Source organism: Telopea speciosissima, chromosome 9 (genome assembly GCF_018873765.1).
Source record: "Telopea speciosissima isolate NSW1024214 ecotype Mountain lineage chromosome 9, Tspe_v1, whole genome shotgun sequence".
NCBI classification, from domain to species: Eukaryota; Viridiplantae; Streptophyta; class Magnoliopsida; order Proteales; family Proteaceae; genus Telopea; species Telopea speciosissima.
The window spans coordinates 22108317-22180405 of NC_057924.1; the positions used below are offsets into that span (position 1 = coordinate 22108317).

General features: G+C 39.0%; 3 protein-coding genes across 3 annotated transcripts in view; 1 reads left to right on the forward strand and 2 right to left on the reverse strand.

The window, feature by feature from the left end:
• Nucleotides 1–8260: 8260 nt before the first annotated feature.
• Nucleotides 8261–8932, reverse strand: LOC122640660 (dof zinc finger protein DOF1.5-like). Its single transcript, XM_043833886.1, has one exon. The coding sequence runs from the start codon at nucleotides 8859–8861 to the stop codon at nucleotides 8349–8351; it is 513 nt and encodes a 170-aa protein (XP_043689821.1). The 5' UTR covers nucleotides 8862–8932; the 3' UTR covers nucleotides 8261–8348.
• A 24843-nt stretch (nucleotides 8933–33775) lies between these two features.
• Nucleotides 33776–41136, reverse strand: LOC122641100 (phosphoenolpyruvate carboxylase 2). Its single transcript, XM_043834418.1, has 10 exons — nucleotides 40817–41136; nucleotides 39955–40346; nucleotides 39644–39728; nucleotides 38564–38786; nucleotides 36983–37086; nucleotides 36754–36841; nucleotides 35852–36006; nucleotides 34724–35722; nucleotides 34240–34626; nucleotides 33776–34145 (listed from the first exon to the last, which is right to left on the reverse strand). The coding sequence occupies exons 1-10, from the start codon at nucleotides 40979–40981 to the stop codon at nucleotides 33849–33851; spliced, it is 2895 nt and encodes a 964-aa protein (XP_043690353.1). The 5' UTR covers nucleotides 40982–41136; the 3' UTR covers nucleotides 33776–33848.
• Nucleotides 41137–70502: 29366 nt separating this feature from the next.
• The window catches only part of LOC122638754 ((S)-8-oxocitronellyl enol synthase CYC2-like), a 7035-nt gene continuing 5448 nt past the window's right edge, over nucleotides 70503–72089 (forward strand). The window contains exon 1 of the mRNA XM_043831605.1: nucleotides 70503–70944. Within this exon, the coding sequence (XP_043687540.1) occupies nucleotides 70503–70944 (442 nt within the window). The remainder of the gene's footprint in view (nucleotides 70945–72089) is intronic.

The following is a 72089-nucleotide window of genomic DNA, read 5'->3' on the forward strand; positions in this document are numbered from 1 at the left end:
AATGGAGTCTGCCAATGTCACTGAAATTGTTAGTAGTGATAAGGAAAACGTTTGCGGAATGGAAAATAGGAATCACGATGCATCTATTGATCTTCTTTCTTGAGACAAAACTTGTAGAAAAATCAGGTTGAATCGAACGAACAAACACTTTATCGGAAATAAGAGAAAAGTGAGGAAAAGATTTTCGGTTTGAAACGTGAAACGAAAAGAGAAAGTCCTGCAGTGGAGAGAATTGAGGAAGAAGGGTTCACCAGAACCACTTCATGATTAATCGTTTGTAACTTCCCCGATTTCTTACCAAAAAAAAAAACTTCTCTGAATTTTCAAGGGATGATGATCTAAAGCTGGATGGAGAGTAAAATGACGTAAGTATCCTTCTCTAGAGAGCCCCTAACATAAAAAGTTGGGACCATCAACTTTGATATTGTTAAATGAACAATTACCTTTGTATCATGTTTTCAACCAATGAGGAGATTTTAAATGAGGGAAGTAGGAGAAAAGAGAAATCAGTGGCAAATCTTTTGTAACTGACCTCGTTACAATTAGACAATTCCTAAATATATACACACATGCACACACAAAGGTAGGGCTGCAATAGGGTCAGTTGGGCCAAGCCTTTTAAAACCCTAGCCCAACCCTGAGTCCACTTAGCTAGGCCCTAGCCCACCCCGTCATTGACTCAAGGCCAAAACAATCCAACCCTAGCTCTGGCCGGGTTGACCCTGATTGGCCTTGACCATGGGGGGGTGGAAGGGAGATGCGTGGGCTGGCTAGGATGGGAAGAAGAAGAAGAAGAAGAAGAAGAAAGAAAGAAAGAAAGAAAGAAAGAATTTCTAATCCGGTTGGTGTTTTGAAATCCCGAATCGAGGTGGCTCTAGAGGAAGAAGAAGAAGAAGAAAGAAAGAAGAAAAGAAAGGAAGAGCAAGAAGAAGAAAGAAGAATAAGAATAAGAAGAAGGAACAGGAAGAAGAAGATAGGGTCGGGTTGGGCTGGACCGGCCTCAACCTAAGGCCTCAACCCTGGCCCGGTCTGACCCTAACTCAAGGCCAAAAATTCCCAACCTCGACCCGCTCTCTGGGCTAGGGTATCACAACCCAAGCCCTGTTCAGCCTCAAGGCGAGCTCAGGCCGTTAGGGCAAAACTTGCACCCCTATACGGAGGTATATTTATTTACATCTTATAAATTAATAGTGCTTAGGACTAAGCTTCCCTCCACCCATAGAGGACGATTCGCCCACCATCCTAGGGTTTGTATGTTCCAAAATACCCACCCGATACCCTTTTCCTCCCTCTCCCACACCATGGTGAATGGGACCCCATTCACTATGGGTGGAGGGAAACTCGGTTTGTTTGTGTTTATAAAGTTAATGTATAATATACAACACGGTGACATATCTGTTGCCAAGGTTAACACTGCAGATAATTTATTTAATCCTATGATAAAGGTGTTGGACTTGTGTGTGTCCATCAAACCCGGTTCGGTCCGGTTCAATCCGGTTCTTCTTTGTATTGAACTTTTAAACATTTTAGTTTAATATTATCACATGCGATATAAATTTTTTGAGCATTATGTGTCCGTAAGTTTTACTTAAAATGGTAGTCACGACTAGGGTTTGGGCTGGGCACCCTTATCATATGGTCGTTGCATTGGGTATGCCTGGACATGTGATGTCAGGGTACAAATGCGAGTACTCACATGTTTGATGTGTGTATTGGCAAAGAATCTACTTTGTCGATTCCCTCATGTATTACTACCAGATGTAGGAAGGGATAGACATGTGTCACCGACACCCTTTGCCTGAGGGAACCCTGTCGCTGCAAAGTGTGATCGCATTCTTTGGTTCATCAATGACTGAGACTCAAGCGAGTCAAAGCCGATGTTCTGGGAATGCGTGAACACTTTGTGAGTGATGGAGTTATCCAACATGGTCACCACTGTCCGATTGGGGAACACCAAGATTGAGACTCTCTGTGTATGGTCAAATCGGAATCTGGATCCAATGCCGTTTTGGAAATGGTTTTGCAAAATCTATTTTACATAAAATAATAGTTATATATGATTATTTGAACAAAGTATTTTATCGAGTTTTACGGGACCTGATCAGTTGCACAGACTCTCTTATATGAACATGTACTATGGATTGGGGTTCGGCAGTACATGTGTACATGCCCTAGATTCCATAATGATGGTGTTGATTAGTGGGGGGGGTTGTATATGATAATTTGTTATCATATAGGGAGTTATTTGGAATTTTTTAAATTAATTGGTTCTTTATTTAATTAATGGAGATGGTGCTAATTATAATTATCTATAAATTTTAAATAAAGTAACTAATTAATACTTTCCCTATTAGATTCTGCTTCTTCACCTTTTTGAAGCACTTTAAGTTTAAACAGAACTGCCAAACAAAGAGAGAGAGTCAGACTGTCACAGGGATTAAAGTAATCCATCCAGGATTTTAATTAAAACCCTGGTATTATAAATAGGACCAAAACGCAAAAGGGGGACAGAGCTCCGCGTTTTTACCTGGCCCCCCCTCTCCTGCATTTTGGTCTCTCTCTCTCCCTCTTGTGATCTCTCTCCTTCTTCTTCTAGTTTCTCTCTACTGCAATTGAGAGTTAGGGTTTGAGACCCTAGATCTGTGCTAAAGAATTTGAGAGCATCTGGGATTGGCTTGAAGAACCTTGGTAGCACCATTGGAGGTTCAGATCTGTTTACTTGGAGCGCTCATTGGAGGAAGAACCATTGTCTATTGGAGGAGCAAAGCGCTCATTGGAGGAAGAACCATTGTCTATTAGAGGAGCAACACTTGAGGCTCACCAGGTTAGCAATTCTTTATTGATTCCTCCTATTATTAATTATTAAATATTCATGCGATGCGAAATAGACCCGAATCGATTTATTTCCGCTGCGCATTTGGGTATGGGATGGATCCCTCTTGCCATGTGATGGATTAGAGATGATTTTCTCTGTCCCTTTTGGGTTTCATAATTGCATGGGACACATGAGGGAAGGGAAAATCCTAACAGGGATGCACTAGGGTTCCCATGGGCAACCATGGGAAACCCTAAAATTAAAATGGGGCATCCATAGGACACCATGGGCTAACCGCTAACCCAGGGCGTGCAATACCCTAATTGGTTTATAGTTGGTTTTCTTAGGGAACCATGGTTTTATCCCTGGACTGTAGTTTGACTTACAAAAGGGACTTACGCTAATAGTTTTCAACAGGCATGTAGAGAACATAGGTGTAAAGTTAGTTATTAGATTTGATGTACAAGTCGGACATTATTGGATTAATTGCATTTGATGTATGTGTCCATCAAACCCAATTTAATGTGATTAAATTAATTAATATTTTCTATATTCATGTACTTGTTGTGATTATTTTGATAATGTGCAATTGCCTACTTTTACCGTTACTAGTTCACAACTATGGACAGATTTGGACACTCTATTCTAAGGTTACCACATTGTATATTTACCTAATGAAAATTGGTATGGAAATATTAATGTGGGCACTAAATTATATTGAATATTGATCTATTGGAATTCTTGATTTGGTTTACTGTAATTGTATTTGTAAGGAAAATTTTTGGTAGTTACTATTTTCCATACCTGATAGGCACTTACTGTTGCGTTTATATTTCATGTAATCATGGTGATCCAATGGTTGATGTCTACCGACAGGATTGACTATACACCAGACACTCTTTGTATGGTCTGTATACGTGAATGGGGGTGTTCCTCACTATGGTTTAACAACCCAATAGGATGAACATCCAAGTATGTGAGTTATTGGATAATGATCGATCGGAGTCCAGGGCCTTGGTAATATTAGATATTATTATTTGAAAGAAGTTTCAAATAATTTTGGTTGATCATTAATCCTAATACTAACGGTTAATTATGCAGTGCACTTACAATTTTGGAGGGACGTTTTGTTTCCATACTTGTGAGGGTGCATTATGGATGTTAGTATTGTGGAGAGAAAGTGTAATGAAATTTTCTACCATAGAGTGTTTTCAGGTTACACCCTTTGTAGAGATGTCTTTTTGTGTAATTAAGGAAAACTTAAAGTGTCGAAATTTCCTTTTGTACAAATATGGATAACTTTAAGGGCTACCCTGTAGGATCACACCACATGATATGATCTTGATAATTGATTGGTAATCTCCTAATTAAAGCTTTTCTATTTAAAGGGAGGCTTAATTCAAACTCTAATTGTTGCACATAATTATTCTCAACAGGTGAGAGAGAGTTCTTGGGAGAGAAAAAGATCTCCTTCTTCCTCAAGCTAGGCTTTCTGCCATGGAGTTGGAGCAAAACTTTAGTGATCATACTCTTGTGCTGCATTCCTTTGGAAGAACATGTCATCAGTGCGTTCTAGTTAACCTATTAATCCCAGTGAATTATTTGTTGTCACATGTATTCATTGAGATCTTGTCTCTATATTTTTTGTTATGTATCCGGTATCGTACCGCTTCTGCTGCCACCAACATCTTCAATAGAGGTGATACAATTGTTGTCAAGGTAACAGAGAAGTCTAGAGGTTTAATTAGATAGAAACAAAGGAAGACAGCAGTGACTGAGAAGAAGGGTAGACAAAGAAGGCAGTATTGTGAGAGGTAGTCACAACACAAGTCCAAGGTTATTGGACAGAGTATGTGGAGAGAGAAGAGCATAGAGATGCAAACAACACTTCCCAATTATTACCCCAATTGGGTATGGGAGTGAACACACCTCCCAAGCACTAAGGTGCACTCTGGTGCACATGGAGAGGGGCTGCTTACTAGATGACTTATTATTGCCCTAGTTAGATTCTAGGAAAACAGAGGGAGTCTCAAACGTTTGGTGTTTGGATTCATTAGTTAACATAGTTTTCAAACCCTTTGTGTTTTATGCATGCATCTTGTTGAGTTGTCATCAGATGAGAAATTTTGGTGTCAGGTAGGGAGCAAAGTAGATTTGATGAAATGTCAGTGATTTGCAATTGTGAGCATAGAAACCAACAGTTTTGTTTGCATCAGTAAGTATGTCAGAGTTGTGTAATATCATTCTCTATGGCAGTGTCAGATTGCAGTTCTTCAGTGAGTACGGATGATTATTTGTCTTAGGGGGAGTTGGATGTTTCAACACTGATGACAAGGGAAGTGACATTTTTTTTATTGGATGCAGAGGAGAGACAGTGGACACAACTGGTTATGTCTACAGTTGAAAACTGCAGTTGGTTGTTTATAGAGGATATCCACTTGAGGCAACACTTGTGCTGATAGGTCAAGATGAGCTAATTGCAGAGGAGTGATAATTCCCCATAGGCCGTAGCAGAATGATTTTATTCCATTAAAACATATGAGGAATAGATGCCTAAAGATGATCCATACAAGATAGCCAAGAGAGGATCTACTTGGGTTAAAGTGTTAGCAGCAATCATTGAATTGCACACACTCCAACTTTCTACTGAAGCTTCCCCTTTTAATAATTCCATCTTCTTTGAAATAAAAAAATCCATCGAAAGAATCTTTTCTTTATAGTTACCTCTACTTTTGATTTTTGATATTATTTTGTACAGAATATTAAAGTCAGTCTTTGTTTGTTTAACTTTAGACCAAATCCTAAGGCACTGCTGTCTGAAAAAGAACTGTAAAAATTTACTAAAGAAATAAATCAACCATATGTGCCTTGATGCCTATTAGAGAGAAAACTCTGCAAAATGAGTTACCTATAGAGCATCAAAAAGATCATGACCAATTTAGAGTTCACCTATTTCTGTTTTCCAAAACTTTTTCAAAAGCACTGAAGTTGTCTTTGTACTTATTCAAATTAGCATGCAAAACCTTTTAAGGATTGTACTAACAGAAGTTCATGTGCAAGGGAACAATTGCAAAGCCAAGGCTATTGGTTCCTGTGGTACTGTTCATGATCTATTAAGGAGGTTGTTGTGATTGGGGTTGAAATCTATGATGAAGCATCACTATTGTAAAGTTATCATTTTTTTATTCATCTATCTCATAGCTTGTTTATCCTTGAACTACCATATCTAGATTATTATTTCTTGCTTTTGTTATTTGATATACTAATGCTTGTGGGGTTCTTTACATACAAGATTGCTAATTTCATCTAATCTATTGTGGATGCCCTAACTGTAGTTGGAAAGAAGACCTTAGTCTTGGATTAAGACATTTATTGTCTAGATAATGGCTTGCAGCTTGAAAAGCTACAGAGTCATACTAGATCTAAATGATTCTTTTCCTGTACTGTAAAAGGCTGAAGAGTAAAGGTCTCTCTAATTTTCCATGAACTTGTGATGTGGAAACAGATGAAAACAGTAAAAACTTCTAGTGTTGACAACTGAAGTTTTGCTTTGTAATTGGAAAGGTTGGAATTGGACATGGGAGAATCAAATGCAGATATCACTTTATCACATACTAACATGGACAGATATTTGTATGTGATCAAAGATCCCACCCTGTAAGGAATAAAATAATGGTTTTTTGTAGTGGTTAAGTGATATTTGGCTCTGGATATATTTGGGGATCAATTTCTCTGCAAGAAGACACAATAAAATCTCAAGAAACTTGTTTTGATTGATCCAAAAAAGGTTTATACAGGTGCGTTGAACAATTAAAAAAGAATTAAGGAGACCATTAGAGTTGCTTGAGCATGTTGAACAATCCAGAATGAAGTATTAACATACAACCACATGTATCACAATCATGGAAGGTTGATAGATTCTTCAATATTTTATGTTCATTGACAGAGATGGTAATGTTCCCATCTTAAATTTCTTATTAATGAGATATATCTGAGTTAAGCACAATTGAAGGAATAAAATATGATTAAAGAAGGGGGGAAGAAACCTGTTTCAAGTGAAATAGTTACATAAACTAATGACCAGTGGATCAAGTTGGTCATCAGATTGATGGGTTGTCTTTGAAAACTAACATATATGTGAATAGCTTAAACCTCTTCATAATTGTGTTTTAGCATATTTTACTTGGTTGACCCTTAAAACATGTGGACAGGACAACTGATGAAATCCATCTTATTGTGCTCAGATCCTCTGTTTTTTTTTTTTTTTTTGGTTTTCTGGTTATATGCATTTAGCCTCTGCTTAAGGTCATATTTCATTTATCATTTGTTGAGAGTTGAGAGTTGAGAATTGAGAGTTGAGAGAGAGAGAGAGTTCTTAAAATGTTATAATTGATTGGGAAAGGAACAGCCCAATTGGCTTTTGCCAAAAGTAAAAAGAAAAGAAAAACTAAAGCTAGAAAGGAGAGAAGATTAAATATTCATCATTTATCTTATCCACCCTCCCAAACCCCAAAAGGCCAAAAGTTTCTCAACAAATAAAATATGACAAAGTTTTCTTCCATATAAGTGGACAGTTCATCCATCATCCAAGCCTCCAAGGGTTCACAAACCCTATAGGATTTTAGTTTTTGATCCAAATAAAATATTGAAATTGGCACAGATTTTTTACAAATGGATTAGTAGATTGGACAAGTTAATAAAATACTTGTTTAGCTCAAATCATGGAGACCAGTTGACATTAATAATGATAAAACTAACCTCTAAGTTCCAATACCTATAATTTAATCAACTTTGTTGTTATCCTGAAGACCTCTCTTTTAAATTAATATTGAATTATTAATCACATCAAAATTAGCTCCTCCAGTTCCCTACCCGACCCAGTTCCCAGTCCCTCTAATAAGGGGGTGGACCCTATCCGGGCAAAGTGTTCGGGCAGGGATAGGAGGTCATCTCCCGAAAAATTATCTCCTTCAATATGCTGCTAGGCCCAGTTCCAAATTCCTCTAATACGAAGGGGTGGACCCCATCCGGGCAAAGTGTTCAGGCAGGGTAGGGTGGTAATTGCACCCACCCCTTGTTAGTGGCACTGAAAAACTAGGCCGAACAGGAAACTAGAGGGGATAAAGATCCATCACCCCCCCCCCCTTTTAGGGGGACTGGGGAACTGGACCGGGCAGGGACTCGAGGGGATAAAGATCACCTCAATGAACATTAATGCATGCTCCATATCTTAATGATCAGTCTCAGAAGCCATCTGATCATAAGATTAACTGTTAGCAAGAGATCCTATGTGGTGGGACCATTTTGAGATTTGCTTCATCCTTCAACATGACTTACTGAATACTTGCTACCCAATTAATTTGAAGGATAGTTTCATTGTAAAGAGAAGAAGGTTAATTAATATATAATTGACTAATAATACCCAGCCTGTATATACACTAGTACCAAATTTTCAATACCTTTGGAGCAATAATAATAATAATAATAATAATAATAATAATAAAAAACAGAAGAGAGAGAGAGAGAGAGAAATTCAACATATTTGACCAGTTGCTGAGTTATTGCTCCGCCGCTTTCCGGGAAAAACATGCTGAAAACCGCTTCTGGTGGTGGCCATCCGCCACTGCTCCACCACACCTTCCAACTCAAACTGGTTCACTGCTGGTGGTGGTGGTGATGCTATATCAAACATACAATTTTCAAGGAACATATCAGTTGAGACTTGACATGATGATGGCTTGGTTTTACGCCGTCCGGCTCCAACCGGTACGTTTCGAAGTGTCCCGCCGGCAGTCCAATATCTTTGGCATCCCTTACAGAAGTGCCGAGGTTGGTTAACGTTGTAGTTATTAAAGTAACAAAACTTGGTCTCCATGCTTTTACACCTTGGACATGGAATTATCTTTTCTGGCCTCTTCTCCACTGATGTATCTTCACTACTCTTCTCTGAACTCTCCTCCATTACTTCTCTTCCCTGCAATGGAATTGTTGTGCCAAAAAGCTTGAACCCTGGTACTACTCCTCCTCCATTCTCTGTGTCTCCCATGCTTTGACCTATTTGATCAGAGAGAGAGAAAGAGAGGGAAAGAGAGAGAGAGAGAGAGAGGGAGAGAGAGATGAAATGGGTATTTGGAAACTAGAAACTAGAAAATAAGATTGTATGTGAAAGGAACCTGAAAATCTCAAGCTTCAAAGAAAGAGGCCAAGAAGTGTTTATATATATAGGAGAAAGGAAAACATATCAAATGATCCAATTGAGAGAGCCGCCATGAACAATTAGCTTACGTCATAAAAAAAAAATACCAAAAAGGTCCATTAAGCAAAAAAAACTGATGTTGAACTTTTAGTCCACATCAGCTTAGTGTCTCACATGGCAACAGCTGGTTGTCCTTTTTATGGGTTCCTTAACCTGATTGGTGGCCAAATGAAGTAATGGAGAAGGGTTGACGAAAAGAGCTGGAGCTTTCTACCTAAGCAATTAATCTTCCTTTTTATCTTTTTCTTTTTGGTAAGAGCAATCTTCTTTTTATCAAATTCTATTTATTTATGGATCATATTCCTTGATTAAAAATAAAAAAGTGCATTTCTACCATTCCTCTTTACAAAAGGCCTTAGATGGATGCACAAGTTTGTTAGTTTTATTATTCCCCACTTCATAGCCCATTAAGAATTCTCACCCCCTATTTATTGGAGGTCCAAAATACCATTTTCTCACTCAGACATCCATCCAAACACAATGACGACTATCGGTGAAATTTTTGTTGGAATTTTGATATAGCTTATCCTTAAAAGTTAGCATATAAAGTCGGGGAGGATGTTCAAGTCTTTATAAGTCTTTCCCGATGAATTTTCTTCATTCTTATAGATACATTAGAAAGCTAAACCCTTAACTCTGATATCACTTGTTGAGACTCGGATAGCCCAAGTCTTCATAAGTCTTTACATCGAACCACTAAAAGAGAGAAAGAGAGAGAGAGAGACTTGATTCCCCACTTCATAGTCTATCATAAGACATTGAGTTTTCTATTGCATGTAGGGATGTAAACGGATTGGATTCAGCTCGGATAGTGCTATATCTGCATCCGCATCCGATTAGCTTTCGAATGGATTCGGATACAGACACGGATACAATTCGGATATTTTATTCGTTTACATGTAAATATAGCTTTTCGGATAACTATAGCCTATTCGTATCCGTATCCGTTTAGCTTTCGGACAGATTCGGATAATGCTAAACAGATACAGACACGGATACGAAAACGAATTTTGACTATTCATTTACACCCCTAATTGCATGCAATATGCTCTACCAATATGATCTCCAAGAGGGTTCACCAAGTAGACAAATATGATAATTGGTGAGAATTGGGCAAATGGCCATTTGTAAAATGACATTTATTGAATATTACACATTAAGGGGAATGCTAATTAATCAGATTGGACATTAAAGTGTTCCAGATATCATGTTCTTATTTATAATAGACACTACTTTGTGAATCATTTCAATGGGCATCTGGAAGAAAAAGAAAAAAAGTGTCCTCTTTTAATCACTGTTTATGGTTGTTTTTATGCTTTGATCCACACAGTTGGATACGTGTTCATGTGGTAACCCTTATAGTAATGTTCTTCCTCTTCTTCTTGTTTCAACTTTCAAATCCCCTTTTTTAAAATTTTTTTGGGATTTTGATATTTGGTGTTTTGTTGTGGTTTTAATTTGGAAGAACTTTCCATAAAAATAGAAAGTGGTGCTTGAGTGTCAATGAATGTAGGATTTATTTATTAAGGAATCTTATTCAATCAGTGGAAAAGTAACCACTTTTCATATAAAAACTACAAGAAGAAGCATCTCCACTTCTTTTACTAGGAAAATTGTATCTTTTGGGGCTCTCTCCATTGAATATAAGAAAGGAAAAGAAGAGAAAAAAAAATTAAAGACATAGAAAAGGTAAGATGTTGTTGGGTGGGCTGGAAAGTTTAAGTTTGCATATGATTCATCACCTTACTTTAGTTAATGCCCCAAAGAAAGTCATTCTTTACCTTTTCTTGACAAAATTTTATTGAAAGAAACAAGTTGGAAGTTGAGTTCTGCCTACCAGCTCTATATTAATTAACCAGATACTTATGTGAAGTGTTATAATTAATATCCAAGGTCTGACCTACCAAATGAAAATACTTAGGAAAATCCTAGAAATCTATGGATGTAATTTTTGTAAGATTTATCTAACAAAAAACTAATGTCATAAATGTCTACTTCATACGAAGGTGTGGCAACTAATTATATTTTATCTCACCATAATAAAAATTTAAAACCTTCAAATCCGAGGATTGGGTTTGGTCTTCTGTTGATTTACCGCACATGAACGGTGTGTCTATCCCTCTTCATTTGTTTATTTTAGTTTATTAAAAGTTTTTTTTTTTTTTGGGCGGGGGGGTCTTGGAGGAGAATGGATTTATTAGATTTGGGTTAAAATTTACGTATTGTGCATAACTATTGGTTATAGAAATTTTTTTTGCTATAGCCCAGGTTGCAGTAATGTTCCTGTTGCCCCTAATTGCAGGCATCGACTTGAAATAATCTCTTTCCCCTTTAAATTTACAAATGCACCCATAGATTTTAATATCTTTCAAAATACCCTTTGGAATTCCACCTTCCCCTTTGGATTCACAAACAGACCATTAGGTTTTAGAATCTTTTAAAATACCCTTTGGGATTCCAAGTTGGCGCCTAGCTATAATTTGCCCCTCTCTATTAATACCCCTACATCCTTATATTGGAATTGATCCCCATGCCACTTTTGCAGTGGGATTATAACCCCATTGATCTTAACAGTTTCTTGACTGGTGCATCCGTTTGTTCAGTAAATCTCTTGGGTTATTTTGCATTTTAAGAAAATAGAACCATTTACAGGGCCAACTTCTGATTTTTCATTTCATTTGTGATGGATTATAGGTCACATGGATTCCCAATAAATGCTTAGGTTCTAAAGTGGATTGTTTGTTTTGCCAAGCAAAAAAATCTTATTTTCAAGTGGGTATGGACTATGGAGAGTGGGGCTTAGCTCACTTTATAAGTCTTTTTTATTTTCCTTCTTTTTTTTCTTTTTTTTAGCTAAGGATCATATTGAACTAAAAATAGAAGAAAAAATTGACAAAAAACACCTAGGCATAGCCCGGGAAATACAGGAAACAAATAGGGAAGGATCAAACCCCACCTTCGGCAATGCCATCAGCAGGGGTGGCCCAACCCACATAGTTAAAGAAAAACAAAATCAAGAGAAACAATATCTGGGCAACTTATCCCAAAAAAAAATAATAATAATAATCTGGGCATACCCAGAATATCCTTATTAATTTCTTCATTAATAAATGTTGGAAAGCTTCAAACATGGATGATATTCCGGTGTTTGCAGCCTCCTTTGATAAGAAGTCCGCTACCGGATTAGATTCTCTAAGACAATGAGTAATTTTTCATGATATATTTGACAAAAATGGGCGCAGAACTACCCATTGTTGCCAAATAAACAAAGGAAGGAGGCCAACTTGGACTAACAATACCATTGCAACCGAGTCACCTTCAATCCATAAATTTGAAATCCAAAGAGCAATTTGAAGACCATAAAATAATGCATAACATTCCGCTTCAAAGTTTGTCTTCACACCAAGAAATCGTTTATAAGCACATCATATTTATATTTTAAACCTTCAACCAAGAATGTCAAATCACCCACGGTCCTTGGTATGATTCTGAATCTCGGACGGATACCTAGTCCGATACCTGGATTTTGAACTTTGGTCCTATATGAATATTCCAGCAGGTTCAACTAAGCCGGCCCCTCTATGTCTGGGCCCGCGGACTACACTCCCCACAGTTCTTTTTCCCATAAAATTTTCAAATTCCCATAATTATCCGCTACTTGTCCAACCCAATTAATTGGCTCTTGGCTGAAATGAACGGTGGTGGACCACATGGTTGAGATGGACTATAAAACATAACAAATACCAAACCAAAGAGTGACCAACCTATCCAAATCTTAGAAAGACCAAATCAGCCTTGAAATGCTAGAAAAACTAAATTATGGGCCGTGAAGAGAGATCATCTCTCTCCAAAGCATGGTCTTAGTAATCGGTATCGGTCTCTATGGATATTGATCTGGATTGGTCCATATCCGTTTGGATCGGTCAAGTTTACTATTCTTTTTTTCAAAAAAATTTAAATTTTTTTTACATTTTTACTCTTGTTCGTATCGATCCATTGATACAAGATCAACTAAGAATCGATATTGATCTCCACCAATACCACTACTAATCCGCCGATCCGAAACCAATTCCTCAAACAATGCTCCAGAGTCCAGAGTACCCCAATCGGCAGAGAATAATTTTATCCTCTTAAAAAGAAAGAGGAGGCAGGGTTGAAGTTCCAACAATAATATCAATTCACTGCTTAAAGCTTTTGGGCTACTTTGGACGTGTGTTCCATGGACGTGTTTTATGATGGAAAGCGTTGGAAAAAGGAGAGACCTTTCTAAAAAGGGGCCGCTTGGTCAGAAGTAAAGTGAAAGAAAATGGGGCCAAAAGTGACCAAAAGTGACCAAAAGTGAAAAAGGAAAAGAAATATCAGCTTACTCACAAATACAATAGTGAAAAGCTTACTTTCTCCTTTCCATTATTCTGCCCTAATTTACCAGTGGAAATTTCATTTAAGTTTAACCCTTAACTTCACTTCTAGTAATGGGGCCTAACAGTAGAGGGAACTGATTCTAAGCCTCAACTTCTTCTGATGTATTCCACTGCGAAAATCTTGGTGGTCAAATGGGGCCAAAGTGTCCCCCTAATTTCCTAATTTGAAAGAAATTGTTTTTTTGAGGTATTTAAAGAAGAAGGTAGGGCTGCAATACGGTTAGGTTGGGCTGGGGTTTTAGAGCCCCCTTAGCTGGACCCAAACCCAGTCAAATCCTGACTTAGGGCCTGAAAAATCCAATCCTGACCTGCCTTTGGGTCGGGTTGGGCTAACCTTGATTGGCCCTGATCATGGGGAGGGGGAAGGGAGATGCATGAACTAGGTTGGGCCAGAAAAAAAATTATCAATTTTACATAAAATAACACTATAATAAAATATATTATATCACTTATAATCTTCATATATAATAATATATTATATAACAAAATATGTGATGTTTAAAGTTTCTATATATACATGAAAAAGGAATTCATGGTAGATTCCATGCCCCTATTCATTTAGTAGGTGTGTGACTCGTGTGAGGGCTTTATGGTCATTTTTTAATGGCATTTATGCTCATCCGATAATAATTAATGCAGGCCGTGCATGTGCACGGTTGTGCATAAAAACTTCTACCTATATTATATCAATATATAGTTTATAGTATGACTTAAAACAGGGCCGGTTGGGCTCAACCCGAGGCCTCAATCCTAGTCCGGCCTGACCCTGACTCAGGGTCAGAAACTTCTAGCCCTAACCCGCCCTTAGGGCCAAGTTATCTCAGCCCAGGTCCTGTTCGAGCTCAGGACAGGTTCGGGCCTACAAAGCCAAACTTGCACCCCTAAAAGAAGGTGTTTTCATATTGACACCCCTAAGGTGTGAATAGATTTGTACTTTTACTTTTTTAATATAACACTTTTTCTTATGAGGGCAAATATTGTCATTTCACATGTATACTCAAAAAAAAATGCAAGACAATGAAAACTGTTGTTAATGACATAAAGTGAAATCAAATTCAAATATTTTTGAAAACCCCTTAATACCCTTAACTTAAAGAACTTTTGGGAATAAGATAAGAGACAATTAAATGAAGCTGTCAAGTTCTAAATACACTTATACATATAGGTGTCATATAGACATTCCCTTTAAAGAATAATTGCGATGGATTCGCTGGGTGTAATATAAGGTAAATGTAGTCATTCTAAATGCAATAGACCTTAGAATCAAATCTCTATAGAGAATTGAATCACAGACCGACGCCAATATCGATATCAATATGAATCGGCTGTATCAGTACGGATTAGACCATCTTACTCTCAAATTTGGATGAAAATTCATATTTTTGATCTATTTTACCTTCAATATATATCGATACCACCAATACGGCAATATCAACATGTATCAGTTGATAAACATCGATACAATATTGATAATTAATACCTTTGACCTCATGCCATCACAGGACAATCAAAATTTGAATTTCATCTATGAAAAGATAGAACAATTACCTTGAGTATTACAATTTACAAGTACAATATTTCCCATGGATGATAGCTTTTATTCATATTCAACTTCTCATATATCCGCATCCTTTTTTTTATATTAATAATATTATTGACACATAGAGGTGTGATGTGTCATTGATAAATAATTCACTATAATAGTTAATAATCATTCCCTCTCGTTATCCCAGAAAATTTTTTATTTTTATCAATCTCTCTCTAATAGTTAAAGATTCTCTTTTTAAACTAAAGGGAAAACACCCATAGATGTCTATTAATCAATACCGTCAATTTTCTCAATTAACAATATCTATCATTAAGTACATCCAAAGTAGATATAACTTTTATATCTCCCAGCATTTGGTAGTCAGCCATCATCTCTCAACTTTAGAATACCACACGACAAATCTCTAGGTATGGAAATAATAATGGTCACAACTTAGGTTTGTCGAAATGCTATATGTAAAGAATCTGAATTTTCTATTAAGTATCTCAACATAATTTTAAAACATATAAAAAGTAAATATTAATACATATATATTAATATATTTGAAATTTTTGTAAACATTTTACAAAATGTGTCACCAGATCCAGATTTCCGTCCAATCATATCCAGTCAATCTCTCTCTCATATTCATCCAGTATAGGAGTGGATTCCTTGTTGAATATCCTCCGTCCACATCCAAATACAATGAATCGAGTGCACCGATATATGATCAGAGGAGAATTCAACCGTTGGTAGACCAAAAAAGTATAATACTTGGCCCGAATATTAAGGACCTCTCAGGCATGGAGATGAATCAAGACTACTATGAATGAAACAATAATTATTTTTTTATTAGGAGTCTCAATTAATTATTTTCAATTTAGCAATACATTTTAACTAGCAGTTCAATGAATACTTCTTCACGTTACTAATCATTAAAATCCAGGTTTTGTGATCTTGTTTATCTTCCTGAGTGAAGAAGTGAATGTGATTACTCAACTCCTTACCTCTTTACTTAATTAGTTCACTGTAGCTACATCACATCTCATGCTTCAATATTTTTAAAGTTTTCAACATTTGAATCGTGATAAATGCTTTTTGGAAAAATGATTTTCACTCGAACAATTACGTGAATCTTGTTCACTTGCGCTCTCTAAGAACTATAAACCCAAGCATAGAGATGATAATCTCTTCTTATGAGCAGTGGAAAATAATGAATAGATTATTAAGAAAACAACGCCAAGAATGGCGATTTAGAAAAGAAATATGAAAAACAGAGAAGAACAAGCACACACAAACACACAAGATTTACGTGGTTCATCCCCAAGATGCAAGCTACATTCACGGTCGAGCAACAGAACGAATTTCACTATTCTCTGGAAATGTTACAAATACCTCTCTTCCAGTCTTCTCGGAGATAAGAACATTATATAGAGAAGCCCTAACTTGAAGAAGTACAAGAATACCCCTGGACCCAGAAATTGCCAAACCGGACAGAGTCGGACAAAAACATAATGTATATCCCATAATATACCGTTTCGAAGATCTCAACGAGGCCAACACAACTTCCAGCATTTGGCAAGGATGTACGTCATTTTTCGGCAATCCAAGATCATTTTGAGGCCAAAATGGCCCTCTAAAAATCTCAACCACACATTCTGGACCAAAATCAGGCTTCACCAATGACATAGATAGAGACCTACTCATCTCCATTAGGACCAAGTCAGCATGCCATTATCACTACTCTAGTGCTTGTGGTAATGGGTTTCTAAACTGTGCAGCTCTCCAAGCTTGAAAACTGATGGATAGTATCTGTGTATCTTCTGCAATACCAAGACCCCTCCATATATATGACTCATTTCTATTTTCATTCATCAAGGAGATATAGGGAAAGACACAATCTAATTCTGAACCCCTATTGTAACCAGCTGAGGACTCTCCTTTAGAGTCCTAATTGGAATCTCATGCGGATGTGGCAATATAAACCACTTCAGCTAACATTCTCACTTGACCTAAATTACCACATGCCATGTAATGTTATGAATTACAAACTAGCGTATGGCCATCAAGGTTCAAAACTCATAGATTAAAGTTCAAAAAAAAAAAAATCAAGGTTTAAGATTCATAGATTGAAGTTCAAAATAAAAATTCTAACTCACGAATCATGAATGTACAGGTCCAAAATAGTAGGTCACTCTCATCTATGTGTTATGATAAGCTATCTTTTCCACAATAAATCCTTATGAAGTAACTTTTCAATTTTATAGAATCCCGCTCATGGTTAATTCTGACATAACCCCATGGTTAATTTATGGTCTAGACTATATTGCTCTTTTATCCTTATGAGCATCTGTCATTTCAATAAATTAATTTGCACAAAAAAAAAAAAACAAATTATTTATTAAATCCCATATAATTCACAAACACTTTGGACGAAAATCCATTATGAAAGAACCAGTAATTATCTCCTTAGTACCACTATGCCCTATCATTACATGACAAACCCGAACATCTTTGTTAACAATAAAATACTTAATCTCTATATTGCTACACCAACTCATAAAGTATGTGTTATTAGAGAACCATATTGCATCAGTGATGTCACAAAAAATCTAAATATGCCTCTCAATATACGAAACAACTTTGAGATTGGTGACATAATAATGCAACCATAACACCAAAGTGATAGCCTCATAGCACGCCACAACTTCAACTTCCGTAGTAGAGGACGTTATCTTTGGTTGTCTTATACTCTTCCAGGATAATATTCCTCCAGCATGCAGAAAAATGTATCCTGAAGTAGATTTTCTCGTATTTCTTCATCGTCCATAACCTGAATCTTAATATTTAATTAGCTCCATGTCAGCAAAGCGTCTGTAGATCAACATGTGATCCCTAGTATCCTGAAAACATCTTAGCTATTTTTTTTTCTTCTATTTTTCAATGTTCCATTCCAAGATTTTTTTGAAATCTCCTCAAAACTCTCACTACAAAGATGATGTTAGGTCTTGTCCAAACTTGTGCATACATCAAACTGTTTGCAGCATATGCATAAGGGATAATTTGTACTTCTTACTCCTATGAAATATTCATTGAACATTGTTCCAGACTAAGTTTGTCACTCTTAATTGTTAGTGCTACATTCAATATACAATGCTTCATCCTAAATTGTTCTAAAATTTTCTCAACATATCCTTTTTGGGACAACCCTATGTGAAGAAATGGCACGCCAATAGGGGGCATATCTACCTAGTAAGGTAACTGCACACCATTTGGAGGCTATGACAAAGAAAATAAGAAAATAAGATATTTCAACTAAATGAAGGAAAGTGTAAGCAAAAACAAGAGAATTAATAAGATATTTGAACCGGTCCAATCGAGTTGGTCTACAGGTCAATAGTACAAAACATTGGGTCAGAAGGTTTGGTCAATATATCAAGTCAGTAACTAGGTTGTTGGTTCAGGTCCAATCGTGCTCCTAGGTTAATTTATGTGCAGTCCATGGGCCTGAACATAGGTTAACAGAATGGGTTTAATAATTAATAGACTTTAAGTTCTTAAGAAGGTCCAAACCAATAATGAGACTAACAACTAATTAATTTGCTTAACCGAATAGCCATTAATTACAAGGCTCAAAATAATAATTAAAAAATACCCATAAAAGCCAAAACTCATTATTAATAGAAGAATTGGAGAGGGGATATTCCCTCTTCTTTTTCATCCTAACAGAACACCCTAGAACCCTATCTGACATGTAGGGGTTGTAGCTGGCCGTAACTACTGCCCTCAAGGGCAATTGCCAGCGCCAATTGTAGCTGCCCTCCTAGAATTCATAGTGACCATCTGAAGGGCTTGGAAAGGGAAAAATTAAGTAGAGAACCCCTTCTTGCCTCAGCAGACACAACATTTTATCACCCTAAGGGCTGTTCGGACTAATGATGAATAAATCATGGAATAGAGGGAGAGGTTCAATTTTAAGATTAAAGATTCTTTAACTTGAAAGCATAACTAGTTTGGTACCCTCCTTCAAAATGGCTTAAAAAAAATCCGTAAATGATCAAAATGTCCTGGTTATGTTTTAACCGATCAAACGACCTTGGAACTGGCCCGACCTATAAAAATATGTGATTTCATCCATTAAAATCTCTGATTAAAAATAGGACAATAACAACGCATTTTCACCATTATTTCATGCACATCTCTTTCAGGCAAGTTCAAAACCCAAAAGCTCGTAATGAAAAGTATTTCAGTAAAACAACAATAACAACCATAACCTTATCCCAACTAAATGGAGTCGGCTACATGGATCCGAAGAGGCCATGACAATAATAGAAATAAGAGAAGTAGAAGGGAGTTAAAAAGAGTAAAAAAGTAGAAAGGAATAAAAAATAAAATAAAATAAAAAGATAAATGTAGACGCTGAATTTTGGCACCTTGGAAGTGTGACTCGGCGATGATGATTAAAGCTCGACTGACTTGCGTGGTGACCAAATGGTAGAAAATTACCAATTTACCCTTATCCCACTTTTTGTAACCAAAGTGTCCCAAGTAGAGCCCAAATCTCTAGGATAGCTTTGTTTAACCATTTTAAGCCCACATGTGAAATTTCACTCCAATCTGACGTCTTTTTGTCAAAATGACAGTCTTACCCCTAGTCTGGTTCTCGATATCTGGATTGCCGGATTTGGCCCAAAATACTTTGGATGACCTTATTTGGTCATATTAAGCTTTCACGAAAAGTTTCGACCAAATCGGATAATTTTTATGAAAATGACCATTTTACCCCTGGCATGGTTCTTGGTACCCAAGCCACCCGATGTGACCTGAAACCATTTGGATAACTTTATTTGGTCATATTGTGCTTACACATAAAATTTCATATAATTCCGGTATCATTTGGACCTTGATCAGTGTGAAACACCATTTACGTGTGTTTCCTCGATATCCGTGCCATTTTTAGGCAAAATCTGACCATATCTACCACACAGATGGAAAGTACATGTTGAGACTTTCGTGGCGATATGTGGCGCATCAAAATCGGCCATTCGGATCAAAAGATATTGATGTTTGAATGTGGACCTTTAAAATGGAATTTCTAAAAGGAATATATAAAAAAATAAGAAATAAATAAAAAGTGGGGCAAACTGAGTTGACCCGAACCGGGTCAACCCAGTCTGACCCGGCCCAGCTGGACTGTCGGCAGGGGACAAAGCCCCACCATTTAGGCTGAGCCACACAAGGCCCATCACCCATGCCCACCTGCCCAGCAAGCCTAGGCATACCCATGCCCAGGCTGCACAGCAAGCCTAGGCACACGCAAGCCCAGGCTGCGCAGCAAGCCTGGCCACACGCAAGCCAGCCCATCACTCCTTATCCTAGCCATTAAGGCCCCAGGGGTCTTTGAGACCTTTCCTCGAACAGTTTTTCCCCTATAAATAAAAGGCCATTTGGAGGGTTTAGGGACCGAGAAAATTCATGAAAAAATTATCATTGTGAAGTTCATTCTCCCCTCTATCCATCCATTCCAGAGTCATCTCCATATCGTGCTTCCATAGACATATAAAATTTCTCAAATACCCCTTGTTCACCACTCTTGCCATTCGGGGTAAACACACTTGGAGTGGCTTTCGGTGCCTTCCGGCGATAATTCCGGTCATCCAAGGATATGTAGACTGAGCCCAGACACTTCCACGCTTCAAGGGTAGGTTTTATATATCTTTATTTAGTTTTTATGTATTTCTTTTGATTTTCTTTAGTTAAAAGAGGCTGTTTTCAGTTAAAAAATCTTCAAAAATAACACAAGAGTGGTAAATTTCTGAAAATTTTAGGGAAGATGTTCCCCACTATGCTTGATGTCCATTAATTTTCTCAAGCTCCAAATCATGGTTTTTGTGATATTTTTGCCCCTGTGAAGGATTTTGGATTATGTAAAATCTGAACCTGTGGGTGGGGATTTGGACAAAATCATTATGACCATGTTAAATATCATGTTTTGATTAGTGGGTGTGGGCTCTGGTTTGATCCAATTCGGATCTGTGATGGGGATTTCGTATTTTTCTTTGTTTTTCCTTCGTTTTAGCATTTCAAAAAATATTAAAAATAGTATAAATGCATAAAAATTCACAAAAAAAATTATGGGATACATATTTCATCAGGATTGATTTTATGGGATCATTAATCACTGACATGAATGTTTGATCATTTTCATAGGTGTTCCTTACCATGTTAGGGATGTAGATGTCATTTTTCTATTTGTTGTGAAAATCCAAGAAAATCAGAAAAAATACATTTCTAAGCATTAAATTCTGTTTTAAGTTGTTCTAGAATGTTTTCATATGCATACATGCCCACCATGAATCATAACCATGCATAAAAAGTCACTTCTGCCCTTAGGGGTATTTTGGTTATTTTGTGACCAAATCATATTTAGGGCCTTGGAAAGGTTTCTATCACTTTATTTGCATGTTTTAACTTTCACAAGCATGTTTTAAGTATAAGTTTGCATTTTTATGCATATTTGTATTTTTGCCTTAATAGGGGCATTTTGGTAATTTTACTACTTTGTAGTATTGTATATATTTTAATGATTCACATGCATGCCATTAGTCATGTTTTAATCATTTCAGCATTTAAATGTGGTTTCTTGCCTTTGTACATATTTTGGTCTTCTAGGGGTATTTTCATAATTTTGGCCTACATAATCACCTAACTTAGGGGTAGTAATTAGGATTAAAACATTAATTTTAATTAACCTAATTAGGTCCATAAATTTCAACAAAGATAATCAAAACACAAAAAATAAAATGGTTTAATTAGGTGCAAAATACGCATAACACAATAGTATACAATAGAGTTTGGTCCAGGAAGACCGGCCGTCGGCCGGGCGGTTGCTGGGTGCCTAACACCTTCCCAGCCCGTAACTTGACACCTACCCAGAGATCTGGAGCAAACCATCCATTGAGTCATTGGAGTTAATTAGCGCCCTTCTCTGAAGAACGGGCACCATTTGTGGGTCCTAGACCCTGATCTAGGTGGCAACTCCCTACACCATCAACAACAATCCCCGCACCGCTCCCACACTCAGGTGAACCACGGCAAAAAGAAGTAGCGGATCGATCTTCATCCGTTGCGCCCACAGTAAAATAAAGTTATTAAAGTAAAAAAGTCGAAGTAGTAGTCAAAGCAGCATCCCATGAACATCCCCCTATAAGGGGTCGGCTACACGGGTCTTTGTCCTCCAAACAACTCTATTCGCAATCATACTAAGATCAAGCCCTACCACATGCATATCCTTTCTTATCACTTCTCTAATAGTCATTTTAAGCCTGCCCCTACCTCTTTTAGATCCTTCAAACTGAATTTGGTCACTCCTCCTTACTGCTGCATCCATGGGTCTCCATTAGACATGACCATACCACCTCAAGCGGCTCTCACGGATCTTGTCTTGGATTGGTGCAACTCTCAATTTGATTCTAATATAATCAGTTCATACTTTATCTCTCCAGGTCTTGCTGAACATCCTCCTCAATATCCTCATCTCCGCTACAGTCATCTTATTTATATTACTCTTCTTAACGGCCCAACATTCTGCCCCATATGTCAACACTAATCTTATTTCAATAAAAACCACATCTAATTATTGTTCTAATGGATAGTGCGGGTATATGTCTCCATTATTAGATTAAGAGTCAAAATCATTGTCAAGTCCCAAGTATAAGAGGATACACCTAGCACCCTACCTGGGGCATGGGAATTGAATACCAAGTTAGTTGAATGATAGGCGTTCAGAGCATAACTCTAAGGGAAGCGGGTGGTGACTAATGAAAGGTCTTTATATTTGAGCTCCTTTTGAAGCCAAACCATAGATGAAAGAACCCTTAACACTCTTTGCCTAATTGAAAAAATGGAAGGACAAGGCCGGGACACTACTTAAGGGAATATACCTTGGGATTGTAAATAAATTATTTTTATTCTTTTGGAATCACCACTTAGATAAGAGTCTAGGACCATGAATTTCTTCTCCTTTAGGAGGAGAAAATTGACTTTTAAGGATATGCGAAAGTCTACCCTATAACCTAAGGTATGTTCAACATTATAGGCTGGGATGGTGGTAGGCACCTAGCAATGCCCAACCGATGGCTGGTCTCCTTTTATTTAGACCATTCATAAGTATAATCCTAATTAGTAGTCCTATATAAATATAGTATCATGTATAATAAAGTAGTAAATCTAATCTTAATCTAGATTGCTAAGTTGAAAAGCAATTAAACATATAGAAAAACTGGTAATATAAGGTAAATATGGCATTAATTATCATGGTGAAGCTAAAAGATATAAACATGTCATATATGGAAGAATAATCTATTTATATAAGGGTACCGACACAAGGCATAAGGTCGTCCGACTTCCTACTTACCCTCATTAGGGATCATGTCTAGCGTAGTTTCGCATGAGGATAATTATGTGGAGGGGATGAAAATCATGGTATACATATGCATATATCTTTTGAAAATCGTCTGAAAAAATTTGGCAGCGTAATTGTGTGACTGGTGGTGTTTTTAGGAAAATCAACATTATAGCGATATGAAAATAGAAAAGAATAAAAAATGGCACTATAATGATGTAACGAGTATTTTGAAAGTATACATGCATATATATCATACTAATAGAACATGGAAATGACATACATGATAATTATCATGGCATAATTCAAAATATTGTAAAAGAGCTTGGGTTATGGCAAAACTAACTCGGGTGCTCAAATGGGCAAAGTATCTACGTATTATCGGTCTAGAAAAAAATTGAGTAAATATCTATATATATATATATATATATATAGGTAGGAGAGATCTGAAAAGTGGGCACAAACCCAATAAATATGGATCTACATAGTAAAATTTGTATAGCAATTTTGAGAGATCCAACCATCAAATTTTGACTATCCATATATTGTTAAAATGGTCTTTCAAATTACTATCTAGTGAAACAAATATCAACAAAAATATATCTGAGAACATAATCAAAACTATATAGTAGGTTTTGTAGAGTAGATATTTTTATTAAATGATGGCCAACCAATGTCGTCTACGCACTAAAATTTAGATTTGGCATTATTATAACAAAAAAGAGTTTCCACTAGCTTCAGCCCATTAATGTAATATTTGGGCATCCAAGTCACCCTAAGGAAAAATGACTATTTTCTACCAAGAGGCTTCTTGGAGCAAAGTTTGGGCTCAATTATCACTGTCAGGGGGTTCTTTAGAATGACAAAATTAAGTGTTTACAGAATGTCTATCTTTGACTAAGGGTATATAGTGGACGAAAGTCAAAGAAATGACTCTCAATTTTGTCACACTCGAGGTGCTCAAAGGAATGGGGATACGAATATCCACAAGTTATAGTTATATGCAACTAGCACCAATATCCATGTTCGATTTGACTATACATGGCAGACACAGAATGTTGGTAATTGTCATAAAAAGTTAACAATGCATATTAAAATAAATTCAACCAAGATGATAAATGAATCGTATCGGCCACATAAGAATAGACTAATTCATACCAACAGCTTAAGACTAGGATGTACTCGATCATGATTATGGGATTGTTCTAGCAACATAATACCAAAGCAGACTCACTAAAAAAATATGGGGTAAACCAAGCCAACAACATAAGATTAGAGTGGACTTCAAGGGGAATGAAAGGGTCAAACCAGACTAATGATATAAGACTGCAGAGGAGTTAGAGGTAAACCGTACGAACGACCTAAAACAAGGGTGGACTCAACTAGGGAAAGAATGGGTAAACCATACACAACATAAGAATGGTAGGAACTAGGAGGTAAACTGTATCAGCGACATAGGATCAAGGTGGACTCAATTGGAGAAAGAATGGGTAAATCATACTAGCAACATAAAGTTAGGGAGAACTCAGAGGTAAACCATACCAGCCAACTCTGGAAATTTATATCAACATGCTACTGGCCACCTGCAATTGACTTATAGGGTCCACACACTACCATCATATACTAAAATAAACTATCTGATGCCCTTATGCACTGTCACAAAAGTCAAAAACTCCTCCCAATTGAAGCTATACACTACTACTGCCACCAGAAACTCTGCCAAATTCAAAGATACACAAACAACTAACCTTGAAGCTCTGCCACTTTACAAGAGTACTCATAGTACCTAGAAATTTTGCCAACAATGACAACTCACCGCCAATTGTTGCAAGATGTAGTTGCACAACAGATAAGGTTTCGGCACCCAAGTCATCCCAAGGGAAAAATGGACATTTTCTGTCGAAAAGCCTTTGGGAGCAAAATTGTGCTCAATTATCATTATTAGAGATTTTTTGGGGTGACAAAATTCACTGTTTATAGGTAGTGCTCAGAATTATCTTTCTAGAGATACAAAATTAATAAGTTTTCGACCATTGGATCAAAAATCATGGATGTTTGAATATTTCTAGGATTTTTAATCAAAATTGTTTAAATTCAGGCGAACCCTGACCCACTTTGGCATGGCTCCCATTGATCCAACCCAGGGGAGAGCCACCTCAAGCCTAGGAGGACCTAGACCAGCCCAGTCCAAGCTTTTTCAGGTCAGGAGGAGTCCATGAGGGGATGATTCCTATCATCCTCTATGCATCTCCAACTAGGGCCTATGTGGCTCAAATAGGAGCCGCGAGACTCCTTCTTCGCAATCCTCCAAAGTCAAGTTAAGCCCAATCTCTGAAAAGCAAGTATGAACAGAATACAGAATATTCCAATCCACAATTCACCTCCCCTAAGCTGCATAAGCCAAACAAGAAATCCCAAACCCCTTTCTTAAAGTAGGTGTGAATAGGATTTAAAATATTCTAGCCTACAATCTTCCACCGTCCCCCCTAAAAATTTTGATTGTTAATGTTGCTTAAAATGTATTTATCCCTCTTAAAGGACACTAAGATTTTTCCTCCCCTTTTAGTTTTTAAGGAAAACATTATGACCTAATTAACCAACATTTTGACTTGCCTTCCATTTTCCCATGTCTTAATCCAAGGGCCAGAAATGGTCCCTACAATGAGATATCATATACTCCTTGGCCCACTAAATATTATCTTCTTAAAGCCTACCTTTTGGTTTGATTCAACCTAGCCATTGATTTTAAAATTAAAATCAGTGGTCATGTTTGAATGCAATCTATTTTAGGTTAATCAACATTAAGATACTTGGAGGATTGATCTTAACCCTCCGTTCCCTCTTTTAATCCTAGGGCCAGAAATGCTCCATATAATTGGTACCAAATTAAGAGAGAAGGTTCTCTAAATCCGCAATTAGAGTCCTCCACCCCAATTCCAAAAGACTAGAGACTCTTAGCCTTTTGCTTAGCTCTCCTCCTTTGAGACTGGAACTTTGCAAGAGAGAGGGTGCATGTCGACCTGAGCTCTGGGCACCCTCTCCATTCTAGCACATAGATTGGAAAAGGTATATCTCACCCCACTCTTTTGGATTTATTTTCACATATTTCTTACATAATGTAATTAATCATAGTGCAAATGCTTCATGGGGGAGTCCAGTTTCTATGCACATACGTGCAAATGCATGTACGTGTGAGAGGTAACCATCTATCCGATTTTTGTCAATAAGGGGAGGGATATTAATGAAAACAAAAAGGACAAATGATTACCTCGCACTTGTACGTTCACCTGCACATACGTGCATATGATCCATTCTCGAATTGTTGTCCATAGTGGGGCAGCAGTTTCCCCATGTCGAATTTTCATTTCGTGTACATGTTGAGTATTAAGCAGCTTTTTTTAGGGAAACCATCTTTAGTATTTTTCTTTCACCGTAATGTTTTACAGAAGTTTTAGATTTTCTTTACTTCGGGATTTGTGCACACTTTGTCAAGTAGAACAAAAAAATCCAAAATTCGTTTTTGATCTCCTCGAGCTTTAAACCCTTCTGTTTCTATAATTTCTATATTTACAATGACATAAAGCACTTCTTCTTACAATACGTTCACCAAGTTTGGTGATTTTTAGATTTTTCTAACTATTTCTTTCTTTAATGTTATATTATAAATATTGTTTTAAATAATACAAAGGAATTATGATCATTTGGGCATAACAGCCAAATCTGAGCTTGAAAAATCTAGGAGGTGCCATCTTCCGATCAATGGAAATAAGTTATTTTTTGAAATTTTTCAGAATTTTTCAAAACCATTAGATACTTTAATCAAATTTATTTTCTCTCTTCTATTTTTCAAGGGTATCCTGGTCTTATAGCCATTTTATACCTCAAATGATTTTTTAAAATTATAAAATATGTTTTATGATTCTATGATGCTTTTACATGTTTTGTAATTTATTCACAATTGATTGCATCTGAATTGTATTTTTTTTCCTTATATAATATGTCAGATTGTCAACGAGAGGTATCTTGGTCTTTTGACCATTTTACCACATTTTCATGCATAATAAATATTGTATAATTTTATAACTGGTGACCTTTTTTTTTTTTTTTTTTGTTAAAAGATTGTATATAGTAAAGGAGAATAAAATGAATGTACAAGTTGGCGAAGAACAAGACTCAAAAACAAAACCCAACTGAAAGCAATCACCCAGTTACGGCAACGCCATCAACGGGTGATCGAACATGGGGCACACAACCAGCAAGCAAACTTAAAACAAACGAAATCTAGGTCTCCTTTGCGCACCAATCCTGAGATACTCATCAACAGTAGTGGGCCAAGAGTCTAAGCGGGAAGAGACCTCATATTTTACCACCGATTTAGCAAGATAGTCAGCAACCGGATTCGCTTCTCTAAAGCAATAAGATATCTTCCACTCGATTGAGTGTAAAAAATTATAAATAGTTCACAAGCATGATTCCTTGTTTTTTTTATATGCTTGTACATTAGTTTCATTAGATTTTTGTACTTTTGCATGCATATGGGGATTTTGGTCATTTGACCATTATATCCCAATCCGATTTTTTATTGATTTTGCAATCAAAATCTCAAATGTTATTACTATTAAATTATTGGCATGCTCAGATAAGTGTTATATGTCTATTCTTTAAAGATTATATTGAATGATATGTGTAGAGGCATATTGGTCCTTTAACCTTTGACTTCTCAAATTTCATATGTATATCCTATTAAGAAGGTTGTCAAAGAAATTCTAGGGGAAGCGAAGGATAGGTATCAGGCCCCTAGGGAGACTTGGTGGTGGGATGAGGAGGTCCAAGCAACCATCAAGACCAAGAAAGATAGGTTTAAGATATGGCAATAGACTAAAGAAACAAAAAATAAAAGGAGGTATAATAAGGCTAGAAACGAGGCTAAGAAGATAGTGGGAATGGCTAGGGCAAGGAAATATGAGGAACTCTATATTAATTTAAATATAAAGGAAGGGGAAAAAGCTATTTATAAAATAGCTAAAATGAGAGAAAGGAAGAGTAGATATTTCAACCAGGTGAGATATATAAAGGGGAGGATGGAAGAGTGTTGGTAAAGGCGAGGATATTGAGGAGATGGGATGAGTATATTTGTGAACTACTAAATGGAAATAGTTCGAGTTTGAATGAACCAAACGATTGCTTTATTCATCAAGATACCACTCATCATAGATATGTTCGAAAGGTTGGTGTCACAGAAGTTAAAGAAGCCTTAAGAAATATGAAAATAGATAAGACACCAGACCCGGATGAGATTCCAATAGAACTGTGGAAGGCCCTAAGAGTATATGGGGTATATTGGTTAACCAAGTTATTTAACAAGATTATGGACACAAGGAAAATGCCAGATGAATGGAGGAGAGATATTGTAGTTCCGATTTACAAAAATAAGGGTGAGATTCAGAGTTGCAATAACTATAGAAGCATAAAATTAATGAGTCATACTATGAACTTTGGGAGAAGGTTATTAAAGCCCATCTAAGAAGAGAGACTCATATCTCGAAGAATTAATTTGATTTTATACCAAGTAGATCCACAATAGAAGCTCTCTACCTACTGAGGAGGCTCATGGAAAGATGTAGAGCTAGCAAGAAGGATCTACATATGGTCTTTATTAACCTAGAGAAAAACTATTATAATCCCTAGAGTTCTAATCCAAAATGTTCTTGCGAAGAGAGAAGTTTTGAGTAAATATATAGATGTAATTAGAGATAAGTATGAGGGTGTGGTGATTAATGTGAGATCTGTGGGAGGCCAGGGAAAGAAATTCCCAATTACAGTTGGGTTACATCATGGATCAACCCTAAGTCCTTATTTGTTTGCGCTAATTATAATGGATGAAGTAACCAAGAACATCCAAGACGAGGTCCAGTGGTGTATGCTCTTTCTGATGATATTGTTTTGGTCGATGAGACAAACGCAAGGATTAACGCTAAATTAGAGATGTGGAGATCAACCTTGGAAACAAAAGGCTTTAAATTAGTAGATCAAAGACGGAGAATATGACATGTAACTTTAGTCACACTATGATGGATAATGACATAGTGAAAATTGAGGAGAGAGATACTACCAAGTGACTATTTTAGATATATGGGGTCTACCATGCAAAGTAGGTGACATAGATGATGATGTGTACAAATAATTAAGTGGGATGGATGAAGTGAAGTAGTGCGATCGGAGTACTGTGTAACCAACATATCCCTTTAAAACTTAAAGGAAAGTTTTACCGGATTGTTGTCCGACCAACTATGATGTATGGGGCGAAATGTTGGGCAATTAAGAAGTGTCATATAGTGAAACTATACGTGTTAGATATGAGGATGTTAAGATGGATGTGCAGCGACAATCGTATTAGAGCTGATGTGGGAGCTGCCCCGATTAGCGACAAACTCCGAGAATGTCGTGAGGTGGTATGGTCATGTTCAACTGAGGCCTGGAGACTCACCGGTAAGGAGAAGTGTGATTTGATCCCGATTGAAGAAGCTAAAAGAGCTAAGGGCTAGCCTAAAATGACCATAAGAGAGGTTGTGAAGAATGACATGCATAGTCTAGGCTTTGTGCCAAGTATGACCTCTGATAGAGCCTATTGGAGGGCATGGATCCACGTTGTCGACACCATGTAGCTAAGATTTTTCTGATTTTCTGGGCTATCGTCGTTCCTTTAATTTTCCATTTCTCACTTCTCTTGGCCCTTTTCTTTATTTTTTATTCTTTCATTCCTCTTGCTTTCAGTTCCCTTCATGAGGGTCTTAGTTTTTCCTACTTTATTTTAAAAGGATCCATGTAGCGACCTCACTTAGTTGGGATAAAGCTGAGTAGTTGTTGTTGTAGTATCCTATTATGGCATGCCACTGAAAAAATGATATTACAGAACACTTTCCATGCATATCCCAATGTATTCATGCATCATTCATATTAATGCCATGCATATTAGGTCATATAGGCTTGTTAGGGGTATATTGGTCATTTAGCCAATTTACCCCCTATTCCTTTATCTCTGTAATATTATTAGTAACATATTTAGGAATGAATCTCATGCCATGTTACCCCTTTCCATCTCATGCGCATTGCACCTTTCCATATAGGGAGGGGCATTTAGGTTATTTTGGCCAACTTTGCTCCCACTAGTTTCCATTCATGTATATTATTTAAAATTTTCCATCAACATGCATAGAATAATAAATTACCAAATGTTTATGCATCCTAGGATTAGATTCCGTGCTAGGTTAGATTTCTTCCCAAATTTTTTTTAAAAAAGTAAGGGTTTTCTTCCCAATTTTAGCACATGCAATTTTGTTAAGAACACATGTATACTCTAACCTTCCATTTGCAGCGCAGCTAGAGATAGGTAAGCTTCTTACCTTTACAATTTGACTAATTATGGGAGGTCTAATTTACATTTCAGTACCCTTACGTGCAGCACATCTATTTTTTCTTTCTTTACTTGTTGGTTAGACTTGCTTACCATTTCTGGGTGTTTCCATGTCTGTGTATGTTTTAGATTTAAAATTCCTTATTTCCTAATTAGAATACCAAGTGTGGAAGACCAATCTTTAAATCGAGCAGACTGAGGTGACAAATATCGTTTTTGACTGTCACATGACACTTATCCTCAAGCTCAAGAACCATAGACCAGTTTTGTTTGGACTCAACCAAGAACAAACACCAATTAAAGATAAGGAAATTAACAATTTGCGATAAGGGAATTAACAAATTGCGTGGGGCCTTAGATCCCCAAAATTTAGGTGGTGACTCCTCCCTTACCAAGTAAGCTTGCTATTGTTGCTGTTCGGATGCTTAAGGTAATAGGCTTCTAAACTTGCAGCAATATCTCTCTGGGCTTGAGAACAGAGGAAAATTATCTCCTGCAATTCTCTGCTCGATACAGTTCCCTAGTGCCTCTAGTAAGAGGGGGGTAGACCCTACCCGGGCAGTGTATTCAGGCAGGGGGTAAGGAGGTCATTTCTGTCCCCCTATGAGAGGAATTGTAGGAACTGTACCGAGCAGGGAGATATGGATAGTCTCAACGTATCTTCTACAAAGCCAGAACGCTTTCCTATTTCCATTTTATCCAAGAATGATAGGCAGAATCACAATCCAATTCTGAACCTGTATTGCAACCAGCTTAGGACTCTTAAGTTGAGTCTTGATTAGAATTCTTATGCCGATGTGGCAAGATAGGCTATATCAGCTAACAGTAGGTTAACTTGTTAAACTAATCCTGGAAAGGTTCCTGTTTGTCCTAATACTCCAAACCATACTTAGACTCCATCGATTTTGATTCTGCCAGAATCAGAATGAACCCTAAAAACCACGATTTTTTGAAGCGAGAATCAGCAAGAATCAGGAATCGAATCCAACCGATACCAACCTGATTCGACTAGAATCAGCAATCCAATTCTTAGAGTCATGGTTGTGAGCTGATGATTCCATAACTGATAGAAATGTAAATCTTTATAAAAATTTGCAAAATTCTAACTTCAATGATGGCAAAGCCGGAGGACAAGAAAAAAATATGTACCCAATGCACGAGGCTCCCACTGCGGAGTCTGGGGAGGGTCATAATGTAAGCAGCTGGAGGACAACATTCTTTCAAATTATTAGGGAGACCTAAATTGAAGGGTGATTCAACTTCTTGAAGCTAATAGAGAACTCCTCAGCTGTCTTTTTTCTTTCTGGTATCCTGGTTATGCCCAATGACCAACATCAATATAACTAGTATAAGAGCCAAGGTTTAAAAGAATGGAATCGAATCCAGATCCGTCTTAGTTGATTTTGATCCAGATCAGATCGGTCTCAATCGATTTTGATTTGGATATTGGATCAGATTGGAATCGACCTGGATCAGTCTTGAATCGGCCAGTTTTCGATCAAACACTTGAATCAGGTTTTTTTTTTTTTTTTTATTACTGTGTGGAAAGTGGAGACTTTCCAAACTCTTTCCCCTCAACAATCCCCCACCCCTCCCGCTGCACAACACCCCCCCGACAGCTGCTTTCCCTCCCCTTGCTCCTCTCTTCCATGCCACTTTCCGTCTTCCCCTCCTCCCTCCTCCCTCCATCACCATGTAGCTGCTACACGGTGATGGAGGGAATTGATTCAGAACGGAGGTATCTGTGACTTGCATGGGTATGGGACTGGTGAGGAAGACTTCCAACTTGCTCTTCTTTGCGCTAAGAGGCACTCATCAAAGAGACCAAACACGTACAAGGTTTCAAATGTGATGGTTTCTTTGCTGCCAGCACTGCCCACCATTGCAACAACACCCCCCCCCCCCCCCTCCACCTCTCTCTCTCTCTCATCCCAGCAACTCCCCTTTTGTTTCTCTTTCCCCACCTCTCTCTTCCCCTCCCCTCCCTACCCCTCTCTGTTTCTCTTTCTTATGTTTCCAGTGGGTGAGAGATGTGCACGGTGCAGTTCTTCCGTATAATAGAGCTCATTTCTCAGGATCAGGTGCTCTCCTCCCCCCCTTCTTCTCTCTCTCTCCTGCTCCGCCGCCCCTACCCCTCCCCACAACACCCCTCCACTGCCCCTCCCTCTTCTTCTCCGACTCTGGTTTATTTATTTTTCTAATCATAGAAAGGTGACACGTGTTCATCATGTTGTCGAATATTGACCATGTGTCTATCATGTTTGCCACTTAGCATTAGAAGGGAATCAGCTGAATTGGATCCACAGAAGGCCTGATCCACTTGACACCGTTCTGGACGAACAGATTCAGGCTCGATTCATTCTGGTTTTTGAATCCCTGAGAAGAGCCCAAGGGACCAGAACTTGAACACTAGCAACTCAAAAAAGTTTCCTTAGCACAGGAAAATTCTTTCCAGCAGACTAGCACTACATTTGTCTCATTGAAACTAATGATCATAGTGAGAATTTCATCCAAGCGTTATACTATGCATAACTGCAATGGTTATCAATGGTTATTCTCTGTTCACTTGTCAAATTCAGCCTGATCAGAGTTTGTCATGTGACAAAATGGAATTCAAGACCGAGAAAGCATGAATGAGACTATAATGGGGTGCATAAATTCCCTAGATATCGTAGGGTCAGATTCTACATCATTCTTCAAAATAGCAGAATGACGCCAATTCTCTAAATATCCAACAATCAGATTTGTCAGATCACTCATTCAGTTAGCAGATCAGGCCATGGTTACAATCTAATTGTTACCATGGATGACTTTCATTGTTATGGGTAGTTTTCGAGTTTCAGCATTAAGATCACAAGTGACACGTGCGTTTAATCAGTTCCCAAATTCAAAACAGTAAACTGCTCTCATGCTTAATATATAATATATGCAAAGCAATTCCCCAAGACAATTTTATTGTAACATAAGTTCTATGACAGAAATAAATCTATGGGAACTAGAAAACTATTCTTCAACCAGTGTTCTGCATGCCTGCAGCAATACCTTTCATGGTCAAGATGAGAGTGTCCTCCAGGCCAGGAGCATACTCACTTGTTGGGTTCAGCTTCACCAGCTCTGCAGCTGGCTTGCTTGATTCCATGATCTCCTTTGACAGGTGGGGTCTCACCTTACAAAGATAGTTGGGATCCCGGATTCGCTTCAGTGTGTACGCTTGGCAAACATTTAGAGTTGTAATATACGAATCACGAAGACAGAGTCGCTGCTTCAAGTATGGATCCCCTTCGAGAAGATCCTTGTGTCCAGCAATCTACAGAATTAGGGGTTACAGGTCAGTTAAAAATAATTCATAATCCAGCAGAAGATTAATTTAAGTGGAAGAAGATGACTGGATCTAATTTCACCTGGAGGAGAAGGTGCTTGGTATCTTCATAATTGGCTCTCAACTGCTCTCCAAACGACCATAGATCTTCTGACACTAGGAGTTTGTCATACAAAGCAGCAATGCCTGGGTCTCCCTTGGCGAAAACCATTTCAAGCAAGTTTATTGTGACTCTGAAGAATGGCCATTCATTGTACATCTCCTGAAGCATATGAAGATTCCTGATGTCTTTCTGTATGATCTGCTTGAAAGCTGCACCAAATCCAAGCCACACTGGGAGATGAAATCTTGTCTGGGTCCATGCAAAGATCCATGGAATTGCACGGAGTGACTCAATGCCTCCACTAGGTTTTCTTTTTGATGGACGGCTACCAATGTTCATCCGACCATATTCAAGTTCTGGTGTAGCCTGGAATAAAAAATATAAAAAGAATTGTTTCTTAGTTACCAACACACCCGTCAATGTCAAAGGGCAACAAGATGCAAAGCATAGAGTGAATACATACGAGGCGGAAGTATTCTACAAATCGGGGCTCCTGGAATACAATTGAACGATATTCCTCTGTAGCTACAACAGCCATCTCGTCCATGAGAGCACGCCATTCTGGCTTTGGTGAGACGGGGGGATGCATTCCATGCTCAAGTGTTGCAGCTGTGAAACGCTGAAGAGTTCTAAAACACAAGTGCTCTTCACCAAAAGACTGTTCAATTACTTCACCTTGCACTGTCACTCGAAGTGACCCATGAATTGTGTCCGGTGGTTGTGACAAAATGGCAAGATGAGTTGGACCACCTCCTCTTCCAACAGTCCCACCTCGGCCATGGAACATTGTCAGCTTCACTCCAAATTGCTTAGCAACCTTTATAAGCTCCTCTTGAGCCTTGTACAGTTGCCAAGCTGCGGAGAGACGTCCAGCATCCTTCCCAGAATCTGAGTACCCAATCATGACTTCTTGCTTCCCATTAATCCTGTTCCTATACCAATCTATTGAGAAGAGACGAGCCACAGCAGCAGGAGCAGCCTCAAGATCTGCAAGCTTCTCAAACAATGGGACAACCCTCAATGGATCCTTTACGTGACATTCACGCTGTAGGAGCTCAACAGCAAGCACATCTGATGGTGCCGTTGCCATTGAAATGATGTATGCCCCGAAGTTGTCTGAAGGGAGATCTGCTAAAACATGGAAGGTGTCCAACACATCTGCAATTTCTTCAGTTTTTGGAAGATCTGGTCCAAACAGGGGGCGTTTGCCATTGAGTTCGGACAGCAACCATTCCTGGCGCTGTTTTTCAGACCATTCACGGTAGGACCCAATTGCCAGGTGCTTTGTGATGGCATCTATGACATCAGTATGCCTGTCTGACTCTTGCCTAATATCAAGTCTAACTAGTGACAGCCCAAATGTAGAAACTTGACGCAAGAAATCCAGAAGGCTTCCATCAGCAATTGGCCGATCACCACAAGCGCAGAGTGATCTATAACAGAGCTCAAGAGGCTCTAAGAACTGCAGAAATATCATTAGCAAATCAGCACTAAATCTATCCAAAAAGTAAAGCAAGCAGCAATAAACAAATAACACTATGTATGTATATAGACAGAAAAAATGTTAAAGTCAGAAGATGTATGGTAGGACCTGTTCAACATTAGTGTAAGCTGCTTCCTCAGGAATGTCAGAGATTCCATTGGATAATAACTGACGAGACCGCTCACGAGTATGATACAACTTATCCCTCACATCTCCAAGAATAACACGATAGGGCTCACTAGGAGGAATCTGTTTCCAAAACTCTGCATCCAAAAAAAATTAGATCCATTAAATCCCATTAAAATGATTAAATCTCTGTTGAATGGTATTCTTAGAAGGAGAAAGGAAAACATGCAAATTCCTATTGGCTTCGTCTAGTTACAAGTAAATGAAAATTTTAATTTAAATAAGAAAAATGAAACTTTTTAAATCATGTTTGTGTAAAAAATATTAGCAAATACGATAATTGAACATAATGATAGGTTCCTTAGCCGTATTATATTTTTCTATTCAAATCCAAGTAAATTGGTTGAATGGTGAAGTAAAATTTAACTACTATCTTTAGTAAGATTTTGAGCTCATTCCACAATCTTTGATGGAAATGATTAAAACAGTTTCCATTTCATTTTGTTTTAGTTTCAACTCCCTTCCCTTCACTATACTTTCAGCAAGACAGAGCCAAATTGCTTTCTTCAAGACAGGAGATTATATCAAAAGGGAGACAAAAGTTGAAAATGGTCAATCAAGTTAGCGGGATGATTCTAGGTAATTCTAATAATTCTATGGTTTTAGCACAGTGGACGGAAAACACAGCTTACAAAATTGTTAGCAGGTTCTTAATTTAGTTTTTCATCTCCAAAATAAGTATTTGGTTTGAAATAGAATGAAAACACAGAAAGAATGGGCCCAGCTATTTTAAGCAAGATTTGGAAATTTAGCTTTTCATTTTCCAGGTTTAATTGCTTTGTTCAAAACCAAAAGAAAAAAAATAGAGCCATGCTATTAAATACCTATATAGTGCTTTGCATCTTTTCTTGAGGTCCTGTGTAGTTCATCTGCACGGACACGAAGCTCATCACTGCAACGCCACATAGACATCTAAAAGCAGAAAGAATTGAGGAAATTAGTATAATGAAAAATACTTAATGAATTCACCAATAAGGATTAAGGAAATGATTAACCACCTCAAAAATTAAAAAGATAAAAAGATATTCAAGGTGGAATTGATCTTTCGATTACCTCAAACATAAGATCCTCAATCTGGGAAAAGTACAAGTTAGCTGCCATCATTCTGGCCAACAAGCATACATCCCTTGTAACCTCAGGGGTTACCCTTGGGTTTCCTACATTCCATGTAAAAAAAAATGTTATTAAAGCGTTATACGTTTGGAATGAGCACAATTTTTAACCAATAAAAAGGAAAACCACAAAAATTTACTCTAATGAACTGAATACCCTCCATCTTTAAATTCCATCCGGGCCCAATTTCATATCTCAATTGATAAACATATATCATGTTGCAATGAAAACTGCTTTTTCTATTTTCAGACCCCAGTTGGAAGTTCTACGACTTTCCATACTTATGTCATAACTTTTGGAAGTATATTTTATCAGCAGGGGGCTGCCGCTTCTACAATGCTTGAAAACCATATCTGTCATGAGGCAGCTTACCTGGGAGCCAAATTTGGCGCACAAGTAGGACCTACCGCATCATATTTATGTGTCACTGACAGATGACAAAATAAGGCACTAAAAATCCATTGAAAATCAATTTTTGGAGAAGGGTTGGATGGAGAGAAGTGCAATACATAAAGATTGATACCATTGGGATGGCCAACAAAGCTGACTGGAGTACCCTACTCATCCAATGGTTTCTTCTTTTCTTTGGGGGGTGGGGGGTGGGGGGTGGGGTGGGAATAGGCTAAAATATCCATCCCAGAGTTATAGATTGGAAATTGGGTTCCTCCATTTGGCTCAAATCAAGCCGACCAGCCTGCTAAGCCTAGCAACACAACCATCCAAATTGCCTTCTGGAACTTAGCTCCCATCCCCCCCCCCCCCACTCTTTACCCATCCCCAAAAACAGCCAATTCATCTAAAACCTTCTAAAGTAATTTGATCAATGAATTAAATCTTTAGTTGAAAACCGTGTCTTCTTCAACTCCCAAGTACATGCAAGCACCTTCCAGTCAATATTCCAGAACTTGGACCATATCCTAAATTATTAATGAATCAAAAAGATTTATACTTGTTGTGAATCATTTTAAGCAAGATGCTAACAAGAGTTACCAAAAACCTCGATGAATCTTTGCTTCAGCACTGAAAAAATAATCATAACATGTTCTTGGGATAAAAGGGAAACAACTTTTTGCATAAGAAATTAATATTCAACCGATTAGAGCCTCAGTCTCATAAGCCAAAGAACCTTATTTGAGGTCTGAAATCTCATGAACGAGTCCCACATCCTGGAGGTCTGAAAATCCAGGGGGAAGTTATGTGACTTACTTTAAGAGTCCCTTGACTCATTTTAAGCGGCTTAAGTGGGGTTGCACAAATTAGAAGAAAAATGGTCAATAATGCCCCTATTCTCTGGCTATTAAAAGAGTCACATGACTAAAAACATTCAAACCCTCATGGAGTCTATACTAGGATTTAAATCCTTTTACTGTTTTACATGTGATTCAATTTCAATTGTAGAATACAAATCCAAGCTTGAAGTTTTTAACAGCAGTGAACAGAGTTGAATGCAACCAAAAAACAAAAAAGGTGCGCAGGGGGTGATCATAGAATTTCATGAGGAAAAGGATCATAGTAACATACCATCACGATCCCCACCCATCCAAGAAGAGAACCTAATGAGAGGGGCATTATAAGGAAGACGTTCATTGATCCCCATGTTCTTCAATGCTGTGTCAACACGCCGTAAGAATTTTGGGACACCCTTCCAGATTGTCTCATGAAAGTAACTCATCCCTGCCCTCATCTCATCTTGCGGAGTTGGAGGAGTCCTCCGGATTTCATCTGTACGAAATGCAGCTTGAATCTGCACACACAAACAAAATATAAGCAAACATAAAAAAAACAGAGGTGCTTCTAATTTAATAAATAATTCACTCTAATAAAAAATTGCAATTGCAATTGCCACATTTACAACAAATCAGAAATGATAAATTAGAAGATACATGGTGGAATAATGAACACTGGAAAAGAAAACAAAAGTTATCAAAAAAAAAACAGTACTTTTGGGTTTGGGTAACCATTAATAATGAGTATTACATGGTCAAGCACAGCTTTAGGGACGAGGGCTCATACATCACATGGAAAACAAATCATAAATCCACAATTAGAGTATCTCTTTCAGAGGGGCCATACTTGGCATAAAAACTAAGAGAATTTGAAGGATAACACTACAGGCATTGCAAGGTAATATACTATAAAGATCCACATGGAAAAGAGTGATATGTACACAAATTGCAAGGACCAATATTTTGATGCATCAAAGTATGAACTCTATCAATGTGCATCATCATATTTTGATATGACACATTGCAATTGCACATATCAATCACCACTTATTTCTATCACGGTGCACCAACAAAGATATTAATGTCCCAAGAGAATTTTATGTATTACTTTATATAGTTACCTCTCACAATATTGTAATATAAGGTATTAAATCAGGCATATAATGAAAAAAGTGCAAGCCTCCAAATGTTAATTTAGTTCCTCAAAAGTAAAATCCATGCATTTAAAACATAAGAATAAAGGAAATTGAGAAGTTAAAACAGGATTTTCAAGTTGATAACATTATCATTAATTTCAGAGTGGGAATGGAAACAATAGTATAAGATTCTAAAGAATTTAAAGCAAAGACCCTGGTATGGAGAATTAATATTTTACCTCTCTCTGTAGAGCTTCGTCAAGCTCTTGTTTATCATCGGGAGTAATGTCTTTGGCATATAACTGTGCCAAACAATTGCGTATCCTGCACGAGAGAAAGAAATAATGAAAATTACAAAGAAAAGGAAGAAAAACGGTATCATCAGATTTAGAGAACTAAAGCAATGTACTGGCATCCCCTAGACCAGAGGATTTCACGTAATGACATATCCATTCATTAAATACTCTACTAATGAGCTTATTGCCTTTTTCTTTCTTCCTCTTCTTTTTTTAAGGTTAGAAAAGAAATTCTACTAAACAGAATGCAAGACCTTCCATGCTTCTGGAGCAAAGATCTACGGATGGATTGAGTAGGATGTGCAGTAAAGACCAGATCCACGGTCTGATTCTTCAAAGCATCAAAAACTTCTTGTGGAGACTTCTTCATCTGAACCACAAGTTTCTTGAATGTTTCCTCAATGTCTGATTCAGTTGGTGCGGAGTTTTCATCAGCAAAATCCCCCTTTTTAAGCTTGATCCTTCTCCTGAAAGCAATCTGAACCTCCTCAGCCAAGTTGGCCAAGTTAAGCATGTGGGAGAAAGATTTAGCAACAACAATAGAGTCCCCTACATCCAAACTTGTCAACACATTTCCAAGCTCCTCCAGTTTCTTAGGGTCATGATTCCCTTCATACTCTGCAGAAAGCTCATAACAATCTTGAACCTAAACAACAAATAGCAAGAAATTAGTGGTTTTCCCACATGAAAAATCAGAATCAAAATCACAGTAAATTTTTTGAATTTACACATTAGTGTCATCTCAATTTACAAATGCAGTGCCCCAAAGACAAATCAAATTGGAGGAAGTATTGAACTAAAAACCACTTAATCGGAGCAAGTTTCCAATTAATCACTCCCCTGTTAATTGAGAAGTACAGCAACCCACTTGACAGAATCACATATATAGAAAATGGTTTTCAAACGGAATTTAGAAAATGGGTAATACCCACCAGGAAGACATAACAAGCATCAGAAATAACGAAACATTGCAAAACTTGACCATGGATAGATATGGGTTCTCCAATAATTTCATCTGTTTTAATTCTTCTCTATAATGGGCTTTAATCCAAAGGTAAAAATGAAACTAAATCGATCACCAAAGTAATTGATAAAAGGAGGAAATCAATTGCATACCGTTTCCCTGAGATCTTCCCCATGCAAGTCTTGCAGGATATCGAGAAAGCGATCCAATAGCAGGGCATCGTACTCGACCAACTTGTCATCCTCAGAGACCTTTGCAGGAATCAAAAGCCTCAGCTGAGCATCGATCGACGCTAGCTTCTCTAAGTTTCGAGACATCTCTGCTTCTCTTTCTCCTCCGCAACTCTACTTCTTCTCTGTAAATATCAAGCAAAATATAGAACTCCTCCTCGTCGTCCTTCACGAGAAGGAGCTACGAAAGCTCACGAGATGCCCGTTCCCTTTCAACCCAAAAAGAAAAAAAGAACAGAAAATCACGGTTTAAATCAGCCAGCACTACCCACTAGAATTTCGGACCACAATAAATGAAACTAAAAACCAAAAAACCAAAATAAATTGTTGGTTCAAGGGCCAAAGCAACTAAATCTAGTGGGAATGCAGCAATAAAATTTACATAAACACAATCCAGTTTAAATGGGAGATTTGCAGAGATGAAGCTCCTGAGATTCAGGAAAATTAAAAAGGAAAATAAGATCAGTGAAGTAGAGTCAGAGATAGATGGGTATACGTACCTGTTGATCTTTCCTCGAAAGAGAAAAAAAAGACCAATAAAAAATAAAGTCACGAGAGGGGTAATGTGATCCAAACTCTCTGCTATGTGTCCCTATTTATCAGCTGAGATATGGATACAGAAAAATAATCAGTAATTTTTATTTTCTTTTTTGGAGTTTCAACGTCTTTTGACGTCTTGCCCCGTCTAGATATCAGCCCTCAGCAGCTTCTCAGTTCTTCTACGGTGGTAAATAATATCTGGTCTCTAAAATAGAATATGCCTGAAAAGATACCTCTTAACCAATGAAACTAAAATTCATGTAGTATGTGCTGTGAAGTCCAAACGACAGTTACATAGAGGGAGAGCTGGAGAGGTTCTTACAATGCGTGACTGCAGTTTTTGGCCAATTAGGGAATTTCTTTTGGAATCTGACAAAAGGTGAAGAGGGCATTTATGACATATCACTCCTTTTACATGAACAATGATATACGAGGGATGTGCAATTTCACTTTTGAGCTGGCATATTACCAAATTTTTTCCATTACATAAATAAAGGGCAAGAGTTCTCTTGGAAGCATGCTCCATGTGCCTGCATGGGGACCAATGGGAAAGCGTGGGTAGTCGTTACCATCTTTTATAGGGTGGGACGGTCATTTTGCTCCTCCGCCCCCTGTGTTTGGGTGTAGGGGTATAGAGAACATTTCTCCATAAAGAAAGGGGGAGAGTTCTATCCAAGAGCATGGCCCCTGTGCCAGCACAAGGACCAATGAAAGTATGAATGGAAGCATTAACGATGGCGAGATTTCTACCTTTCATGGGGGTAGGACGATCATTTCGCCCCATCATGTGTCTAGGCGTGGGAGCTATGCGCCCGGATAGAGTCCTTTTTCCCATAATGAAAGGGAGACAGATCTAGACATTTGTATTAGATTGATTATTGGATGGAATAGGAAATATCTCAACTGTTCAATTCATCTATTGTTGTATCTCTCTTCCTCCAACTTCACTCACCTTACATCTCCCCCTTCTCTCTCTCCCCTGCCCATAAGGGTGTCAAAACCAAATTGAAACCGAATATTGAACCCGAAATTGAGCCGAATTAATCGAACCGAACCGAATTGACTAAATTCGGTTTGGTTTCGATTCTGGTATATGCGCATTTAATTCGCTTCGGTTCGGTTTTGGTTTTAGTTCAAAAATCGTCGGTTTAAGCCGAAACCGAAACTAAATACCACACTTAAATCCGAAACCCTATATCTTTTTTTTATGGTGTTGCCTTTTGTGAGGACAATGACATGGCGGGGGATCACCACGTGCCCTCCACCTCATCCCTCTTTGGGGAGAGAAGGGAGATGGGTGAATGTAATGTAGGGAGTCACCAACTAGAGGAGGGTCTAGGACCCAAAATTTATAAATGTAATTGTTATACCCACACCCAAAGTGTACCTTAATTTCCAAGCTAAGTTAATTTTCCATTGGTAGATATTGTGAGTTGTGACGCTGCTAACAGTCAACACCTGTGACCTTGGGCCATGGCAGTCAAGGGGGATAACTGGAATAAAGGGTGGAATTTCGGTCTGATGGGCATGTGACCACATGAAAGTGAGCATTTAATTCTTAAATATCATGTGTACATGCTCCCTTTGAAGTCCTCGAAGTACGGGACAAAGCCGGGGATGTTTGGAGTGAAAAATAACCCATTTTTGTTTGGGCGGTTTATCATATGGTTTTGGGTTCTGAGTAAAACCACCCAGACTATCTTAGCTATTTGTGGAGTGTTTTATTGTGGGTCCCACTTTTCTTGGGAAATGCACTAGGGACTGGTGTCCCCATACCTTGTGAACCCCATCCACAACCTCTCTTCTTCTTGTGGGACCAATAGGTGGACCCATTTAACCATTTATAGCCCAATAATGGGTTCTGACCTATTTACTACCCAACCAAACGGATCTTAGGAAGGGTTTAAGTTATAAATTGAGGCTTGGACTACCTTAGCCCATTTCTTTTACTCCTCAAGCCAAAAACGTGGGAAGAAGGGAAAGAAGAGAAAGAAAGAAGAAAGGAGAGAGAAGAAGGAAAGAAGGAAAGGAAAAAGCAAGAAGAAGGGAAGGAAGGGAGCCCTTGCTGTCCGTCCCTTGAAGCTCATCTTATCCTTCCCTCTTGAAGGCCAAGCCAAGAAAGGAAGCTGTGGAAAGGAAGCAGAAGAGACAAGGAGTTTGGCTGAAGATTGAATCCATATCCCTTGGTGGCCAAATCGTGGAACTCATTTCATTGGTAAGGTAAGCCATTAACACCTCCTCCCCCTCTTTGATCGATTTTGGGTTTGGGAACTTGGAGAAATGGGAAGACCTTGACCTAAGGTTCCACTTGGAACTCAAGGACCGATTGGAACTTGTACCTTATGCCTATTTGAGGTTATTACCCTCTATTCATGACCTCCAAAGACTCACCCTTGCACTCTACTTGTAGGACTTAGGGTTTTTCCTCACTATACTTTAGATTAGGCTCTTCTTAGTTTCTCCTCTTGAATCCTTTATTTGTATGGACCTAATAAGGTCTTAGGACCCTAAGAAACCAAAGGGGAAGCCCCTTTAATGTCTCAATACCCTCAAACTCCTTAGGATTGAAACCCTAGGTGAAAAACCTAATCTCGAAGTTAAGGTTGGGAGGTTTTACATGCGGTTTTAGGACTCTGTGTAAAACCACCCTTAAAACTACCCCTATTTATAAGCTACTAACTTGGGAGGTTTTACCTGCGATATTATGTTTTGGATAAATCCACCCATAAAACCACCAGGCTTAGGAGGCACTGGAAGGAAAAGTTTTACATGCGGTTTTAGGATTTGGGTTAAAACCACCCATAAAATCGCCCAGCCTTTAAAGCCCTATACTTGGGTGATTTAAGGGATACTTTTTGGGATCCTATCCATCACTTGTTAACCTTATTCTCACACTTTCCCTAGACTTAAAACTCTTATCTTGTGGTGCGTTAATCAACCATGACAATGAACTTATAACAACGGAGCGTGATCTATATTATGAGAGGGTCTTGGGTGATTTCCTTGGGTTTGTTTATGATAATTGTATCTAACCTATTATTGCATTATGATTGAGCATATTGTATACTTGCATATTATTCTTGATATATGATTTGATATGAGAACTGTTGTGAATTGTATTCCTTTCTTGTATCGGGTTACAGTGTCGGGGAGTACCGGCATCGGAATCCTAAAAATATGGAATCCTCTATTGCATGCCATAATGATATGTATGCGTCGTGTCATGCTAGTACTCGGGTGCTAGATGGTATGAGACATTGATGCATCCAGAATACCTCTCAAGATGATAGGATTTGCATGTAGTATATCTGTGGCTAGATTTTTATTTTCCTTATGCTACGACCCTGACCAATAGGGGTTTAGGTGTTGACTGATCAGGGCTCCATGGTGTCTGTGGGGGAGAGAGGCCAGGTAAGGGATGACCACTGATCATCGGGGTTTGCCTCTGGGTGGTTTTAGTGGCTTCAACAGGCACAGGCCCCCTAGTGACAATTGAGGTTTCATTGTGGCGATAACATAAGTGACCTACAATGTCTCCCGAGTTGTTATAGTAGCACATGCCTATTGACTTAGTTTGTGTGCTAGGTGAAAAATGAATTAACATGTACATGCATCATGGACTATTTGTGATTGTGTGTTTGTGCATCCCCTTCTCCCCCTCACTAGCTCAGTGGAGCTAATCCCTTTGTGCACATTCTTTTAGATGTTGATGTAGGTGGCGGAGGAGCACTACGAACGATGTCCTTATAATAATTTTGCCTACAGAGCATACTGATGGCTGGGATTTGATCCCCTTTTATATTTTAACTTTTGGGCATTGTGCCTTTGTAATAACATTACCTGTTATACTATATATTTTGCGTAGTTATTATATGGTCAGCTCAGGATAAAAACTATAAACTATATGTATCACTTAGTAGTTTGAGCATGAAATAACTATGATGGTAAATGCTTCTGCTTGTATTTCTGATCTTTCAAAATGTAATATTTTTTTCTCCGTGCTCTAATATTACTATGTTGTTAACACATTCCCATTCTCGTAATCTAACCACTTACCTAGACTCTTTGACCAGACCATATGGAATCTGTAGCCCTTTCCACTCTCTGGATTGGGATACCCCCATTAGGTTAGATCCGAATCCTAGGTGGTGACTCCATTTATTTTAATATGTATATACTATGATCCCTAAGGGACCTCGAAAGCTCACGGATAGTAGCCTGCAAGGCGGATTGAAACCCCCTGATCCAGAGGTCATGGTACCTACAAGCCCCAAGACCATTACATAGAAAACCCAAAAAGAAGAGGATGAGAAGAAAGCCTTAGAGGGCAGCCCACTTAGCAGAGGAGGAACCAATATGATCAGTCTCATGAATCAGGAGTTCGCGCTACCTCCTCTTTCTAATGCTCATCTTAGAGGTCTCAAACATGCGTCTCTTCATCCATAACTTATGTCGCTCAACCTTGGCCCGCATTTCCTTTTTCCTTTCGTCCTTCAAGAGAGGAACCTCTAGCTCCTTGAAGCTGAAGTTTGGAGTGCGCTCAAGGATGAAGTCTTAACAGTACTGGACCTCCGTCACGAAGGAAGCCTTGCTAGCCTCAACCATGTCTTCCCTAAAGGTTGAGGAGGCCTTGTACTCAACTACCACTTGGGCGACAACAGCAACCTTCTCCTCCTGGGAGAAAACAGTCACCCTCTCCAGTACTGTATTTCCAGCCTCCTTGAACTTCTCCACCCTAGCCTTTAGCCAATTGACTATGGTTGTGGTTGCACGACTTTCTTCCATTGGCCTCCTTGTAGAGGCCCATGACTTACACACACCTTGACTAAGTGGATGAGAACCAGTGCAAAAAAAAGACGTTAGAGGAGGACAATCTTCCTAGCTAACTAAAACAGGAAAAAGGCATTTACAGGAGATTACCGCAGCTATGGTCGAATATGTTTGCAACATGAGCAACCTACTCCTTTGTAACCATGGGGTCACCCAAGGCAATGTCATTAGTCGTAACACTCTAGGAGGTAGTGAAAGGAATCTCACCGCGTGGAGAGGCCCGGCTGACCCTGGAGCGCTTCGATGAGGGACCCCAAGTTCAAAGCCTGAAATAACAAGGACCTGGATAGACTGATCATTTTGGCTCTTTTTCCTTTACTCTGCCTCAGATGTGGGAGTAACATTCTTCTTTCCTTTGACCGACTTGTTTAGGGAAGCCAAGAAATTGCAGGGGTCTCGCTCCACTGGAAAAGACAAGGAAAACATCAATACTAGAAAATCAAAGCGAACGAAATGTTCATACAGACTACCAAAGCACACTAAGACTGAGCCCATAATGGAACAAGATGGCCTCGTCCTCCAGCTCCTTTGCCTGAACTGGGGTTCCGATCTTGATCAACTCAAAGGAAAGTTAGCTGTCCTCATCAAAGGGAGGTTTCTCATTGCCAAATATAATGTCTGGTACCAACCAGACAGTGTTGAATGGGAATTTTTCCTCATCTTTGACAAAGAAGAAAAATTATTCTTCCAGGAATGGATGGAGGTTGGCATCTGAGTTACAACCTTCACCCTAGGCTGATGACTAAAATAATACCAGACGTGGAAGGACAGATGAGCCTTAAGGGAGAAATAGTGGACGAAAAGAGTAATTGAGAGGGGTCTACTAACCTATGAAAGAAGATGATGAATCCCAACATGCACCTCCAAGAGTTGGGTATGAGCTCAGCAGGGACAAACTTATAGTGCTGTAAAAGGTAAAATACAATAAGGGGAATAGGAAATTGAAGGCCAGCTCAGAGAGTATCCTCGTAGAGGCACAACTCTTCAGTATTCCTAAAGATGGCCCTCTCGGTAGAAACTACTGACCTTAACCTAGCCGAGGCTGGGACACAAAACCTTTGCCTAATAAGGCCCAAGTCGGTCTCGTCAGCTTCATTAAGGGCTCCTACCTCTAAGGTAGGATTGGCGTTAGCCACGGCGTTAGTTTGTTTCTCTAAGAAGGTCGGCATTAAAGCACCCCTTTAGCTTGGGGGGAAGTGGAAGCCCTAGAACTACGAGTACTCTAAGAAGAATAACTAGTGTCATAAAAAGAAGAAGCGCCAAAGCCATGGGAACGACCCAAGCTCATAAAAGAGGAGAACTCACTAGTTGACTATTGTTAGGAGAAGACATAATGAAAGAGAAGAAGAAACAGAAACTTACTAATGATAACGAAGGCCGAGGTGACTAGACCGAGGTGAAAACTTGAGAAACTGAGCTACCCTGATCGAGGAAAGAAACTCAATAAGACCCGAAGATGACCTCTCTTGATCGAGCTCTCTCAAAAAATTAGAAGTTGTAAGAATGATAAAAGAATTAAGAATTTGCCTCTACTTATATGAGAGCTTGAGCGACTCAACTCCTCTTGAATGAACGATCTAAAATCTCGCAATGCAACACTCACTCCCTACCTAGACCTACCCTTGACCATTGGTGACCATTGGTGAGTGACCCAAAAATGGTACCCGAACCATCATGTTAGCAACCAGAGTTTAGGATTACTCATCATTTTAGCACCCCTCAGAGCGTAGCTCTGAGTGCACAAACAAGACCACGCTTAGTATCCTCAGCAAGACTGCTCAGGAGAATAATTAGGATTGACACTCACAACTCTTTATTTATTTACATCACAAATCATTTTATTCTGATGGATATAGTTATAGAGCTAATCGCTCTATATGCTGTGATGTTGGTTGACACTGGCATATAAGTCATGTTATACTGTTGAATAACAAGCCTTCAGTTATCTATTTTTTATTTATTTTTTAGATAATTCATGCAACCATTTAGCTAGGGGAAGTTCTAGACTTATCTTGGCAGGTCCTACATGTTTTAGGGAGGGATCACATTCTAGGTTGAAGCCTAAGACCTCACAGGGTCTGAACTGGACTCACTGGCTAACTTTGGGGCCTATATATAACCTTTATGCTGTATTAGCCGCCTATGGGGGGGGCGGCAGATCCCCATCAGCTGCCCCCTTCTGCCTCACATCCTAAAAAAATGGCTTAAAACATCTTTGTGTTGTTGGGTCTACTTGACCTTGATGTAAACCTAATCTATGGTAACCCTAGGTACTATGGGATACTCTCATGCCCTCTCATACTTTGTGGGGGCCATGGTGAGGGGTGTGAGATTAATGTACTCTTAAGTTGGGGGTTCCATAGACCATCCAAACAGGCCTTAGTAAAACCTATGTCTTTATGGAAATAAGCTTCTAAAACCCCCTTTTCTCTCAGCCACTTTGCCAAATTCGTGGGAAGGAGCTAGAGAAGGAGAAAAAGGAAGGAGAAGAAGGGAGGAGAAGGAATGGAGCACAGCTGGTTCACTCCCTCTTGCCTTATATCTTCAATGTTTGCTTAATCCTTCCTATTTCATTAAATTTCTTCATTATTAGATATTGACTTGGGGTTTTTATTTGGGGATTTGATTGGGAAACCTAGATTACTGGTGTAGTTAACTTAATTAGTAATCCATTTGAAGTTCTAAACTCTATTCTACCAGTAAGTACCGCGGTCCTCGGATGGAGGGTTTCCTTAGCCTTATGGCGACATAATTTGCCTTTGATGGATTATGACATATTATTTTGGTACATCATCATGGGGGATTGGGATCATGTTTCATAAAAATGGAGTCACCACCTAGGATTAGGGCCTAGAACCCAATGGGTGTAGCCCTATCCGGGGTGAGCGAAAATGGGCTACGTGATTCTGTATGGTCTGGTCAAAGATTATAGGTACGTGGTCAGGTTACAAGTATAGGAAGACAACCTTAGCTTCCATGGTCAATGCCAACCCAAATGATTGTATTTGACCATTCGTTGTGGAGGGTATTAGCACTCCCATCTCGCCCGGTTAAACCAATCTTTCTACTAGATGCATGGTTTCAAAAATTCTTCCTTAATAATGCGTCCTATACCAACATGCAAGACTAAGTTATGAAGCACTGAATATGACAATGAAAGAAAAAAATTAATTACTATGTACACTAAAGTGAACTACTTTAATGGTCTACATTGTGCCAAAAATAATAAGAAGGAAAAAGACAGATACCTGTCAAACAATAAAAGAAATGAATGAAAATGTACTAAATGCGAAATATACGATGTCCCACGACTCAGGTGGATACGGATGACCAGTTTGCCTCTCCCTTTTCGGACAGAGTAAGGACTAAATGAGATGGGTTTCGTTACTCAGACTTTTGCCAGAGCAACGACTGTATAAGGGATCCTCGTTATCTGTACACAGACAGAATAACGGTTGGGAGTGATAATTAGTATGACCCCTTCTTAGGTGGGGTAATCGAAGGATCTACCCATTGCCATTGCCAGAGTGATTCCCTACTCTCAGATGAGACAAACTGGGGAGAAAGGGCCTAAGAATGCTTTAAAACTGAGCTGGGGAGGGTAATCGAGGGATCTACCTATGGCTTAGAAGAACCCTCACTCAAAATCACTCAAAAATGGCTTCAAACAGGGAAAAAAGGGCTGAAAATGGGGCTGGGACCCTCTCCCTCACTCTATTTCTTCATCTTTTTGGGGGAGGGGGACCCTCCTATCCCCGCACCCATAAAGCGCGGTGCAATGTTGGTCTTCCACGGCACTGTGGAAGCCTTTCGCGGCGTCATGAAAAAAAAAACTCCACGACACCGTGGATGACATCACCACGCTAATGTTTGTACTTATTTCACACCACCAGGACTCCGATTTTGGGTTTTTCATGGGCTTTCGGGGGTTTTTCTGGGTTTTCCTTCCTTTCGACTCTTCATAAAATTTTCTGTCTGGGGCTCTGTCCCCTTACATCCCCATAGCCCACTAACCGGCTAGCGGGACCACCGTGGTTGGGGAAGGTGAGTAGTACCTTATTCAACATTTGATAAAAGAGTCTTATAAGTCATTTTTAGGGATGTCAGGGTGATTTGGTTTAGATGTAGGGGCAAGAGTCCTTCTTGAGAGAGATACAGATGTCTGTCCATGTCCTGTTATCATCATCACTGGGGGTTGACAAAATTCAGTGTCTACACTACCCTCTCTAGCTTAAGGTATGCAAAACCCTATAAACCATTGATGGTTTTTTATTCAATTTAGGTTCCAAGCATTGGAACCTGTAAGTACCGCAGTCCACGAAGGGGAGGATTTCCCCGGCCTTATGGCGATAGAATTTGCCTTTGATGGATTATGGCATATCATTTCAATACATCATCATTGGGGATTGGGATCATGCTTCATAAAAATGGAGTCGCCACCTAGGATTAGGGCCTAGAACCCAATGGGTGTAGCCCTATCCGGGTTGAGAAAAAATGGACTATGTGATTCCGTATGGTCTGGTAAGAGATTATGGGTAAGTGGTCTGGTTACGAGAATAGGAAGGTATTAGCACCCCATTTTGTCCGATTAAACCAATCTTTCTACTAGATGCAAGGTTTCAAAAATTATCCCTTAATAATGCGTCCTATACCAACATGCAAGACTAAGTTATGATGCACTAAACATGACAAAGAAAGAAAAAAATTAATTACTCTGTACGCTAAAGTGAACTACTTTAATGGTCTACATTGTGCCAAAAATAATAAGAAGGAAAAAGACAGATACCTGTCAAACAATAAAAGAAATGAATGAAAATATACCAAATGCGAAATATGCGATGTCCCACGGCTCAGGTGGAGACGGATGATCGGCTTGCTTCTCTCTTTTAAGACAGAATAAGGACTATATGAGATGGGTTTCGTTACTCTGACTTTGGGCAAAGCAACGGCTGTATCAGGGATCCTTGTTATCTGTGTACAGACAAAATAATGGTTGAGAGTGATAATTAGTAGGACCACTTCTTAGGCGGGGTAATCGAAGGATCTACCCATCGCCATCTCCAAAGTGATTCCCTACTCTCGGAAGAGACAAACTAGGGAGAAAGGGCCTAAGAACGCTTCAAAATTGAGCAGGGGAGGGTAATCAAGGGATCTACCCGTGGCTTAGGAGAACCCTCGCTCAAAATCACTAAAAAATGGGCTTCAAAGAGGGAAAAATGGCTGAAAATGGGACTGGGACCCTCTCCCTCACTCTATTTCTTCATGTTTTGGGGGAGGGGGAACCCTCCTATTTATAGGGATACCCCACAAAATGTGGCACTATGTGGGGTCCTCAACGACACCGTGGATGATGTCATAAGGTTAACATTTGTCCTTTTTATGGTGCCATGTGATTTTGCGCGGTACCGTGGAACCCCTTCCACGATGCCACGCTTAAGGCATGACATCACACACATGATTTTGGGCTCCCCATGGTCTTTTTTGGGCTTTCAGGGGTTTTTTTGGGTTTTTCTTCCTTTTTGACACTTCATAAGAGACAGCCGTGGTCGGGGAAGGTGAGCAGTACCTCTTTTAGCATTTGGTGATGATGACAACAGGACACGAACAGACATCGATATCTCTCTCAAGAAGGACTCTTGCCCCTATATCTTAGCCAAATCACCCTGACATCCCTAAAAATGACTTATAAGACCATTTTTCCAAATATTGAAGGAGGTGTTGCTCACTTTCCCCAACCACGGCAGTCCCGCTAGTCGGTTAGCAGGTAGTGGGGGTTGTAGGGGCAAGCAGCCCCTGTCGAGGGTGTAGGGGAGTGGAGTCCCCGACAAAAAATTTCATGAAGAGTCAAAAGGGAGAAAAAACCCCAGAAACCCGAGCCACTGCGAAGCACCTCCATGCCAACATGACAGCGCCGCACAAGACCGCAACCTCGCTTGGGAAGGCCATGCAAAACTGCAGCCTCGCGTGGTAGCACCGCGAAGGACCGTACCCCCACGTGGTAGAGCTATGAAGGACTGTAGCCCCACGTGGCATTGCAGCAAAGGATTGCAGCCCTGCGTGGTAGAGCCATAAAGGACAGTAGCCCTGCTTAGCAGCACCGAAAAGGCCGATTTTGCCTATAAAAAGGGGCCTTCTCCCCCCCCCCCTCATTTTACACATTCCAATTTTTGGGAGAGAGTTGCTCCCAAATCCCTTTTCCCTTATTTCGGGGCCTTCCCCAACCCATTTCAGAGCTTTCGAGCCTTTTTCCCTTGTCCGAAGTTCGGGTTAACCGAACTCGACTTTTTCGCCCAATCCTCAGAAATCCTTCATGGCATAGCCAATTTGTCCAAGAATCGAGTATTTGACTCCTAAATTCTCATGATGCCCAGACTCTGCTGAAATCATTCCGATTTAGTTTCCAAAAGCTGTTATTCTATTCGACGGAGGACAAAGTCAGTCATTTGTATCCACTTGAGTCGAGGGATGTCATCCGTCTTGCATTTCTCATAATTACACTGGTTCAACATACAGGTATACATTCCTATCATTAATCCTTAATTTTGGTGCAATGTAGACTTTTAAATATTCATGTATAGTGTACATAGTAGGTAGTATAATATAGTTTAATTCATTTAAACAATGTGTGCATCATTATTTAGCCATGCATGTGGGTATAGGACATTCATAAAGGGAGAATATTCAAAAATAAGCATCTAGTAGAAAGACCGGTTTACCCGGGCAAGGTGGGTGCTTAACACATTCCTATTCTTGTAACATGACCACTTACACTGAATCTTTGACCAGACCAAACGAAATCGTGTAGCCCTTCACAGGGCTACACCAATTGGGTCCTAGACCCTAACCCTAGGTGGCGACTCCATTTCATATGATTGCATCACCCCCATCCCCCGTTAATTGACATTGAGAAGACTCCTACCTTCTCTCTCCATCAAGGAGTATACCCTATGCGTTGCGGCACGACAAGAACGGATCCTCATACTAGGGTGTTGCAGTAGCTCTATACCCAGACTTAGTATTTATTGTTAGATGGATAATAATAAAAATGAACTCATGCATCTTGTGCTTTGGATTCATAGACTATTTGTGCATGCTTGTGTATTCTAATTCACTCACTGGGCTTACTGAAGCTCGTACCACGTGTACACCTTCCTTTTAGATTTTGTTGCAAGACATGTTATGTCGGTGGGCAATGATGATGTGGTGGATGTGACTGATCATGGTGATGAATGATGGGTTCTAGAGTCCAATGGACATGGAGTCGATTGTGGTTGTCATGAGTGTGCCAATGGGGCACTATAACCAAGGATTTGATCCTCAAGAACTCTTTTACTTTTCTTTCAGTTTTGAGATGTATTTGATGGGCTTAGTCTAAACTTTATTTTTAGTTCTACCCTGAGATGTAATAATTTGGATTTATTTACTATGTATATCTGTTTGAAAATTTTGGATGTTTAAAGGATAACTCACACATGGTTATGTATATATTATCACGAACTAACTTCCACATTCTGATTTATTCTGTTATATTCTGTTTTTCACTGCTTTGATTATAATTGTGTTGGGTTAGGGATTGTGAGGGTTGACTACTACTTCTGTGATCCTGTGGATGTTGGGAGTGCACGTTTGCATACTAGTCACACTACCCTGGTTGTGGGAAGTAGGGTGTGACACGCGACCTTTCAACTCCTGAGGTGACCTTTCAGCCCCTAAGGCAAACAGTCGATGTGGCATCATCCTAGAGCATCTCTCTGAAGCTTCCAAAGGGAGCTGGAAAAGCCCGGGAATAAGCCCACCAAAAGCCTCTTTGAAAAATCTTGTCAAAACTAAAGGGAAGTTTTGTCAGAAGTTACGGACAAGGCACCTCAGGTAGATTAGCTCGGATTGTTCTGAATTAGAAGATGAGCGATCAAGATGGACTAAGGTGGCAGCCAAAACCTCAAGTCGTAGCCTGGACATTTCAAGCCGAGCTAGATGGATCAAGGTGGTAGCCAAAACCTCAAATCATAGCCCATGCATTTCAAGCCAAGGTAGATGGATAGAGGTGGCAGCCAAAACCTCACGTTGACACCCCGACATTCTAGTGAAACCTCCAATGGCTGAGCTGCCCTAGTTGAGGTAAATTCCTTGCAGTCAAACAGCCCCAACCAAGGTAAACACCCTGCGACCAAGAAGCCTTAGCCGATGTAAACTCCTTACGGTCGAGTAGCAGCACCGACCAGACCGTTGGTGGCCGAGCTGCCCTTGCCAAAATAGATTTGAATGAGACGGGTGGATACAACTTTTTATTCCCTTGGACCCATTTGGACCCAAAGGAATAAGGGCATCTGATATGCGTAGAAACGGCCCACCTATGGGTAGATGACACATTGCAAAAGACTAAGTCAAAGTAGAAGACTAGTTTAAAGCTGTTGTGACCCATTAGGACTTGAACTCTCTGCCGCTGCAAGAAGATTAGTGATTCTCCACAAGGACAACTTTCCCTATTGGGATTCAGATTTCTCCACCCCATCCTATAAGTAGGAAGGTAGGGCATAAGGTAAAACACACACAATTAACCTCTTAAACTCGTGCTCTTTCAACTTCCTAACTCATATCATTGTTGCTCGAATTTTTGACTTAAGCATCAGAGAGTCCCCTCGGAGTCTGCTCCGACCCTCTCTTGCTCAGTTCTTGGTTCTTTGTGCGCAGGCCTCCCCTTGGCATGACGATTCTAATTCCAACGGCAACAACGACCATGCATAAAACCTATTTTGCAATAAAGAAATTTCTTGTTGCAACTAATGTTTTTTTGGTAATTGACTACCTAGTCATCATCTAGAGCCTAGAGACCGGGGGTCCATAGGCAAAGGGAGTTGGGGGGTGGGGGGGAGAAGGTGGGAAGGACGGATAGTCGAACACCAGACCTCCTGTGTCTTACTAGCAGACTATAGGTGGCAAGCTTGGCAGCGTCCATTGAGTTACAAGCACATTCCCTTTGTAACTAAAGTTTGAGAAAGGGAAGTTATAATTTTATGGGAGAATGTTCTCTATGCCGGGGGCGCAGGTTGCACCCAGACACATGTAGGTGAGCGTAATGACCATCCTATCCCCCTGAATGGCAGGCCCTTGTGTCTAGGCGCAGCCTGCACTGCGGCACAGAGAACATAAGCCCTAATTTTATTATTACTTTTAGTATAACATTTTTTAATGAGAGTAGATCTTGTCATTTCACATATATAATAAAAAAATCTTAAAAATAACATAATACTAAATTACTTTTAAATAAATTTTAAAAATATTCTTTTATTCTTAAATTAAATAAATTTTGAGAATAAAATAAACAACAATCAAAAGAATGTTACAATTTCTTACTTTACCACATTGGTGAGAACTGAGAAGAAGGTGCGGTGCATACATTAAATAAATACAATGAGTCTCTCTCCGTACCAAAATTCCAAAGTTTTAAAAGTTCATGAAATCTTGTTAGGATCGTGGAAAGGGTTTACTACTTAATAGTTTACATTTGTGTGACTTTCCTTAAATTTCAGTCACGCTTGGATCTTATGAAAAATTGGACCTTTATCTGCTGCTGTAACTGGAGCACTGCTGTGTGCATCGTGCGGTGCAGCAGCAGCCATGTGTGCACAGTGGGGCCCGTTGTGCACACATGGCCGCTGCTATGCCTAGGACTGTAAACGGATCAGATTCGGCTCAGATAGTGCTATATCCGCATCCGCATCCGATTAGCTATCGGATGGATTCGGATAGTGCTAAACGGATATGGACACGGATATGGATCAGATATTTTATCCGTTTACATGTAAATATAGCTTTTCGGATAGCTATAGTCTATCCGTATCTGCATCTGTTTAGCTTTCGGACGGATTCGGATAGTGCTAAACGGATACGGAAATGGATTTCGACTATTCATTTACATCCCTAGCTACGCCGCATGATGCGCACAGCAGCGCTCTAGTTACAGCAACAGATAAAAATTCTTAGAACAGTATTCAAATGGGATTTTTCAGAATTTGTATCTGCTGCTGTAATATCCAACTGGTCCTTTCTTGTAAAGGGATTTGTAGGTCTATAGGGTGGACACCATACCTAACGAGATTTTTGACTCACTTTGTTGTTTTTTTTCTTTTTTTCTTTTTTGGGATTGTTGAATACTGCATTGTACCTCAAAGAAAAAAAAATTAATAAAAAAAGGGGCCATGTTCTCTGTGTCGAACGCAAGTTGCGCCCAAGCACATGGGGGTGGGCGCAATGACCACCCTACCCCCTGCACTGGCTGCCCATGTATCTGGGCACAGCCTACGCTGATGCATAGAAAACATTCTCCCATAAAAAAAGTATTGCAATTAAGACTGTCAAATTGGAATTGAAACTAAAACTGGATCCGGACCGAATAATCGGAATAGAATAGAATTATAATTTGGAATTGGGGAATAGAATCGAGGTGGAACTTGGACATTCCAGTTCCAGCCTAGGAACCAGCAGTTGGACCGAAATCAAACCGAATTGGGTACATTAATATAATATAATACTAATATATTATTATTATTAATATTAGTATTTAATTTTATAATTGGACTAGAACTGTGCAGGAACCGAACAAGAATTGGAGTTGAACAAGTTCAGTATGAGTATTGCTTTTTAAAACCAAAGCGAGACTCGGTCCGGTTCTAGATCACACAACACTTTGTTGAATCTATCCAAAACCAAATGGAATACTTGGATTCGGACCAATTTACACCCTTAACTACAGTGATGATCGTACAAAGCATGATTTAATAACGGTATCGATCTCGATTCTTGACCGATACCAATATTTTACCCTCATTGTGGTATTTTTTTAAGGGACGTTGTTCTCTGTCTAGGAGCGCACCGGGGGGGGCGCAAGCTGAGCCCAAACACTTAGGTGGGATGGGACGGTCATTTCAGTTATTCAGGGATTACGTCCACCCCCATGGGTCTGAGCGCATCCTACGCCCCAGTGCAGAGAACATTTGGCCTTACTTTTTTTTTATCAAATTTACCCCTGATCATTTGGTTCACTGATTCGGAATCAAATACATCTATATAAGTAGGAAAGCAGTTTTCTGTCTGGGAGTGTGGCCTACGCTAGCACTCCCATGTGTCTATCTCTCTCTTCCTTAAAACAAGGGGGCAAATGTGTCCTTTCACATGAGAAGGAAAGAGATAGACTTATGGGAGTGTTGGCGTAGGCCACACTCCCGGACAAAGATATTTTTCCCATATCAGTATTAGCCTTAGCGAATACCACTGTGGATTGGCCCAATCTGATAGCAATTACATAAACCATGGTAGTGGGTCCATAGAAGTAAAGAAGAACACATCTTTTCAGAAAATGGAATGTGGGACATCTAGGAGATGTCTTATATAGACCGTAGTGGGGTAGGCAGGCCCAAGGTGAGCATTTAGATTTTGGAAGTAATTAGAGGGATGATAGTAGCCTTTTATCATGGTGGGTGACGGTGTGGGCCCTACTGTCTGCTTACCGTTCCCTTAATTTACGGACCGAGTTCAAGTTTTGTTTTTGTTTTGTGGTTGAGAAAGAAAATCAATTGACCAGAACAGTAACATCTGCATTACAAAGTTGCAGAAGCCACGGAGAGGTAAGCGATCAAATTATCGGAGACTCAACTGAAAGGGTTGATTTGGCCAAAGAGTCCGCCACAGAATTGAAAGATCTTGAAACCTAAGAAGAGTTGCAAGAAATAAAAGAATTCTACAGATAAAAAACATCTTGACATATGCTGTTGATCTCAATCTCCAGATATGACTTAGAGCATAATTGATTAACCAGATGAGAGCAATCTGATTCAATCAAAACCTGATTAAAACCACACGTAGATGTGTTTGAGGATTTTAGGTTAATTTACTTGGAATTATGAGTAAAATAGATTGAAATCAGTAAGAATCGGTTAAAATTACATAGAATCATTGGATAGAATCGGGCTTAAATCAGATTCGGCCGATCTGCTCCGATTCCTTGAACCTTGGACTTTTGAAATCCCTTGTAAATAATAATGTGTGACAGTTGAGAGAGCAGTTAAAGTTACAGGTAATTAGTTAGGAGTGGTTAGATAAATAATTTGCAGAGTCAAATATTGGTCCCCCACGAGATGTCAGTCAAATTTCATGGATTCTTTCTTCTCACTTGGACTGAGTCCGTTCATCTGCACGTACATCTATGCTGTAGTCTGCACCCATGCTCTACTATAATTTATGAATCGGTAGAAAGAGTGATGCCAGGTCGTGTGCGATGTGTGGTTCCTACACCTAGATACAAGGTCGTGCGAAATGATCGTCATGATCCCATAGAAAGACAAAAATCTTTAAAGACATGATGGTCATTTTGTGTGATCCTGTTCTAGCGTAGGGATGTGCATTGCACACGACCAAGTAATATTCTCTTTTTCAAATGAATATTTTAAAAAAACAAACAAAAAACAAAAAACATAAAATTGTGTTCAAAATTTATGAATCGTGAATTAGATCGAAAAATCAATCAATTTGGATTGGAATTGGCTTTGATTGATCCAGCTGATTCTGACTGATTTGAATCGAAATCGACAGTGATGAATTCGATTCGTGGAACAGAGCCACATTACCATAGACTACAGAGTACCTTCGGTTGAGAGTCAAAAGTGGGAAAGCATGGAAACAGGACCACTTACCATGCCCACTCATTTGGATCACAAGAAAGAATTTACTTTAAGCGCATCTCTATTTCAGTCAACATGAATTTTAACTCTATCCCACTAACCAGGGAACTCGCACTTCAAGCTCTTCTGAAGAAGTGACATTTTTGTTCACTTTGATTTACTTGTACCAAAAAAACTCTTTCTAATTAATATAATATTTTTCTTTAATTTCATCAAAAAAAAAAAAAAATGCTTTGCTTTTTGTATTATTCATGGCTTTGTAATGAATATTTTTTGTATTTTAATGAACATGTGGGTGTCTGTTAAGTGTGAACCACGTGTAATTAATTTTGTATTTTTTTTGGTAGAAACCACGTGTAATTAATTAATAACTAACATGTTGGTGTTTGTAAAGTGTGAAGCATCTCAATATAATTAATGGGAGGGGGATTGCTGCCAAGTTGCATGGCCCCTACACCGGGATTGAGCTCTTCTCCAAGGAGCCTAGCACACCCAGGGGGTATCCAACCATTGGGTTGTGTCGCACACATCCTTAAAAATGCATCGTGATGTGTGCGACACAGTCTAACCCTTGGATGCCCCCTAGACACTCCTTGGCGTTGAGTTCCCCGGAGAGGAGCGGGATCCTCTGCATTATGGAAGCTAACATAATGAGAGTAAATGTGGGGGCATCCAAAAGTGGTAGGATTTTTCATTTCAAGGGGCAAGGGGATCATTTTGCCCTTCCTCTTTGTCTAGGCACAATCATGCAGCCTGACAATCTTCTTTGTCCCATAATTAATTCCATGAGTTAAAAACAAAAAATTAACCCAAAAAAAAAAAGTTACAAAAGAAATTGTCCGTCTAAGGTGTCAGTCATAGAAGGAACGAAACCTATATTTCTCTACCAAAAGTAAAAGACGGAAAAAACCCTACATGTATCATAGGATCCGGTTTTTCTTAAGCCTCGGTGAAGAAGGAGTTCCTTGACCGATGGCCACCATTGTGCTTGGATGGGTGTTGGTAATAGTGAAACGTTTTCAAACCTCCAACAAACAGGGGAAGGTTATTGTGACAGTAGATTTGTGAGTGTATTCATATATGTGGGTGAAGGAAAACATTCTCCTATTTCAGATTGGGTTTTTTTCTTCACCCATCATGAATATAGAATCTCTTTATTCATGACATTTGACCCCTTGATTAATCTCTTTATTAATAGACTCGTTGTTACAAGAGTTTAGTTATAACTCCAAATCGCAATGGATGAAGAGATTTTTTTTCCCTTTGGGTACAGAAAAATTCTCCCCATGCTTGTGACTTTGTTAGCCTTATCTTTTTATATTATTTTTTTTACTTTATCAACAAAAAGGATTTCTTACAATAAAGGTCGTGTTTCCCAAGCGACCCACAAGGACCCAAAAATCTATCATATAATATTAGGGAAAATGTTCTATGTGTTGGGGGGAGGGGGACGCAGGCCACACCCGGTCACAGTGGGGTGAAATGATCGCCTCACCCCCATGAAAGGTGGAAATCCCATCCCTAAGATGTCAGCACATGCTCTCATTAGCTGCCATGCACGTGACCTTTGCACTCCCCCTAATTCAAACAAGGCATAATTTTATGCACAGGCTTCCATGTTCTATTGATTAATCAAAGTTGAAGTGCCATTTTTTCCTATGCTTTTTCCTATGAGGTTGTGTACAACATACTTAACCTCACAGACCCAAGGTTGTCTGCTCACATATCATATATCAGAACAAATGGTATTTGCTTGAATTAGGCTCTAAATGTTGACATTTAGCTAATCCAAATCATGTCCTCCTCTTTTTCCAATAGTTAGAATAGCCACATCATTTATTCTTGTGGCATATTGAGGGTGGGCCACATAAGAAGATCTTCCTATGCAGGCCGATCAAAGGTCATTTTGGCCTAGCTATGGTAAAAGCTGGAGTATTGTAGCTAGAGAAAAGTTGGAGTGCTAATAACTTTACCCGTAATCTGTCCTAATTCCATTTTTTAAAACATGTTATCAATTGTTAGTGTGATAGCTAATATATATATATATATATATATATATAAAACTAACACCGTAAAGGATGTCAAATTATTTGTAATCTTACTTTTTTGTATTTTTTATAGACCTGCTCTTAACGGCAAAAAAATATATAACAAGCAATTTTTTTCAATGAGGATAATAATATCAATTTACATGCGTACTAAAAAAATGTGCATGACAATATCTTTTGATAATGACATAATAATGGTATGTCACTTTCATCTGATCACGTTTATATAATTAAAAACCTTTTGAAAATAAAAGAGATAATTAAAAGAAGGTGTGAAATTCTAAATACACCTATAGAGGTGTTATTCAGACACTTCCTTTATAAAATATGATTCAGTTTCATTGCTAAATCATAGAGCTGACCAATCTTTTATTGGAAATGCTAAACCCTAAAGAGCATCTACTCGTAAAAGAATAAGCGACCTTGTATTCATCTAAAGGCTACAATAGATTGGTAACTCATAGCTGAAGTCACATATAATCTTTTGATCTCTAGAGATGCAATCTTTCAAAATCAGGAATTTTCTCTACCCAAATTGCTGCTAAATTCATTTCTAAGTATCATTCTTGTTCCACCCTCTCTAAATGGTGGAGATTTTTTTGGAAAATTAAACTCCATCCTGTTTAAAATGTTCTTTTGGCGTGTCTTAAATGTAGGATTGCCCATCAAAGCAACTCTCTCAAAATGGATGGCAATCGACTCTGCTTGTGTTTTGTGTGGCTCTTGTGATGAGCTCATGTGACACCTCTTTCTGTCTTGTGATTGGACTAACCGTATCTGAGCTTCTGGTCCCCTTGGCTTAAGAACAAAACTCCTCTCCAGTCATTTTTTGACACATCTGTGTCGTTCCCTTTTTCTCTCCAGAATTTTGGATAAACAATCTTCTCTGTGGTTCTGCTCTGTTTTTATTATTACTTGTTATTTTATTTGGGATGTAATTAAGGAACAAAGTAATCAATGGGTCAGCCACAACTGATCCCCAGTATGTGATGAGGTATGTAACTAAATGGTTCCATGACCTGAACATTCCCCCCCCCCCCCCCCCCCTCCTCTATCCAACTTTGATGATAGCCCTATGATGTTTCCTCATTGTTAACCCTTGTCTCAAGTTTCTAACTTTGAAATAAATTGCCATGTTGTAATTTGGGCAGGCCTTTTTGAACCTCAACTACGATTAACTGTTTGGACTTTTTGTATAGTGATAGATGGAAAGGTAGTTCTAACCTCTGTAGGGCACCTCAATTCTTCTGATGTGTTGGAAGCATTTACAGGATTGCTTCATGGATGGAAATCTGCAACCGACTACAATATCAAAATCAGAGAAGTTTGGAGTCATAACAGAGAATTAAACAATCTCTTTACCCTCCCTAACTATAGGAAAATCCCTTGGAATATTTTACCTAACTTGAAACTAGCAGAATTTACGGTTAACTTTTCTTGCACTATCTTTAAGTGTTTAGATGATGAAATCAAGGATAGGCTTATTTCTCTAGCTTTTAAAGCTATTTCTGAAAATGCTGTAATTTCATCCAGTAAGGACTCTAATGTATCTTTTCCTTTCAATTAATTTATAATTTCTTTTCAAAAAAAAAAAAAAAAACAGACATGTTAATGATAGTCAACCTAAGGTCATCATCATAGATCCACTAATGTACATATATGGATGTATACTCATACATGAATATGGAGTTAAAAATCACATTTAACTAAGACTAGCTACACTGGTCAATGAAGTTATACCATGCATGGTGACAAATCATAAATGAGTTGCACACGCTCACTCTTTGGTCATGACACACTATAATTTTTGGGCTCATGTTCTTTGTGCCGCAGCGCAGGCTGCGCCCAGACACATGGGTGGTTATTGCACCCACCCCCATGTGTCTGGGCGTAGCCTGCGCTCCTGACACAGAGAACAGTCTCTCATAATTTTTTAGTCAAACGCACACACCAGCTCAAAAAAGTTTATCAAACTTTCATGAAACACTATATACAAAAAAAATTTCTTACACCGTGAGTGTAGAACAATACAACCATTAAGAACCATAAATATTGCGCCCTCTATTTACAAATGGTCAATAATACCCTCCACTACTCCCATACCTATGGACTCTCCCATGACTGTGGGTGAAGGAAACTCAATCCCACTATATATATATTTATTAAGTTTAAAAGCAGCAACTAAAAGAGAGAGTTAGGTCTCCCAATGCTCAGCAACATTATCATTTGTGGGTAATGCCTTGGAAGAGATTCAATTTCGATTCGCTTAAGCAATTCATAACTTTTATGCATTTAAGATTAAAATATTACTTCAGCTTATTTGATTTGGTTTGATAAACCACAAATCCATTTACCAAACAAAAAAAAAAAAAGATAAACCACAAATCCCAACTACCTTTGCATCCAAAACATCCTTTTTCATCCCTAGCTTTTATAAAAGCAAAAAAAAAAGCAAAAAAAAAATTGGTTCTTAGAATCTTATGGCATATTAATTTGATTCCTAGCACAACATGTCTTCATTATAACTTTCCTTTCTACCAAATAAAGTTATAATATTGTCATTGTAGCAAAAACTATAACTTAGATGCTTTCTCCCATTCATCTTTTTCATAAATCATATTAATTAAGTTGTTGTATGTCTATTTTATTCTACAGGATTTCTGAAGTCCTTAAAGGCGGCAGGTGGTGGAACTTTAATCCGTTGCTGTAATTGTAGCGCTGTTGTATTCATTGTGCGGCACTGCAGGTGCCATGTGTGTACAACGGGCCCCACATAACACACATGGTACCTGCAACGCTGCACGATGAGTACAGCAACAGATAAAAATCCCAGGTGGTGACATAAACTAGAGCACATCCCCTTTATTATTTTATCATGTATCTTGAAGATACGCAAAAAAGATGATAGTGACTCTAAAACTGGTCCACTACTAACTTGTAGAAGTGGACCAATGAGTTACCCTAAGCATGGTGCTAGTATTATTCTCCATGATAGCTTATCAAGCACAATGTGGATTACAAAATTTTTTTAAGGTTTCATTAAACTATTAAACATTTCCTCATAGGTACCCCTCCCCCAATTGTCACCTTTTCTGTTTTCCTTACTCATAATTTCCACCTAATCCCTCATATTAAGTGCTTGAATGTAAGGGGTGTCAAAAGTTGGCCCACAGCGGTAAACCCAATCTGAACCGAACGGTTCAAGCCCGAGATTGGCTCAATCGATTACTAAACATGTTGGGGTTTAAGCACTGATTGATTAATAATTGGGTGTTTCCGTGCAAGGTATTGTTGCTTGAGTGGGACTGATTAAATATTGTGAGTAACTAATAATCAATATTTTATAGCCCAATTAGCCCATTTAATCGTTTTATGGCTCATTTAAGGACCGTTTATAACCTAATCAGTTGATTGGCCCATTTAAAAGCCCGATTATAGCCCAATTGACACAATTACCTTGAACCTGATTATGGACCATCAACCAACCAATCGACAGAATAGAAAATATGTCTATGCCCTGGCCTCTGATCTTAAACGGCCGGGTAGCCGAGTGGCCGTTTGGTGGCCTCACACAAGCAGGGGTGAAATGACCACCCTACCCACTGCCCGAGCACCATGTCCGAGTGGGGTCCACACCCTGCCTATGGAGGCCTTCAAATGGCCGCTCGGCTGCCCGATTGTAGAGGATCCAAATTGCGATTGAGACCGATTGACTCGACAGAGATAATGGCTATCGGAGAAAATTATTTGCAAATTTAATGTTGATTAAAATTCAGTTTATTATTTTTATTTTTATTTTTAACATCTTGTGGAATATTAGGAAGTTTACACGGAATTATCAAATTTCTCTTCGAATATTCTCAATTTTTTGTTCTTTTTTCCCATGCCTTTAAAAATAAAAAGATTATTCCCAATACGGAAATCAAATTTGACGTGTTGACTGGTACTTTTAGATTTTGAAAAATTGTCTGCGACTGATGATGATGATGATTTAATTTCTAGGAAACAAATTTGTGAGTTATATATGAAATCCTTAATTGGTTTTTCTTCACAGAAGAAGAGAAGAAGGGAGCTCATAAGGCAATGAATTGATGCGTTAGTTTTACTTTAATGATGTAAACAACTTTTTATTTAGTCCTGATCGATCACCGTGATTCTCGCACGTCTTCATGGCAAACAATGTGTGATTGTAGGCCATAATTAAGGATCAATTGATATAGAAGAAAACAAGTTGGTATCTGCATGTTAACATCTTCTCAACATTACCAAGTGAAAATCTTGAAGAGCAAAAATACTAGCTGACCAAAGGCCAAATAATCGACCTACATCGTAGAATCCAAACTATCACATCGGGTGGAGATCTGTACACCAAAGGCCAAATAACTGAGTAGGAGAAAAGGTCAGAGCGGACTCTGAGGAGGATTCTCCGATTCTTAAGTTAGTACTCCAAACGATAGTAGTATGACCTAGAAACTTAGTTAAGGTGAGTAAATGAGAGTAGTTAGGTAGTTAATGAATAACTAAATGAATCCCTTTACCTCATATATACTGGGTCCCCTCCAATATATATAATGAAAAATGGCGGGAGGGAAGGGCCCTAAATGAATCCCTTTATCTCATACTGGGTCGGATCAGGATCGTCTCCAGGGAGCTCAACACCCAGGGTGTTGCTAGCGGACATCCAGCGGTTGAGCTGTGCCGCACACATCTCGGCATACGCCTAGAGATGTGTGCGACACAGCCCAACGGCTGGCAGCACCCTGGACGTGCTGGGCTCCTGGTGACGAGCTAAATTCTACTGGCAGGGTCTCTCTTTTTCCTTATTTTATTTTAGATTAGCCATGCACACATCATATTGTTTGGTTAGTACTAGACATATTGAATTTTAAAATAAATAAGTTTGGTATGATTATGTATTGAATTAATCCTGTAACACTCATTTGTTACAAATTCAGGAACATGCATGTATTTGCAGAAACATGTGACTGTTTTAGAAAAACTATTATACGGTTTAGAACTCAAAATCCTTATAGAATTGGTGGTTTAAATTCTCTTGAGCAAATCAACAACCATCTAGTAGGCCCCTCCTTCTCTGTCTCTTGTCTCTCAATCTCCTTCCTCCTTCCTCCTTCCCTACCTATCCCTTTCATATTTTGTACTTCACTACATACCACAGCTCATTCTGTTTGTCCTTTCTCCTTCCCTACTCTTGAATGGACATTGTCTTGGTTTATATGCAATTCTTCATTCAAGGAAAGGAGAAGAAGATATAAATTTGATGTATTCTGGTTTTTGTTTTGGCTAGCTAGGCTTCTCCATTTGACCTTGCAAATTTTTCCGGAGAACTTGGCATAATGCTTATGTTCTTGTATATATTCTAGAGTCCGGTTCTTCTGCATGTACCAACAGGTGAACGTAAATGTGAGAACCAACCACTTGTCTTATTTTCGTCATTTACAAGAGGAGGACCACGGGATGATTTGAGTTTTTTCAAAAACCCAGGGGTGACGTGGAATTTATCCTTTATTTTATTTATTTATTTAAATCTAGGTCGGTGGAAGACTTTTTCCTATCCATTTGAAAGCATAATGAGTGAGATTTAGTATCAGTATTTCAGTAACTCATTTTTTCAAGTACTAGCTAATATTATTTTAAAGCCGACCCTTAAGATGTTTTTTCCCTGTCGTTTTCATGGCATCATCAATTGGGCAGGGTTCAATGAACCAACCGTCCAAGAAAAAGAAGAAGAAGAAGAAGAAGAAGCATGCTTGCATATTACATTTACATCTGCAAATCTGTTTGTATTTAGTATTTGCACACGTAACTTCAAATGTTCTTTTTATCATCTTTCATGGCAGCACTACAAGAGTTGCTATAGGGATACCATTTGTTTAGTCACGCAACTCATTCTGAAATTCATCTTAGATATTTTATCAACTGTTGTGTTTATTAATTTGCGTTTTATTCTTTTCAATCCATTATTGGATCTGATCTTTTTATTTGGGATAGATGCGTCTTTCATATGGGGAGGAGAGAGATAGATAGATTCATGGGAGTTGCTCAGATGTCACACTCCCAGACAGAGTTCTTTATCCTCTTTCCTTAAAAAATAGTAAAATATTGAATTAGAAAAAGATGTAGCACATACCATATCAGCTGAGTGATCATTCACCCTACAAAAATAATAGAAGGCTGGGTGGGCCGTAGTTGTAAGACATAAATTGGAGACACTTTTAACTATTCGTCTGATCCTAGAAAATTATTTCAAGGAAAAAAGAACTTTGTCCAAGAGCATGGCCTACACCAGCACTCTCATGTGTCTCTCTTTCTCCTCCTCATGCATGTGAAAGAAACATTCACACCCCTTATTTAGGGGAGAAGAGAGATACACACGTATCTCCGGGATAAAAAACCACTTTCCAAAAAGAGAAAAAACATGATTTTATTTTTTTGGGATACTGACATGAGTTGACCGTTGAAATTAGTGGGGCTTTATTACATGCACCCAACCGAATGTCTACTAATTGTTTGTCAAGTGCCAAACCATGAACTTAGGTGATAATTCACTCTAAGAAAAAATAATAGAAGGTGGAAGCATGGTTGTAAGATATAAATTGGAGGCACTTTTGACTATATGTCTTGTAGAAAAGAAAAGAGAAAAAGTAACTCTTTTCGAGAGCATGATCTATGCCAGCACTCCCATGTGTCTATCTCTCTCCTCCCCTATGTGAAAATACATCCATACCCTTTGTTTACTAATTGAAGTGCCAACCCATGAACTTAGTAGTTTATTAATCTTGATCAATCTCATTAGCCATTTTTTCTATTTATGGTCTTTTGCTTCTTACGATACAAGCCCAATTTCCAAAACAAGTAAGTCAACTTTCCCAACTAAGAGGACTCCAGGTGCTGATCGCGGAGAGTCGGGATCAAATCCTAAATCATGGTGTGGGGTGGGCGTTTGGATTTATAGCAATTATGTGTTGGCTAGAGAATTATCCTCTTATTCAAAATAAGAACAAATGGTTTCTGTCCGGGAGTGTAGCTCCTCCACCAGTCTCTTGTTTTTGTCTCCCCTCCTCCTCTATAAAATGATCAAATCTACGTTCCTTTAGATTGAACTGAACAGGAAATGCTGATTGGGTTTCATGCAGGTGTGGGAGCTATGTTCCTGTATAGAAAATGTTTTCCCCCTTAAAATAATAATAAGGGAAGACGTTCTCTGCTCTGGAGCACAGCCCTAGCGCCAGCACATGGGCTAATAGGAGCATTCCTACGGAAGCATCAATGTGGGCGGCATTTCTGTCTTTCATGGGGGCGGGGTGATCATTTGACCCCTCTGTGTTTGGGTATCCGGCACTTCTGGATAAAATTCTTTTTCCCTAATAATAATTAAGGTAAGAGATCGTGGTCTGATCGTGTAGTCCCTACATCAGCATCGAGGCTAATGAAAACACCAATACAGATCTTCTACGGTGCCTTGCCCGTAGCGGCTTGTGCGGCGCTCGGGCAGGGGTAAGGCGGACATTGAACACGGCGCTCTATCTGGGCAGCACAGGCCGCTACGGACAAGGCGCCATAGAAGATCACCATCCTAAAAACACGCACAGCAGCATCAACATGGGTGGGATATTTGATTTCATGGAAGGTAGGGCGGTAATTTACCCGTTCTTATTTACCCAAGATGCTAAGACCACGCGAGACGCGACCAAATAGCATTATTTTACCCTAATAACAATAATTCCACACGGCTTCTTTACTGTTGTATGGGTCGTATGGCCCATGGCCTAGGCACTAACTGAATTTGGGTTTTTGGTTATTCCTTTTTTATTAGTTATTGTGACTTGTGAGGCTCAAAAAAAAAAACCTAGCAAATTAATCAGGAATTCAAGGATGCTGCTCTCCTTCTATTCTGCTGTCCTGGACCATAGATGACTGACCCATTTTTCCAAATCAACTTTTCTGTTGAGTTGGCCAATTGGCTTTGAACTATTGAAGCCCAACATCAGGCTTGAGGTCTGTAACATTGATACAGAGATTAAAAAAATAATAATAATATATCAATTTATATTAAAGGGATGGAGAGGATCTATACCGCGGTAATGTTGTATAATAGAATTTTACATACTAGCATCTTATTGATGATCGTGGTATTCCATTCTTTGCATCTCAGTTTCTCAACGACCCGACCGGATGTATCGACCCGACTTGGAGGAGATTTGTTTTGTTTTATACTTTTATTATCTTGTTGTATAAGCAAGTGAAACAAGTGCGATTTGAGGTTTTTGTGAGTTAGGGTTTCAAAGAGAGTTCTTACAGTAACCTTGGGGTATTCTTGAGAGATCCCTGATATACACAGAATCGGATCTCAAATTATATGACGACACATAACAAGACAAGTAGAAGATATAGTTCACAAAATATGATCCAAATAACCCAGTTGGACCCTCAATCATAACTTCACGCTAGAATCATGAGTGAGAAGCTTTACACGTGGCCTACAAAAAGCACGATCTCTAGCAATGCCAACTCAGCCACTGACGAATTCGGTTAACAGTTCCCACTCTGATCTCCAGTAGACTTAAGGAATACGCAACTCTGAGGACAACAAGGACATTTGGGATGACAACATATAAATAAGGAAACCATCCTCTGAGCAAGGTAACTCCTGAGAACTCAACCTAATTCTTCAAGCACTGTTTGATTGGATTTGATCTTCTAGCTCTGATATCAATTTTTTCGTCTCTGGCCCCGTTAACTACTGTTTTACTTTGAGATCTGAGTTAGCATCAGAGAGTCCCCCCAGAGCCAGCTCTAGGCCACTCATCCGCTCTGTCTTCTGGTACTCTTGCGTGCAGGCTTGAACTAGACTGCTTGGGGAAGATCTCGACAGCAACAGATTGGCACCCACCGTGAGGCCTCTAAGCGAAAATTAGCTACAGAGCTAAGATTTGCCAACCATGACAAGCAGAAACGACGGAAGAAGGATGAGATTGCAATCAAAGAACGATGATGCCTCAATGACGGCCAACCTACAACTAAACGCTCTACCGTCAGCAAACTCCCCCAATCATAGTGACATTCTTCGCAACCACTAGGAGGAAGTACCTCTACACGATGATGGAGCGGATCCTAATGCTACAATCACCCAAAGTCAATTCGCTACTATGGAGCAGAATTGGAATTATTGATGAATATAGTTCTGCAGAACAATGAACAAGAAGGAAATAGAGCTTCCGCTCCTCAGCCCCATCAAAACCATTTCCAAGAAGAGGAGAACAGCAGGTCAAACTCTAACAGATTTGGCGGAAATCACCGCATGCTCCCTCGCGAGCAACCAAATCGTGAAGATCGACCAGATCAAGCCAGACGCCTCCAGCGATGCTCACAACAGCAAACACAGCCTAGGAACATCCAACAACTGTATCATCAGGAAGAGATCCCTCAGAAGAGAACTCAGAAGCAAAGAACCAGCGAAATCTGGTTTAAAAAATCCATAAATTACAAGAACAAATGGAAAGGATCCCGAAGAACCAGGATCCCCAACCCAAAGAGACCAATGATCTAAACTTCTCAAACAAAACAGCTATATCTGATGAAATAATGAAAGTGTTACTTCCTCAAGGCATCAAGGTGTCGATGATCGTAAGTTATGATGGAACTTCAGATCTGATGGAGCATCTTAAAAACTTCAAGACCATGATGTTACTCCATGGAGCCCTTGATCCAATCATGTGCAGAGCCTTCACTGTTACTCTTACATCCAGTGCCAAAGCTTGGTTCGATCGTCTGGAACTGAGGTCAATGAAACACTTCACTGAATTGGGAAAGATTTTCGTTGGAAACTTCTTGAGCAGCAAAAATCATAAGAAAAGTGCAGTAAGCTTGTCGGCGGTCAAGCAACGGAAAGAAGAATCCCCCCGTTCTTATCTGATGCGTTTCAACAAGGGTGGAGGTAGAAAACCTTAAGTCCACGACGAAGTTGAACGCGCTGAAAGTGGGAATTAGAAATACACTACTCCACGTCTCCATTGTGAAGAAGAACCCAAAAATTATGATAGACTTCATGGCACGTGGCGACAAGTACATCAGTATGGAGGAGGCCCTAACAGCCATGAACGAGCAAGAAGTGAACCAATGCACAAAGAGAGCAGATCTCAACGACAAGGAGGCGGGATCCAACTATAGGAAGAAGTATCGGCCCAATCTAGCCCCAAATCAGTATGAGATCCCCCAGATGGAGAGATTCACTTGCGCTCAACTGAAGGAGATCAGAGATCTTAATACAGATAGAAGGAACCAACCTCCTATGACAACCCGAGAAGTTGAGGACGGATCCAATAAGGAGAGATGAGTGTCTCTATTGTCGGTTCCATTGGGACCACGACCATGGCACAAATGACTGCTAGTAACTAAGGGCCAAAATAGAAAGGTTGATCTAAAGAGGCTACCTGAGGGAGTTCGTTGCCAACCCCAACCTGCGACAAGGAAGACAGGTCGATCGAAGACCCGAAAGACCCAACCAACAGGGTCAACTAGGTCATCAGGAGATTTTTTAACCCGAATGCGGCTACAACCAAAGAAGGAACATGAGAGGAGAACAAAGAAGAAGAGGATATGAACAAGAGAGACCTAGGAACAACAGAGAAAGACACAGAGGAAAAGGCCCTGGAGGCCCCAACAAGAGTAATCACCACGATAAGTGGAGGACCAACCATAGGAGGTAGGTCCAACAACTCAAGGAAAGCATATGCGAGGAGTGTCAACCTCAGAGAATAGCCAAGGAACAAGGTAAGAACTGAACTCATAGCGTCCTTTACTGACGAGGACCTCCAAGATGTTCAGTTCCCACATGATGACGTCGTGGTGGTGTCAATGTGATCACAAATTGCAATGTCCAAACGATTCTGGTTGACAGTGGGAGCTCAGCTAACATTCTCTTTCTTTCTACATACTATTGGATGGGCCTCGACAGAGATAGGTTGAATGAAGTAGACTACCCACTGTAGGGTTCAGTGGAGCCTCAGTTAAAATTGTAGGAGCATTAGAACTCCTCACAACCGCAAGGGAGGGTCAATGTAAGTCTTCAATCACAACCAA

What these genes read in the sequence shown, in the direction of transcription:
- LOC122640660 (XM_043833886.1), bottom strand. Translation starts at nt 8,861, where the DNA reads ATGGGAGACACAGAGAATGGAGGAGGAGTAGTACCAGGGTTCAAGCTT.
- LOC122641100 (XM_043834418.1), bottom strand. Translation starts at nt 40,981, where the DNA reads ATGTCTCGAAACTTAGAGAAGCTAGCGTCGATCGATGCTCAGCTGAGG. An exon ending in GGGAAGATCTCAGGGAAACG is followed by an intron (nt 40,347 to 40,816) that starts GTATGCAATTGA and finishes TTTGTTGTTTAG; the next exon opens with GTTCAAGATTGTTATGAGCT. An exon ending in TTGAGGATCTTATGTTTGAG is followed by an intron (nt 36,842 to 36,982) that starts GTAATCGAAAGA and finishes TTCTGCTTTTAG; the next exon opens with ATGTCTATGTGGCGTTGCAG.